Here is a 71,329-nt window from a genome sequence, read left to right on the forward strand (position 1 = left end):
ACAAAACACGGAGAGTTATTCGAATTCCTCTGCTCTCCAGCCTGTGGGCGCCTGGCAAAAAGGCCCACAAAGGGACCCACATGCGGTTTCACGGAGAAATGCTTTGGGGAAGCGTGTCTCAGGCCCCTGACATATTGTTAGAGCCAGGCCAAACCCTGCAGCTGTAACAGCTGGCACCGCCCAGGCCCCATTGCCAAGGATACAGTGCCCACCTCGTGCCAACGGTGAATCAGGCGGAGGCAATTCCTGTAAGCTGAAGAGGGAAGGGAGTGGCCCTGTCTTTTTTCCTCGAGGGAAGGGCCGGCTGTCTTCGCCGTGGAGGCAGCACAGCAGGTGTGGAGAAGAGGGGTGGACCCCAGTTGCAGCAATGTTGCGCCACCCTTGCCAGCTTGAATCCTGCGCCGGCCCCTGCGCTCGCATCCCATTTCCTGGCGCTGCGGGGCTAAGGCGGCTGTCCCAGAATGGCTCCATCCTGCTGCACATTGTGGTCCTTTGCAGGAACGTGGCGTGGGCTTGCCCTCATCTCCCTGCAGGATTGCTGCCCGTGGCGTTGCAGGCAGTGGGGCAGAGGGTGTGCCTTTTCGTGCATTCGCATAAAAATTGCGCGATTGCAACAGGCCTCTTAAAATATGCAGGTATCTGCACACGGTTGCATCAAGTCAGTCTTTCCTGCTTTCCGCCAACTGCTAGGAAGCTTCCTTCTAAGAAGCATGCAATAGAAAGCTGTGCATGTTTGGCACCTGGGTACGACCCCACTTTTTGCAAATGCAGCAGTTAAACTCTGGGATGCAGATAAATTCTCGATAAAGTCGGTAGACAAATGTTTTTTCTCTCTCTCTCTCCTAATGCTAAAATCTCCAAAGAAGGCTGAATGGTGGGAGAGTCAGGAAAGACACCAGGAAGAACTCCACCATCATTGTTAAACTATGTTAAACATTGTTAAACTATGGAACTCCCTGCCACTGGAGGCAGTGATGACCACCAACGGAGATAGCTTTAAATGTCAGCTTTACAAATTCATGGAGGAGAGTGCTATTCCATGGCTACTAGCCATAACAGCTGGGTTCATGCTCTCTACACTCAGAAGAAATTAAGAGAAGTATTTGCTGGCAAATTAGAGGCAGGGGGAGAGTTGACACATTCAGGTCCTGTTTTCGAGGGGGATCTGGTCCTGTTTTCGAGGGGGATCTGGTGGCCGCTGTGGGAACAGGATGCTGGACTAGAGAGACCAGGGGCCTGATCCTGCTGAAGGGCTCTGCTTGTGTTCTCAGAGGTTGAGCAGCCGGAGAGGCAGTAGCTCAAGTCTAATAATAATAATAATAATAATAATAATAATAATAATAATAATAATTATTATTATTATTATTATTATTATTATTATTATTATTATTTATTATTTATACCCCAGCCATCTGGCTGGGCTTCCCCAGCCACTCTGGGTGGCTTCCAACAGAATATTAAAATACAATAGTCTATTAAACATTAAAAGCTTCCCTAAACAAGGCTGCCTTCAAATTTCTTCTAAAAGTCCGGTAGTTGTTTTTCTCTTTGACATCTGGTGGGAGGGCATTCCACAGGGCGGGTGCCACTACTGAGAAGGCCCTCTGCCTGTTTCCCTGTAACTTGGCTTATCACAGCGAGGGAACCGCCAGAAGGCCCTCGGAGCTGGACCTCAGTGTCTGGGTAAAACGATGGGGGTAGAGACGCTCCTTCAGGTATGCTGGACTGAGACCATTTAGGGCTTTAAAGGTCAGCAGCAAAACTTTGAATTGTGCCCAGAAATGTACTGGGAGCCAATGTAGGTCTTTCAAGACCAGTGTTATGTGGTCTCGGCTGCTGCATTCTTGATTAGTTGTATTTTCTGGGTCACCTTCAAAGGTAGCTCCACATAGAGCGCATGGCAGTAGCCCAAGCAGGAGATAACCAGAGCATGCACCACTCTGGCGGGACAGTCTGCAGGCAGGGAGGGTCTCATCCTGCGTACCAGATGGAGCTGATAAACAGCTGCCCTGGACACAAAATTGACCTGCACCTCCATGGACAGCTGTGAGTCCAGAATGACTCCCAGGCTGCGCACCTGGTCCTTCAGGGGCACAGTTGCCCCATTCAGGACCAGGGAGTCCTCCACACCCGCCCGCTTCCTGTCCCCCCAAAACAGTACTTCTGTCTTGTCAGGATTCAGCCTCAATCTGTCAGCCGCCATCCATCCTCCAACCCCATCGGTCCTCCAAAAGCCAGCAACAGACACTTGCATTTCTCCTAGTCTGTCTCAGAACTTTGAGCTGCCAACCTTGCAGGGTTGGCATCAGTATCAGTGGGCACTGCCAAGGTTCCTGCCCCCCAGTGAGTGGCATCTGCCCCAGGCTCTTCCAAAGTCCTTACTTAGCTGCGATTCCTGCACTGAATGGGGTTGGACTAGATGAGTCTTGGGGTCTCTTCCAATTCTATGATTCTATGGCCTTTTGTAGCTGCCATCTTTATTTTTGAAAAAGCCCTGTATGGATATGAGGGATGGCTGACTTAATCACATTAGGTTTATTTCAGTTTCTCATTTTTCCACTAAATTGAGTTTAGTTTTCAGCACTACCTCATCAGTTTGCAATTATTATTATTTTAAAAAAGAAGTTATTTGTGAAAATTCATCAGCATTGTAATGCAGATTTCTGCTAATAGAATCATTTTGTATGCAATTTTGCCTAATATAAATACGCTCCATATTTTCCTTATGTATCTTCAAATTTATTTTTCACCAACATTTGCATTTTTATGCACAGTTTACCTTAATATGTGCATTTTTGTATGCATTACTTGGCTGGAGAACCACAGTCCAATATTTGGAGATTGCAAAGGATTGCTGTGTTTCAGTTCTCAAATTGTTTTCAAAAGTACAAATTAGGAAGATTTAACTTCAAATGTGAACTGAATGTAGTTTCCACCCATCTGTGAATTGATTACTTAACTCCCCACCCCCTTCATCAATAGAGTCCTTGGCCACGGGCAGTTTACCAAACACCTAATAATTCCTTTTACTGTTTCCTCGCTTTGCCCTTCCCTCAAACAAAGACATGGATGCTTCCCCCGACCCAAAATTCTAAATAATTCAACCGATTCTTAATATGGTAACACAGAATATTTATGTCTTTATTGGGACCATTTTTGCGCTGCTCCTCAGCAAATAAAGGCTCCCAGAGCAGCTTACAGACTATCAAAACAAGGCAGTCTCTTCCCACGGACATACAATAGAAAAAAGAAAAACATGGTACACAAAGGAAAAGAGACAAAGAGGGACGAGGAAAATCAAACTCAAGCAGCAATCTCTAAACAGCTGTTCTCCTAATGGCCAGCTAATAATCTAGATAACACAAACGTAACTGAAATAAAACAATAAGAAGAAAATAACTTCTGGTCCAGGGTTGGTGTACAGATTGAGGCACCAGGGTCACCTAGATTAGGCTATCATTGACCTGTCATTTGCTATGGGAAGTGTGTGTGTGCCTCATTCGTGGGGTGGGCAAAAGAGGGTACCTTGTTGGGGACCCCATCCATCCTGCACCCAGCCCCAATTCCCCAGGCGCCTTTAGCTTTTTCTGACCCAACTGCAAAGCCAATTCCATCACCTGGACAGGTGGGTGTGACCCATCTTCCAGATGACCTCTCTTATCCCCTAGTCCAGCATCCTGTTCTCACAGTGGCCGACCCGATGTGCCAGTTTGCATTTCCTAGTGCCGAAAGTATTGCCGTGATGTGTAGAGGTCTTTCCTATTCTACTTAATTCATGAGGGTTCTGGAAGCTCCTCTGCGTGAAAGAAACAAGCAGAAGGTTCATGTTGTTTGGGTTATTCCTTCAGAGAAGATGAGTACAGTTGGCTTAAATTGGTTCTCTTCTTTCTGTCAAGGTCATGCTGGCGATAATAGTGAGGCCAGAAGGAGCCAGGGTTTCTCTTTCTCTTTCTGTCTCTTTTATTTCTGGTGTGGTGTCCTATACATAGTATGCTTGTTGTTGTTGTTTAGTCATTTAGTCGTGTCCGACTCTTCATGACCCCCTGGACCAGAGCACGCCAAGCACTTCTGTCTTCCACTGCCTCCCGCAGTTTGGTCAAACTCATGCTGGTAGCTTCGAGAACACTGTCCCACCATCTCGTCCTCTGTCGTCCCCTTCTCCTTGTGTCCTCCATCTTCCCCAACATCAGGGTCTTTTCCAGGGAGTCTTCTCTTCTCATGAGGTGGCCAAGGTATTGGAGCCTCAGCTTCAGGATCTGTCCTTCCAGTGAGCACTCAGGGCAGATTTCCTTCAGAATGGGGAGGTTTGATCTTCTTGCAGTCCATGGGACTCTCAAGAGTCTCCTCCAGCACCAGAATTCAAAAGCATCCATTCTTCGGCGATCAGCCTTCTTTATGGTCCAGCTCTCACTTCCATAGTATGCTTAGTGTTAAGTTTAGTCCTATTTTAAGTTATTGTAAGATTAAATTAGGTCTGCTGCAACTGGATTTCTTATGGACAGTGCCAATCCTGAATGTAATGGATTTGTGACCATTATGCTCATTTGCCTTCAGTAGCAGTAAAGCTCTGCTGGATGAAATACAATGGCCTCTGGTCTATTTTGGGGGGAATCCTGCAATGTGTTTAAGTTGTTACTCTGCTAACTATACATTGGGATCTACTCTGAGTAGAACTTCACTGACAAGATGCCCATTATGCGAAACCCACAAACAAGGACTTGCGCACAAGAGCACAACTCTTTCCTTCCATGGTTTACAACAACTGTTGTTCAGCCACTCTCACTGAAATAATAGCACTTATATTGCACCCTAGAGCACAGTCCTATGCAATTCACATTGTGCCCCATGGAATTCAATGGCTTAGGACTGCAGCCGCAGAGTGTTCTAAGGACTCCACGTTGCCTCGTACAACAGCCTTGCTGGGTAGGCTTGCCTAATCCCTAGGTTGTAGAGGTGGAAACCTGGGACTAGGCGAGGGTGGTTTTGCGTTGGCAACAGGGCCAGATTCACCGAAATGTGCCATGGATTTTCTTTATTCTTGTCATTGCATTTTAGATACAATGAGCTTAATATGATACGATAATCTTTATTGTCATTGTCCCGTACAGAACAACGAAATTGAAACTCTACATCAGACATTCAGAAACCAACAAGGCTGCTATCCCAGCTATCCCAGCCTTGTTAGCCCCCTAAAAGCTCTGATACCCCATAATTCAATACGATATACTCCCATAGAGACTACCTTACACTGCGTTTAAAACCAAAATCGCATTTGGATAGAAACTGTTTCTCAGGCAGCTGATCCTAGTCTTTATAACCCTGTACCTTCTTCCAGAAGGCAGAAGCTGAAAGAGATCATTTCCGGTGTGCGCACTATCCTGCGCTATCTCTGCAGCTTTCTTGTGACACCTGGAAGCGTAGATTTGATCCAAGGTGGGAAGAGTGCACCCAATTATTCTCTCTGCAGTCTTTACAACCCTGGATAGCATTGTTTTTCCCCTGATGGTGCAGCTCCCAAACCACGCACACAGACCATAAGTTAATACACTCTCAACAGTACAATGGTAAAATGCCATCAACAGGTCCTTTGAGAGATTATTTTTCCGGTGGATTCTCTTAATGCTCATAGAATCAAAGACTGGAAATGACCCCGAGTGCCATCTATGCAGGAATCTCAGCTAAAGCAGTCCAGCTCAGGTGTTGAAACACCTGAGTTATCAGGAGAGAAGCTTGCAATGGAAAAAAAACCAAGGAGCATCGTGTTCAGATGTTCCTCAGATACCACATTCCTGCACTGAAGGTGGCTGACCTAGAAGAACCTCAAGTTCCCTTCCAATTCTGCAATTCTATGAACACTAGTGGAGCTGTTAGCCGCAATGACTATACTCTGCCTCAGTAGCTGGAATAAAAAAATTCCTTCCAGTAGCACCTTAAAGACCAACTAAGTTAGTTCTTGGTATGAGCTTTCGTGTGCATGCACACTTCTTCAGATACACTGAAACAGAAGTTGCCAGACCCTTCTATATAGTGAGAAGGTGGGGAGGGGTATTTCTCAGAAGGGTCTGACATCAAATCTGACATCAAGAATCACAAAACAGAGAAACCAGTAGGAGAACACTTCAATCTCCCAGGACATTCTATACAAAATGTCAAAGTAGCTGTTTTACTACAAAGGAATTTCAGAAATAGACTGGAAAGAGAAGCTGCTGAATTGCAACTCATTACCAAACTTAAAACCATGGAGAGACCTGGTCTGAACAAAGACATTGGATTCTTATCTCATTATACATGACTAAGCCATTTCTCACCTTCTCACCCCTTGCCTTTTCCTGTAAGACCTATTACAGTCATTAAGAGTCGTCAACAGGCTCATCTCAGCTATCTGCTAATCTCCCATTCCCACCACCCTTCTGAGTAATACCCCTCCCCACCTTCTCACTATATAGAAGGATCTGGCAACTTCTGTTTCAGTGTATCTGAAGAAGTGTGCATGCACACGAAAGCTCATACCAAGAACTAACTTAGTTGGTCTTTAAGGTGCTACTGGAAGGAATTTTTTTTATTTTGACTATGGCAGACCAACACGGCTACCTATCTGTAATCAGTAGCTGGAGGCAGTGATGCTTCTGAACGCCCGTTGCTGGAAACCACAGGAGGGGAGAGCGTTGCTCTTGTGCGCAGCTCCTGCTTGTGGGTTTTCCCCAGGCATCTGACTGGGCCCTGTGAGAACAGGATGCTGGACTAGACGGGCCATTGGCTTGCAGGCAGCTGTCAGGCTTCTAGAGAACTGCGGCTTCTTTCAACAGGGGAGATCTTTCCAGACCCTGTGGTTAAATCCTGTGTAGCCCTGAACCCTGCAAAAGGAGGTTTTGCCATTCCAGGACGGTAGCTCAGAGCAGCTCCTTTGCATGCAGAAGGTCCCCGGTCCAATCCCCGGGGTAATCCTGGGGAAAGTCTGCAACTTTGGAGAGCTGCTTCCAGCCTGAGATGATGCCCACGATGAGCTAAATGGTTGGACTCAACACACACTTTCCTACATTATAAGGCCAGGTGGGGGTGATGCATCTCACAGCCCTTTCATTAGCAACCCCCACCCTCTTTAGCAACATTTCAAGGGGAATAAACACAACACATTCACCACAAAAGGAAAACCCCCAATTCGGAGGACGTTCAGAAGCCAAAACTCCCCCGAGCAAGGGAATAACCCAGCTTGTTTCGGTTTCCGAGGAAAGACATCAGCCCCGTGTAGGTCTCTATGAGGAGGGGCTCGTGGGCCACCTCCACCCCAGCAGTTCGGCCAGCTGTGGGATCCGTTCTTTCGGCAGTCTGGACTGCTTGAACCAGCATGGCAGTGAAGGCAGAGATCTGCAAGAAGGGCAGGAGAAGAATCTGGTCAGGCTGGCCACATTTTTTTGGGAGCTGCTGAACAGGACAATAGATTTGTAGCCTGGTCTAGTAATAATTTATGTTGGGCCATCCTAACCTTGCAGATAGAAAGAGGAGGCTTTCTCTGCACAGTGCAAACTGTGGAAATCACTCCCACAGGAAGCAGGAAGCCACAAAGATATTCAAATGCAAATCTCCCGCACTCCTTCTACGCAAGGATGCAGAACTGCCCTGGAATTCTTGGAGAACTAATCCAGGACAGAAGAAGTAGGCACGGGGAAAGATAGCTGCATCAGTTTTGCCCAAGATTCCAGTTTTTCCACTCTTCAGTTCTCCAAATTTCCACATCATTTTGCAAATCTTTTTTTTTAAAAAAAAGTCCACATGAAAATTCAGCAATATTTTAGTGCAACATTTACATGCTATTTTGTCCAATATGGACATATTTATTTATTTATTTATTTTGCAAATCTCAAATATAACACATTTTTGCATGTTACCCTCTCTAATATATACCTTTCTATGCACGCTTCACCCTACCATGTGCATTCTTGTACTCAATACTTGGCTGGCAAACTGCATTGCAAAATTCAGAGAAGTGTGAATCTTGAAGGATCTCTGTGCTTTGGTTCACACACCCTGCAAAATTAGGTCTACTTGCCTACAAGTGCCAAACCAAAACAAATTTCCACCCCATCCTCATTTCTCAAGTGTGGTTGGGTGCTAAGTATGCCCACATATTAAAAATACCCCGACAGGAATGGCCAAAGCCAGCCAGCCACTGTGCGCATTCTGTGGGTCTTTGCAACCGAAGGAAAACAACAGCCTGCCTAGGAAACCAAGCAATGCTTGGCCGTCCGCAGCAAATAACATTTGAAACTGAATCCCGGCCATCTCGCTGCCGAGAGTACCGAGGAACCAGGAATCTCCACTTGTCCTTCGACCACCCCTCTGCCACCTCCCCAAAGAACATTGTGTCCCACACTGGAAATATGCTGCAGGTTCATGGGGTGCATGAAAAATCCCCCCCCATCAATTCCTGCTCTGAAAGTCTCAGGAGCTTTCAGAATCTTGTGCGCACAAAAGAAGCTGGCTCTTTCTGCCCCCATTCAGAGATCGAGGATTAAAAGCGGTCCATGGCAGTGACTTCTAACACGCCGAGGCATCCTCAGAACTCGGGGAGCACAAAGGAGGTTGGGTTACACGCCAGGCAGGCAGACAGACCCCGTGGAGAGGTGCCAAAATCTCGAGAGTAAACAGAGAGAGCAGGGCCGTCTTAAGCATATCTGTCGTTGTGGTACAAAGCTCCCTCAAGCACCCCCCTGTTTCCCAGAGTTTTTTAGGGAGGATGGCACTGCCGGCGGGGCTGGAGGACGGGGGCAGCGGCCGGAGGGTGGCTCCTCTGGTGGGGAAGAGGTGGAGGCTGGATGTGGCGCTTCCCGGCTCAGCTGGCTGCTCCATGCTATGTTGGCCACGGTAGATGGAGGCTCCGGGCGTGGCGCTGCTTCAGCGTGGTATGGCGGAGGTGGGCAAGGGTGGCGAGCTGATGCCAGGAGGTGCCGCGTCCAGCCTCCGCCTCTTCCCTGGTGCCCTCCAGAACTTTGCGCCCTGGCACCCCATGCCACTAGCCTCTATGGGTAAGATGGCCCTGAGCGAGAGACACAACTCAGGAAGAAATAGCTGGTGGGTGTTTGGGGAAAACAAAGCCATGTTGCTCATGATTAACCCCCTGTTGCCTCTTCACACAGGTTCACACACATCGCTTCAGAGTTCGACGCAGAGACTGCAAGCTCCTCAGTGCAAAGAACTGTATTTCTGGAACTAAGCAATTAATGGGTAGTGAGAATTGCCAGCTCAGTTCCAGGCCAGATGTGATGCTCAGCTGGGGTGGGGTGAGAAATTCGATTCAGGTTCCCACTTAAAGGAGGAGCTACTCAATTTGCACTTTCTGAAACCGTGCAGGAACCCCAACATAGCCCTCCGTGGAATCTGCACTTCTCTGAAACCCTCAATGCCGTTCTCCAATAAAGTAATTTGTGCAAAATGTACATGCCAGAGTGAAGCGTGCACCAAAATTGCTTTGCAAAAAATGCATATATTAGGCAAAATTGTATTCACAAATCTGTATATTAGGAGAAATCTGGACAAAAATGCTAATAAATGTTCATGAGGACAAGGAAGGAAGGAAGGAAGGAAGGAAGGAAGGAAGGAAGGAAGGAAGGAAGGAAGGAAGGAAGGAAGGAAGGAAGGAAGGAAATAAGCTGCTGTGGAAATAAGGAGAACTGAAATTAAGGCTGAAAATAACAAGAAACCAATTTTGGCAGATTCACCCATCCCATTGCTTCTAGGGCCCTGAATGTCAAGAAGCAGGTGGGAATCTTCCCCCTTCATCTCAACCTTTATCACTCCCTCCAGGCCTTAATGAGGCCCAAAATATGTTTTCATTTCAGCTACGTTTCCTTCCACCACAGAAGCTGGAGTGTGAATGTTTGGAGAGGTCTCTTCCTTGAGCAGCAGGAATGCCATGGACATTCAATGCCACCCCCCACCCCCACCCCCCGGCTGAGCCAGTTGCAGCCACAGGATTCCCTGCCATGCCAATCTAGCACTGCAATAAAGTTGCTTATCCCAAGATTAGCTGGAAGAACCGATTGCAGGCATTAGGAGTGTGTGATGTAGTTGGCTAATATCCCTTGAGTGCAAAAGCAGCTCACCCTTCCCAAATACGCTGACATCACAGAAAAGTCACTGATTTGTCATCTGCAAATGCAAATCTTTGGAGACAGGTGTCTCCAGGCACCATCCTGAATGGAAATTGGCTTGGGGTTTTCCTTAGCCGTGCCGCCCACCAGGAAGTGATGCAGATGCCTTCTTGGGAAAGGAGAGGGCACTTTGGAATTCAGGTCATGCTACCTCGCCACACCCTAAAGCCCCAAACCAAATCCTATCCTTGGTGGATGGCTGCCTCAGCGCCTGCTCATCTTGAGACAGGGCCTTTCCGGGGCTGCTCCTAGATTGAGGGGTTCCCTCCCAAGAGAGTGGACTGGCTCCCTCCTTGGTTATCCTTCCACCGGCAGGCTGAGACCTTCCTGCCCAGACAGGCCAGAAAGTGCAGAAGATGTTGATTGCTGGGCTGACAAATTGGAATTTAATTGCTGGTTCCAAATGTGTTCTATTGTATTTTAACTTGTTTCTTCTTATTACTCCTTGTACAGTGGTGCCTTGGGTTACATACACTTCAGGTTACAGACGCTTCAGGTTACAGACTCCGCTAACCCAGAAATAATGCTTCAGGTTAAGAACTTTGCTTCAGGATGAGAACAGAAATCGTGCTTCGACGGCACGGTAGCAGCAAAAGGCCCCATTAGCTAAAGTGGTGCTTCAGGTTAAGAACAATTTCAGGTTAAGTACAGACCTCCGGAACGAATTAAGTACTTAACCCGAGGTACCATTGTATAATGCTTCAAAAATTTTCTGTGTTGCCTCGAATCACAACTTGGGAGAAAGCCATGTCCCGTTCCCGGGGAGATGTCGTTGTGGGCTGGGAGCAAGCCCCCCCCCATTGAATCGCCCCTGTGCCATTGAATGGTTCTCGGCCGCGTCACCCTTGGCCGTCCAATTCGGACGGTCTGGGGGAATGGCGCAGGCTATTTAAACTGCCCATGGCCGAGGACTCACCCCTGTTTTTCTCTCTGCTCGGTCAGTTCTCCCGCCCTCCCTCCCTTAAGTTAGGCTCTTTATCTCCTGACCTCACTATGGACCTTGGTTGGTCGCCTTGGTTGTCCAAGGGGCCTGGTAGGAATTTTTCCACTTGACAAACTGGCACCGGCCATTCGCCTACCTCATAGCAAATCATCACAACTTTGTAAGGTCTGGTGGTTAGCCATCAGAGTATTAGGTTGAAGGGGAAGGGAGGTAGTGGCCATCACCTACCCCTCGTAATTCAAGGGTATTCCATTAAAGGAATCCGAGGGGCGTGGTCTCTATCCACAGCCCCAGTCGGGGGGCTAGGGCCATGGCACAACCCCAAGCGGTGACCCTGGCGGAGTCCCCAGTTGATGTGCATCAGCAGGGCTCCCCCTACTGGTGGTTAACCCTTCCAAGACTCCTTCAGACGGGCAGGAGTCAGATATAGTCATGTGGTTTCCAATGCCTGAGCCAATACCACTCACATTCTGTAACCAATAAAGTTGCGGCCTTTTTCACCCATTAACCAAATATACTGTTTCATGTGTCTTTATTTCACTCCCTGGGAAGGTTTGGGACCTTGCCACGCAAACATGAGATAAAAATGCATTAAACAGAAATACTAATAATTTATTCTCCCCACCTTCACCACCCGCTTTCCTGCAGTGATGCTCTAAGTGGCTGCAGCAAATCCCAGCTGGAAACCTGGACTAAACCCGGTTTTTTAAAAGGGGCAATAAAATCTAGCCAGAATGGACTATTACAGGACAGGCCTGGCTCACAGCAGCTTATGAAGCCAAAATGTCTAGGCTGGGCTTAAACTTCAAGTTCCTGCATCTGTTTGCTTTTGCTCAGACTCCAAGGTCTCCGCTGTCCTGGTAGACTTTGTTATTTGCTTGCATGCTTTCTGGCGGGCTGCCCTATTGTGACAACATTTTGCTGCTGTAAAACCTAAAAGGCGGTGTTTTGTGTGTTCGTGCCTCACGTGCTGGTCCCTTTCCACCGGAGGTACATCTCAGCCTGCGTTTTCTGCTGCAAGTATTAGGGATTGCTGAAACGCGATTGCACCTGGAGTCCTCCAAATAAAAGGTTCAGGGCTGGAGGGGTGACCTGAGAAGTCCGACCCACGTGCGGTTTCACCCCTTGCTCTCCCAAGATGATCTCAGAGCCCGCAAGCTCCCTCCCTCCTTGCCCTCGGAGTTTGTAGGATTCCTAGCAGCTCCTTCATCTCTTGAAGCGTGAACGGTTCCATTCTTGCCAAATCGGATGTTTTCCTGAAACCACTTGGGCGAGAAATCCAGCCCGTCTCGTTGAAGAAAAATAAAACCTCTTTTCTCTCCTTTTCCTTGCGCCCACGAGGGAGGGGGGTTTGAAAAAGGGAAAACTTCCCAACGCTCCCCAAAGCTGGATTAAAGCACTCGGAGGCGACGGAGCATCCCTTTGAACAAGCAACTCCGCACTCCTTCTCTCGTTCCGTTTTCCACAGGGGTATCCGATTACTGACATCCTTACGAGCGTGCAGATGGGGAGATAATTCAGGGAGGAGAAAATATTGTTTTTGACCTGAGCATGTGTGGTATCAAATCGATGGCTGAGGAGCTTGTATTTCACACTGCGGGGGGGGGGGCATATGCCACTCATTTCCTGTTTACGTTAAGGCACCAGGAGTCCATTATTGAATGATCTCCGTTTCATGCCATGACATTTATCTGATGCCCACTGTGGCTACTGCAACCGCCCACACATCCCTCCTGCATTTCTCCATGTGGAAATTTATGTGGAGGGCTCAGTCGCCCATGCAAGTCTTCTTTAACCTGGGGTTAGCCGCAGGTGAAAAGAAGGGCTATTGGTGGCTACCGGCCACAATTGCCACTAGCCACAATGACCACGGCTGGACGCAGCAATGCTTCTGGAAACCAGGAGGAAAAGGATTCCTTTGCTCAAATGCTCCTTTGCTTGCTGGTTTCCCACAGGATGGATCATTGGTCTGATCCTGTACCAGGCTCTTCTTAAATTCTTATGGGGGAGAAATTTGGATTGGTGAACATTTCTATGCAAATTTCTCAAACTGGCTATGTGACTGGAACATCCTTCAAAGTCCACACTTTTCTGCAATTTGTTGTGTAGTTCTCCAATAATTAACAAAGGAGTGCAAGAACGTGTCTATTAGGAAAAGCGTGTGGGTATACCTCAGCGAAAACATAACAATATACTATACCTGGGAAACTTGCTTGCAAAAATGTGTCCATCAGTCAGAATTGCAAACAAAATGAGTATTTTATATTTGTTTTCGTTTGGGAGTTGCCTTGTTACTTTTAAAATGAAAGGTGGTCTATAAATTACCTTTAATAATGTAAATACTTTAGCAGGCAGATCCACTAATATGGGAGCGCCTCTTTTAAAAAATCAAATGAATCACAAACTGATGTGAAAATGTGTGAACCAAGCTTAAGATTGGGAAAATGAGAAACCTAAATTGACAGATCCATCGGTCTCTAATTATAGGTTGGTACCAATCCTCAGAGCTTAATTTTTAAGAAAAGCAGTCCATGGAAGCTGCAAATGGGAGTGGGGAATGGGTGCGTGGGGAGAGGGGCTTAACCCTCTCCCTGCCGGCCATTTCCCCACTCAGAATTGTCTTACTCCAAGCTGCTCTCAAGAGAGAGATTGGTCTCAAGATGAGCTGCAAGGGAACTCTCTGTTATTTTTTTAATTGTTACTGTTAACATTGGGCTGTCCATTTTGGAAGCTACTGGATTATACCCTCGGTATGTCGGGGAATACAGTGGTACCTCGGGTTAAGTACTTAATTCGTTCCGGAGGTCCATTCTTAACCTGAAACTGTTCTTAACCTGAAGCACCACTTTAGCTAATGGGGCCTCCCACTGCCACTGCCACACCATTTCTGTTCTCATCCTGAAGCAAAGTTCTTAACCCGAGGTAATATTTCTGGGTTAGCGGAGTCTGTAACCTGAAGCGTACGTAACCTGAAGCGTATGTAACCCAAGGTACCACTGTACTCTGAAGACGAAGGTTGGAGAATGCAGCAGCAGGCAGATCAGATCAGATCAGAAGAGGAAGAAGAAGGTTGTCTGTTTGTGTTGGCAACATGATGCTGTAATAAAAAGGACTATAAAACTATCAACGGCTCGTTGATTCTGATCAGTGAGATACCGAAGGGAGAGGGGGAACTCCCCTGCCTGACACAGTATTACTATTAACCCAATCCATTTTATGTGTCCTCTTGACACATTGTGGCCCACCTGGCAGATGGTGATAAACCTCTGGTTGATGTTCTTCACGGGGTGCTCTGTGAAGGTCGTGTAAGGCATGTCGGTGGAGAAGGGGTTCCAGCGCGCCAGGAGAGATGGCTCTCGCTGTTTGTCCCAGAAGATCCTCAGGCCTTCTCCCTCCCTCCTAGAAAGCGAAACATTTGGACAGGTGAGGAGGCGCTGTCTTTTTCGGCAGACAGACCAAGGACGGCAATTGGTTTGTTTCTTTCATTTATATACCACCTTTACTTCCCAAGCATCTCAAACTGGTGTACACGGTTGTTCTCTACCCACAATTCACCCTCAAAACAACCCTGTGGATTAGGCCAAGAGGTGGTAATTTGCCCAAGGTCACCCAGTGAACTTTGTGGCTTGTTTGGGGATTCGAACGCTGGTCCCCCAGGTCCTAGTCCAATGCTCTAACCATTGTGCCACAATGGCTTTCTTGTTTCATAGAATGAGAACGCTAGAGGAGGCACAAGAATCACAGAGTTGTATGCTACAACAGCAGCAAGAATACTTATTGCAAAGTATTGGAAGACACAAGATTTACCCACTCTGGAAGAATGGCAGATGAAGGTGATGGACTATATGGAACTGGCGGAAATGACTGGCAGAATGCGAGACCAGGGAGAAGAGTCAGTGGAAGAAGATTGGAAGAAATTTAAAGACAGAAATACTGCAAAATTAATGAATGTTAGAATGATGTTGGATTGAAGTTAAGTGGTTTTTAGCAGCAATGTTAAAAGGAATATGTAAAAATGGATTGTTAACAGGTGATAATTTAAAGTTGTCATATTTTAAGATAAGAGATTAAGATAAAATCAAAGAGGGAAAGGATTTGCTGAACTAACTAATTTGAACTGGAATACAAAAAGGGAGGTGTGAGGAGGTCGGGGAAACAAGCAAATGAAAGATAAGACATGGAAAGACCAATCTGTATTTTTAATTGTTTTTATCTTGTATTTTTATTTTTTACCTTTTTTTCTTCTTTCTTTTTTTGCTTATTTTTGTAATATCTTGAAACTTTAATAAATATCTTTTTAAAAAAAGAATCATAGAGTTGTATATTTGGGACCCCAAGGGACATCTAGTCCAGCCCCCTGCATTGCAGGAATCACAGCTGAAGCATCCGCCAGAGCCAGGGCCTTCTCAACACTGGCCCTGGCCTGGTGGAACGCTCTGCCACATGAGACCAGGGCCCTTCAGGATCTGATTTCTTTCCACAGGGCCTGTAAGACAGAGTTGTTCCGCCTGGCCTTCGGCTTCGAATCAACTTGATCTCCTCCCCCTCTTTCCCTTTCCCTTTCTCCTTTTGTGATGGAACTCCTACTTGGGGACTTCCCTGGCTTTTTTCTGGCCCACGTAGGACCAGTCTGGATAGTTGGCCTTGGTGAAGACTTGACGTTTTCATCCCCCCAAAAGTTTTTGATTTGAGTTTCCACTGAAATGAGGCTGCATTTTGATGTTTTAATGTTGTATTTTAATCTTGTTTTTAAAGTTGTATTTCAATTGTTTTTATATCTGGTGTTAGCCGCCCTGAGCCTGGTCTTGGCTGGGGATGGAGGGGTATAAATTATTATTATTATTATTATTATTATTATTATTATTATTATTATCCATGACAGATGGCAATCCAACCTCTGCTGAAAAATGTTTGGTGAATGAGAGTCCACCACTTCTCGTGGGAGACTGTTCCACAGCTCTTACTATCACAAAGTTCTTCCTGGTGTTTAGTCGTAATCTCCTTTCTTGCAACTCAAAGCCATTGGTTTGGGACCTACCCTCTGGAGCAGCAGAAGACAGAGGTCGAATGGCCACCTGTCCATGATTTGTTGGCTGAGATTCCTGCATTGCAGCGGGTTGGACTAGATGACCCTTGTGGTCCCTTCCAGCTCTACCATTCTATGAGGTTGAGAAGGGTGGAAAACAGAAGCATTGTGAGTTGTGAGAGTTTGGGGTGGATAAAGGAACACACCGATTTAAAGGAACTTGACTCAACTGTTTATGATTCTCTCTGTGTGTGCAATGTGGGGGGTTGCTTTTTTTAAAAAAAGAAGTATTTGTAGGTACACTGAAACTAATGCTACTTTTTATTTTTCTTAAGTAAAAGAGACAGATTAGATGTTTAGAAAAAAAATATGGGGGGGGGGAAACGACAGGTTTCCCATTTCAGATGTAATTACTGTAAAACCTCCCAAACACCTCTGCTGTGGGTGCCAAAACTCAGGCTTGGGTTTGTATTGTCTGAGAAATGAGCTAAATAAACCTTTATTTTGCTCCCTCCCCGAGACGATCCCATAAGCGGGGGCTCTTTGATGGCTTCCAAGTTCTGGAACATGAAAAGCAAAAAGCGTCTCAGGGACAAAACGTTTCCCAAGTCCTGGTTGTTGTTTTTTTTCCCATTCAGAAAGCACCTGGCTCAGAACATAAGTGAAAAAACGAAAACAAAGCACAGATCTCGTCTCCTGCCTCTTTGCCAATTTCCGATATTTAGTATTTTGATATTCAAGCTCCGCCTCTGATTTTCTATCTAGCTAAAGAACATAAAAAGAGCCTTCTGGTCAATGGCCCATCTAGTCGAACATCCTGTTTCTCACAGTTGCCCTTTCTGGGAAACCCACAAACACAATCCGGACTCAAGAGCAATTTTTCCCTCCTGCGGTTTCCGGAAACTGCTAGCCAGAGGAATCATTGCCCCTGACCAATTCTAGGTGGCCTCAAGAGAAGTCTACCATCAACAGTGTGACGCGGCAGCTAAAAAAGCCAATGCAATTCTGGGCTGCATCAATAGGAGTATAGCATCTAGATCAAGGGAAGTAATAGTGCCACTGTATTCTGCTCTGGTCAGACCTCACCTGGAGTACTGTGTCCAGTTCTGGGCACCACAGTTCAAGAAGGACACTGACAAACTGGAACGTGTCCAGAGGAGGGCAACCAAAATGGTCAAAGGCCTGGAAACGATGCCTTATGAGGAACGGCTAAGGGAGCTGGGCATGTTTAGCCTTGAGAAGAGGAGGTTAAGGGGTGATATGATAGCCATGTTCAAATATATAAAAGGATGTCACATAGAGGAGGGAGAAAGGTTGTTTTCTGCTGCTCCAGAGAAGCGGACACGGAGCAATGGATCCAAACTACAAGAAAGAAGATTCCACCTAAAGATTAGGAAGAACTTCCTGACAGTAAGAGCTGTTCGACAGTGGAATTTGCTGCCAAGGAGTGTGGTGGAGTCTCCTACTTTGGAGGTCTTTAAGCAGAGGCTTGACAACCATATGTCAGGAGTGCTCTGATGGTGTTTCCTGCTTGGCAGGGGGTTGGACTCGATGGCCCTTGTGGTCTCTTCCAACTCTATGATTCTATGATTCTAAGATCAAGGGAAATAATAGTACTGCTCCATTATGGACTTCTGTGTCCAGTTCTGGGTACCACAATTTAAGTAGGATGGTGACAAGTTGGAGGGTGTGCAGAGGAGGGCAACCAAGATGATCAAGGGTCTGGAAACGAAGCCATATGAGGAACAGTTGAGGGAATGCTTAGCCTGGAAAAGAGGAGACTGAGAGCAGATATGATAGCCATCTTTCAATATCTCAAGGGCTGTCCCATGGAAGATCTTCTCAGCTGCTGCTCCAGAGGGTAGGAGCCAAACCGATGGATTCAAATGAGAAGAAAAGAGATTCAGATGAACCCTTAGGAAGAATGACTGATGGCAAGAGATGTTCAACAGCAGAACAACCTCCAAGGTTCTCCTTCCTTGGAGGTTTCCAAGCAGAGGTCAGATGGTCGCTAGGGAACAGGACACTGAGAGGAGATATGATAACCATCTTCAAAGATCAAAAGTGTTGTCACATGGAAGATGGAGCAGGCTTGCTTTCTGCTGCTCCAGAGGATAGGGCCCAATCCAATGGATTCCAGTTACAAGAAAGGAGATCCGGACTAAATTTCAAGAGTTGTTCCACAGTGGAACAGTCTCCCTCTGGAGCTTGTAGACTCTTCTTCCTTGGAGGTTTTTAAGCAGAGGTTGGTTGTCCATCTGTCATGGGTGCTTTAGCTGAGATTACTGCTTAGCCAACTCTACAATTCTAGGTGAAATACACTCGGAGTCGAGAGTGGATTTCATGCTCTTTATTCAGCTCATAGTGGTGAGGAGGAATGGAAGTTCCCCCAGAATGTCTGCTTTATATACATTATTTACACAATGGGCCCCACGTGATTGGTTAATTCTGGGATTTTCTGTAGGCCAATCAGGTTGCGGATTCACTTCCACCTGGAGCTGGAATGAGTGGCTCCTGTGGACCAATCAGACTGCTGCATTCTGAACCCTATTGTTCTAGGACCAAACAGACTGCTGCATTTTGGATCCTATTCAACTCAGTACATAACACTAGGATTCTAGGATTCAGTTATTCTATTTTTCTATGAAATGGTCAGGGAGGGAAGTGGGGGGGGGGAATCAATTCTATGGTGGTTAAATCGAAAATCAAAACGTCATCACCAGAGCAATACGTTCACCAAGAGTCCATTCCTTTCTTTCTTCAGATATTGCGCTTTCCAGTCTTTCCCCCAAGTTCCCCCTATTGTCCTTTTTTGCAAGCACCTTTCTTCCCTCACCCAGAGCTACAGAGGAGCACCCATTCCGATGACTAAAGCAGCACAACGGTGGCTCCCATCCTCTTTGTCTGCCTGAGCCTCTCCTCCCTGCAAACCTCAGAGAGGGAATTAAAAGGGTAGCCCCAGGCGGAACGCCAAGATTTATGAGGAAATGCAGACACGAATTCTTGCTCCGCAGGCTGGGCGTGGAAGCACAGCAAGGGGGAAAGTGTGTGGGGGGGGGGGGGACACAAACATGCAGGAAGAACCGGTGTCCCAAACCCTTTCCTCCGTCAAAACCCACAAAGGCTTCTCTCCCCAGCAACGCAGGACGCTGCAGCCTCCATGTTTGTTTATGTTAGCGACCCAAAGGAAGTGAAAGGTTGGCACCTCGGAGGGCAAGTGGGCGCTGGTGGGTTTTGCTGACTGCGTGACATCAGGGGAAGTTTCTTTCTTCCCTCCATAATGACAAGTCGGTCCCCCGAGAGGTTGGCACGGAGTCAGACAAAACCAAATTTTTGTGTGTGTGTTTTTTCAGAGAGCGCTTACAATTCTATCCACAGGCCTGAGTTCCTCCAAAACCCAAAAAGCAGCTGCTGTGGGGGGAAAACAGAGGCTCCAGGGGACACACGACTGAACTCTTTGAACCGATGATTTGGAAGGAACACCAGAGGCAATAGCAGTGGTTTTCAAAGGAGAGGAGGGCAAGGGACATTTATACATTTCAGCATAGCATAGCATAAAAAACCCCGTATTTTTTGCTCTATAAGACTCACTTTTTCCCTCCTAAAAAGTAAGGGGAAATGTGTGTGTGTCTTATGGAGTGAATGCAGGCTGTGCAGCTATCCCAGAAGCCAGAACAGCAAGAGGGATTGTTGCTTTCACTGCGCAGCGATCCCTCTTGCTGTTCTGGCTTCTGAGATTCAGAATATTTTTTTCCTTGTTTTCCTCCTCCAAAAACTAGGTGCGTCTTGTGGTCTGGTGCGTCTTATAGAGCGAAAAATATGGTATATACAACCAAAAACAGTATCCATGCCATGCCCCTCTTCAAGAGCACTGACTATTCCTCTACAGTTCTCCACGACATATTGTTCTGAGCAGAGATTCCCAACTTGGACAAATAGGGAAGATCAGAAAAGAGAAAGGCTTCTTTGTGCTAATGAGGAGAGGAGAATTTGTTTGACTCGAATTAGACCTAATATAAATGAGATTGCCTGGCAAAAGCAAGCTCACACCTCTCATCGAGTTTGTATAACAACTTAAGGAATGTATATAAGGGGCTCGTTTATCATTATATCGGGGAAATTATTCATCTTCTTGTGTAGCTGCATTGTTTTATACTTTATGGACGCCCCATGATCATATTATAAAGTAGTTGTGTTCTAGGTTATAAATCAAGCACTGCTAGGAATTCTCCACTCCGGAGAATTCACCCCCCCCCCTCCGGCAAAATGTATTTTTTATTAATTAAAAAAAAATGGTGCAGCATGAATATTTTTTTCTTCTGAAAGTGTGGCCAGGGGAAAAAAGTTTGAGAAAGTCACTTTCGGACCTGGCAAGGAGGTGGGGTTGCGGGCTTCACGCCCACCCCACATGCGCGGGGGCTGGCTGCAGCCCCCGCGAGACCGAGGGAATCCCGGGCGCGTCGTCTGCCCGGCCAGCCAATTGGGTGGCTGGGGGGCGTGGCCTGCCCTATTTAGGGCCAGCACAGCCGGGGCTCGTCCTCTTTTCTCTGCGCCAGCCATCCCGTTTTTCCACCCTCCCTCCCTTTAAGTAGGCTTCTGACTTTGCTATGGACTTTGGTCGGTCGCCGCAAGGGGCCTGGTCGGAATTTTTCCCAATTGGCAATTTCAGCCAATCGGTTTTTTGCCTACCTCGTAGCAACTCGTCACAACTCTTCGACATTGGCGGTTAGGCATTGGTAAGGAGGGGTTAAGAGGATGTGGGGGGGAGGAAACGCCATCACCTCCCCCCAAAAGCGAAGGGCAGTCCGATAAAGGATTCGGGGGGGCGTGGCCCTGTCTGAAGCCTATGGAGGTGTGGGCCTAAGGCACGCCCCCGAGCGGTGACCCGGGGGAACTCCTAGTCCACGTGCCTCAGCAGGACTCCCCCGTATGGTGTTAACCCTTGCCGGTCTTCAGCAATCGGGCTGGAGCCGGCTAGTTGATAGGACCAATGCCTAAGCCAATATCTCTCATTCCTGCAATCAATAAAGTTGTGGCCTAATTCGCCCATTAACCTTAATACTTGGTGTCCACTGTCTTTATTTCTCCCTGGTGGGGGGCGGGAACTCGCCCCGCAACCACTGGCCTACACTAATGAAACTATGGAACTCTCTGCCACAGGAAGCGGTGCTCACCACCAATTTGGATGGCTTTAAAAAGAGGGTTGGGAAAATCCATGGAGGAGAGGGCTACTGAAGGCTACTGGTCAGAGAGGGCTCTTGTGGTCAGATCCTGCTTCCTACAAGTATCTGGTTGGCCACTGTGAGAGCAATACACTGGTCTAGATGGGCCTTCTTATGTAACACTCTGTTGTCTTTGTCCATGGAGTTTTCTTGGCAGGGATACTGGAGCGGCTTGCTGGTTCCTGCTCCAGGCGGATCACATTTGGTAAAAACTCTCCACTATGACCTGTTCATCTTGGGTGGCCCTGCATGGCATAGCTCATAGCTTCTCTGAGTTATTCAAGCCCCTTCGCCACAGCAAGGCAGTGATCTATGAAGGGGCCTCTGAAGGACAGATTCTGAAGCTGAGGCTCCAAGACTTTGGTCACCTCATGAGAAGAAAAGACTCCCTGGAAAAGACCCTGATGTTGGGAAAGATGGAGGGCACAAGGAGAAGTGGACGACAGAGGACGAGATGGTTGGACAGTGTTCTCGAAGCTACCAGCATGAGTTTGACCAAACTGCGGGAGGCAGTGGAAGACAGGAGGGCCTGGCGTGCTCTGGTCCAGGGGGTCACGAAGAGTCGGACACGACTAAACAACAACAACATGTAACCCTCTGCAGTGCATAATCACAGAAGCACAGATTTACAGAGTTGGAAAGGGCTACGGGAGTCATCTAGTACACCCCCTGCAATGCAGGAATCTTTAACCTGATGCTAAACTCAAACCCATGACCCCAAGTTCCCGAGTCTCATGCTCTACTGACTGAGCTACCCCTCACAGCTGAAGAACCCCTGGCGCCGGGCGGCCATTCTCTCCAGCCTCCCTCTCCTGATTCTCGCTTCCCTTTTCTCATGCGCTGGTTCTGCCTTGCAGGGCGGTGCAACTCTGAGCAGAGACTACGCCCTTGAAGCGACGCAGCCAAAGACCGGGATAATTACAGTGCTCAGCAGCCCAGTTTACAAGGCAGCCTAAGTGCCGTCCCAAAATCAAAGTGGGAAATGGAGAGAGGGCTTTACTAGCGACTTAGTGAGATATTATTCATGCTTTTGAAGAGCGTTTTCTTTCCTGAGAGAGGGAGGCAAAGCTAGAATTAATGGACCCTTAGGCCCAAAGTATCCTGGCTATGTCTCATTTCCCCTCCCCAATCTTCCTCCCATCTCTCCTGGAAGTTTATTTCTTCACGCAGCACACCATTGAACTGTGGAACTCTCTCCCACAAGATGCACTGATGGCCATCAAACTAGATCACTTGAAAAGAGGACTGAATAAATTCATGGAGGAGAGCTATCAGCCACGACAACCACACCATATTTGGCCAGATAACCATCCACGATTTCCCCTGTCTTCCTGAAAGAGGCCTGTGTCCAATTCCTGCCCTGGGCTTTATTGTTGTTGTTGCTGCTGCTGCTCTCGTCAACCCTAAGGGCCAGCGTTGCAGACAATGCCTTTTGGCGATAATCCCACCGGGATTTTCGAATCTCCTCTTTGTGTTCCTCTAATTACCCGCATGGTTTCAGGAGATAAATCACTTAGGGGAAGCATTTCAGGCTGCGGGTTTGGGTGCTTCCTGCAATGAATCCCCTTTGCCGCAAAATGCATTTCGGAGGACATTCTAATGCGACACTTTAAGCAAAGAAACGGGTTTGGGAGTTAAGCAAGTGGGCAGCGACTACTGCTTAACGTGAATCGGCGAGATTGGGGAGGGAAGTCAAAAGTTGTGGGTCCAATAAGTGTGTGTGTGTGTCAGCCTCCCCACATTCCATGCACAAAATCTGACAGTGTTAGCATCTGAATCTTACTTCAAATCTGTAAAGGCAGCCTCCCCCCATCCTCCTCCTCACCAGAGGAAGGCAGGGCTCTTTAGAACAGACCACATGACAGAGTCCCTGGTTCTGGAGGCGGTTGGAGGATGGATGGCGACTAACAGATTGAGGTTGAATCCTGACAAGACAGAAGCACTGTTTTTTTGGGGGGAGGGGGTGGGCTGGTATGGAGGACTCCCTGGTCCTGAAAGGGGTAACTGTGCCCCTGAAGGACCAGGTGCGCATCCTGGGAGTCATTATGGACTTACAGATGTCCATGGAGGCTCAAGTCAATTCTGTGTCCAGGGCAGCTGTGTACCAGCTCCATCTGGTACGCAGGCTGAGACCCTACGTGCCTGCGGACTGCCTCGCCAGAGTGGTGCAGGCTCTGGTTATCTCTCGCTTGGACTACTGCAATGCGCTCTATGTGGAGCTACCTTTGAAGGTGATCTGGAAACTACAACTAATCCAGAATGCGACAGCTAGACTGGTGACTGGGAGCGGCCGCCAAGACCACATAACGCCGGTCCTGAAAGACCTACATTGACTCCCAGTATGTTTCCGAGCACAATTCCAAGTGTTGGTGCTGACCTTTAAAGCCCTAAACGGCCTCAGCCCAGTATACCTGAAGGAGCATCTCCACCCCCATCGTTCTGCCCGGACACTGAGGTCCAGCGCCGAGGGCCTTCTGGCGGTTCCTTCACTGCGAGAAGCAAAGTTACAGGGAACCAGGCAGAGGGCCTTCTCGGTAGTGGCACCTGCCCTGTGGAATGCCCCCCACCAGATCTCAAAGAGAAAAACAACTACCAGACTTTTAGAAGACATCTGAAGGCAGCCCTGTTTAGGGAAGCTTTCAATGTTTGACGGACTATTGTATTTTAATATTTTGTTGGAAGCCACCCAGAGTGGCTGGGGAAGCTCAGCCAGATGGGTGGGGTATAAATATTATATTATATTATATTATATTATATTATATTATATTATATTATATTATATTATATTATATTATATTATATTTTAAACAAAGCTAGGATAGTTCAGGACACTCATAGATAGGGGTGCAAGAAGGCATCAATGTCTCTTCTGATCTGGGTTTGCCACACACAGCTCTCTTTCAACTCTGCTGCAGTTTGACTTCTGACATAAAAAAGCTACCTTATCTGCCTTGCTCCTGTGGTGGAATTGTACACACTTAACTAATGAGCAGCCTGCTGTTCCATTCATTCCTATGCAAAGGAAACACAATGCAAAACTGGAGGGCATAATAAATGACATAGAATCACAGAATTGTAGAACAGGAAGGGACCGTGAGGGTCATCTAGTCCAATGAGCAAACGCTGGCCATTTTTGCTCCTCTTTCAGTTGGGATTCTCAGGCTTGCCAGCTCATAATCCACCTTAGATTTTGTGACTGGAGTGAGCAGATTCCCCCCTTTCTGTTGTGCTGCTGTTCCCTGACTTAGCTCTGCTCTGCAACTTTCAAAGGATGTGCGTGGCGCTGTGGTCTAAACCGCTGAGCCTCTTGGGCTTGCCAATCAGAAGGTCAGCAGTTTGAATGCCTACAACAGGGTGAGCTCCCGCTGCTCTGTCCCAGCTCCTGCCAATCTAGCAGTTCGAAAGCACACCAGTGCAAGTAGATAAATAGGTACCACTGTGGCGGGAAGGTAAACAGTGTTTCCATGCACTCTGGCTTCTGTCACAGCATCCCGTTGCGCCAGAAGCGGTTTAGTCATGCCGACCACATGACTTGGAAAGCTGTCTGTGGACAAACACTGGCTCCCTCAGCCTGAAAGCAAGATGAGCACCACAACCCCACCTTTACCTTTTACCTGCATCTTTGAACCAGCTCTTTAATTTAACCCAGGGACATTCTTTAAGCGGCTAACATTCTCCTTTCCCTTCTTCCCCCCACAACAAACACTCTGTGAGGTGAGCGGGGACTTCAGAGAAGTGTGACTAGCCCAAGGTCACCCAGCAGCTGAATGTGGAGGAGCGGAGACGTGAACCCGGTTCCCCAGATTACGTGACTACCGCTCTTAACCACTACACCACACTGGCTCTCAAGGACAGAGGTGGCCAGAGGATCAAAAAGCCCTGCTCCAAAGGAGGGAAAACGGCCTTTTATAATTGCCTCCTGAGAGGTACAGAGAAAGTGAGATGGAGTCAGACGTCACCAAGGGACTGATTTGGCATTATCTGGCTGGGCTGGGCTGGCAGGAACACACCAAACCCCTGAAGGGGCAGAAAGCACACCCTAAATAATCAGCATGACTCAGGTGCGAGGAGGGCATTTAACTAGATCCTCCTTTCAGCTCTTGGTTGGATGTTTATTTCTTATTTTAATTCTCAATCTGGAGGGGGGGGGCAATGGGGAGGCTGTAGCACCAAACCCACAAACTTGGCTCCCAGTGGCGTTTTCTCTTCCAACGTGATGGCAGCCATCTGCTTTCCTCCGCTGGGAGACTCGTGCCAGATTGACGAGCAAGACCAGGCACGCTCCGAATGGCATCGCCAATCCAGAACGTCCCGGCTTCTCTCTTCCCTGCACCCCGTCCAACAGAACGGATCCTTGAATCATCACAAAGTGGGGAGGAACCAAAAAAAGCCAACCAGCTCAGCCCCTTCCTCAACACACCAACCCAGGATGTAATCGAAATTGAAACACGCAGAATATCAGGAGAGCCTGCTAGATCAGGCTGCGGGGCCCATCTTCCCCAACATCCTGTCCTCACAGTGGCCAACAAGATGCCTCAATGGGAAATCTCCAGGATTCGAACACAGCTCCCCACTCCTGTGGTTTTCGCCAACTGGTGTTTGGAAGCCTTTCTGTGTCTGACCATGGCGACACAGCATTAGCCATCACAGCCAACAGCCATCAGTGGTATAAATCCACTACAAATGGTCTGTGGTCATTTCACTGACATGTTGCATAAGACCCCCACAAAAGCAATAAACCAGTCTGGAGGGCTCTAAGACTTCCTTTTCCTAGCTCGAAAACTTCTAACCAAGTTGGGGGCTGCACTCATGTCCAACTTGTGGCCTTCACAATGGGGCATCTGCTGAGTCACTGTGAGAACAGGATGGTGGATAGAATAGAATAGAATCAGAATTAGAATTCCATTATTACGGTCACAGACCAGTTCCGGCTCACTTACAATATCAGGAAAATCATAAAACACAACAGGAATACATTGAATTGCAATTTGGTATAACAGAGACCACCATGTAAGGATACCATCAGAATAAATGACAGCCAGTTGCCACAACAAAATGGCAAACTCCAAAAGTTCTTCAGAAGACAACTGACAAAGACTAGACTTCAGCAAAGCCAAAGCCAACTTTAGCCTTCTAACATGGAATGTCGCAAGCTGGCCTAAAAAGGCATCTGACCTGTCCTTTGTTAAATTCATCCAAGGTTATGACATCGTATTTTTACAGGAGACATGGAGTACAAGTGAAATGCCGTATTTTTCGCTCTATAAGACGCACCAGACCATAAGACGCACCTAGTTTTTGGAAGAGGAAAACAAGGAAAAAAAATATTCTGAATCCCAGAAGCCAGGAAAGCAGGACTCCAGCAATTTAGCTCCAGGGACCACACATTTGCTCCATAAGACACACAGACATTTCCCCTTAGTTTTTAAGAGGAAAAACGTGCGTCTTATGGAGCGAAAAATATGATAGATGTCAACGGTTTTTCCTCATTCTACCTCTCAGGATCACCAAGAATAGAATAGAATCTTAGAACCAGAGAGTTGGAAGGGACCCTGAGGGTCATCTAGTCCAACCCCCTGAAATGCAGGAATATGCAGCTGTCCCATACTGGGATCGAACCTGCAACCTTGGTGTTATCAGCGCCATGCTCTTAACAAATGAACTAAGGATGTCTGGGCCTTTGGCCTGATAGGAAATTAAGAGGACCCTACTGAATCAGACCATAGGGTGCCCATCTCACCACGCATCCTGTGGCCGGTCAGATACCCTTCTGGGAAACCCCCAAGCAGAACTGGAGCCCAAGAGCTCTCTCCCCTCCTATGGCGCAGGAAACAGTGATGGCCATTGACTTGGATGGCTTGCAAAGAAGATCCATTAAATTCATGGAGGAGGGGGAAGAGAGGGCTATCGATGGCTCTAGCAAGGCTGGTTCTGCTCTGCCCCCACGGATGGAGGCAGCTTCTGAATCCTGGTTTCTGGAGACCACGGGAGGTGAGAGCTGCTCTTGCTCTGGGATCCTGCTTGCTGGTTTCCCATTGGGGTATCTGGTCCTGCTCTGTAAGAACAGGAGGGCGGACTAGATGGGCCTGATCCAGCAGACTCTCCCTGTGTTCTTATGCTTGCATTGACCCCTGGCTGCAGCCCTCCTGCAGATGCTCCCACAGGTTGACCCTGGAGCTTTCTGCATCCAAATAGGTCCTCTGGTGACAGCAGTCACGAAATTAAAAGACGCCTGCACCTTGGGAGAAAGGTGATGGCAAACCTAGACAGCACCTTAAAAAGCAGAGACATCACCTTGCCAACAAAGGTCCATATAGTTAAAGCTATGGATTTCCCAGTAGTGATGTATGGAAGTGAGAGCTGGACCATAAAGAAGGCTGATCGCTGAAGAATGGATGCTTTTGAATTATGGTGCTGGAGGAGACTCTTGAGAGTCCCATGGACTGCAAGAAGATCCAACCTCTCCATTCTGAAGGAAATCAGCCCTGAGTGCTCACTGGAAGGACAGATCCTGAAGCTGAGGCTCCAAGACTTTGGCCACCTCCTGAGAAGAGAAGACTCCCTGGAAAAGACCCTGATGTTGGGAAAGATGGAGGGCCCAAGGAGAAGGGGATGACGGAGGACGAGATGGTGGGACAGTGTTCTCGAAGCTACCAGCATGAGTTTGACCAAACTGCAGGAGGCAGTGGAAGACAGGAGTGCCTGGCATGCTCTGGTCCAGGGGGTCACGAAGAGGCGGACATGACTAAATGACTCAACAACAAAAGGTCCTCTGTTCCCTAAGCTACAACCTCTTCTCAGTGCTTGGGGCCATCTGAGCATCTCAGGCATGCCCATTAAGTCTTATACAATCTGAGAGCTGTCTCCACGCCAGCCCCAAATCTCTTGCAATGCTATACAGTGGGGTGGAAGACTCTTAGATTGCGCACATGCCATCCTTGGGCCAGCGAGGGTGGGCTAGAGGAAGGACAGGAATCCTGTATCCCTTCCAGCAAACACAAGGACCCTGGCCAGCAAATTCTCCCCGGCCTTAGAATTTGTACTCTCTCCGGGGTGAATATTTAGAGCCCTCAAGGGCAGAGCAAGGAGAAAATGGTTTGACATGTTGCCTGGAAATAACCCTTGGGAGCGCCTTCGTTCTCGTTGCACGCCCCCCTCCCTTGGGGACATCCATCCCTCCTGTAGCCAGAGGGAAGACTGCCACCTGCTGAAGAACAGAGTGAAACTCAGCTGCAGTCTTGCCTAATCCCCTGTCCAAAACCCAGCAGGCACCCAGCCTTCTCAAGAGCATGAGATCACTAGCCAAGGGCATTTTGGCTCTCTGTGAACAGCATTGCCTCATCCGTGGAATAATGGGTGGTACAGACTTCCCCATACTCTTTGGCTTACAAAATCTCAATTCCCCCCCCCCAAACACACACACGCAAAAAGGATAGATTATTCTCTCTGACATAAGCTCATGTGTGAGTTGCCTGCAGCAAACACTCCTTTGCAGAGGTGGGAGGCCATCTCTTCTCAAACATGGCAAGTCTGTAGCACAGGTACTGTGCTTGTCCACTGCCCCACTGCGCCAAACTAGGCCTTAATCTACCATGGGGCATGTTGTACATTGTGACTGCAAGCTGGGTCTTGGGAGGTAGAGAAAGAACCCCAGAAATGATTCTAACCAGCTCCAAAGGACTTGTGTGATGACCAAATCTAAGTCTTGGTTTTCTCTCATTTCCGTATTTTCCCAGTCTTAAGTTCACTACTCTACACCAGTTGGCAATTTATTTATTTTTATTTTTTAAAAAAGCAAATTCAGAAGCACATTAGTGCATATTTACAGTAATAGTGTGTACACAAGTTTTGTATAATTGCTATATGCACTTTTTGCAATGCAATTTCCCCTTATCTAATGCACTTTGCATGCTGCTTTCACTAATAGGTGCATTTATGTACACATTACTTGGTTGGAGAAGTGAACTGCAAAATTCAGAGAAGTGTGGATTTTGAAGGGTGGTTGTGCTTTGTTTCAGAAAGCGTGTAGTCTTGAACCCATCAGTGTTTTATACACTAACACCCATGCCAAGAGAGGCAGACTCTTGACCCAAGGAATATTCAGAGTGTGCGTGGCCTATCTCAGTCTTAAACCCCTGGGGCAGGATAGGACCATCAGGTTACACCACTGCTGAAAGAGTTGCATTGCCTGCCAGCGAGTTCTGGGGCTAAAGACAAGGTGCTGGTAAAGGTAAAGGTAAAGGGACCCCTGACCATTAGGGCCAGTCATGGCCGACTCTGGGGTTGCGGCGCTCATCTCTCTTTATTGGCCGAGGGAGCCGGCGTACAGCTTCCGGGTCATGTGGCCAGCATGACTAAGAGGCTTCTGGCGAACCAGAGCAGCGCATGGAAACACCATTTGCCTTCCCGCTGGAGCGGTACCTATTTATCTACTTGCACTTTGACGTGCTTTCAGACTGCTAGGTTGCCACTATCCAAGGCCCTATATATACCTTGGGAACCAAGGAGACCCTGCTGGATTAGGCGAAAGAGGGACCATTCTAGTCATCCTGTTCTCACAGTGGCCAACCTGATGGGAAATCCACAAGCAGGATTCAAACACAGCTCTCCCGTTCTCTGGTTTCCAGCAACGGATATTCAGAAGCATTGCTGCCTTCCATTGTTCAGGCAGAGCAGAGAAACCCTGTCTAGTACCCTGATAGCTTTATCCTTCTTGAATTTATCTAATACATGTAGAGCAGGGGTGGTCAACTTCCAAGAGACTGCGATCTGCTCACAGAGTTAAAAACTGGCAGTGATCTACCCCCTTTTGGGGGGTTCAGGAGCTTTTTTTTTTAGGAAGGAAAGCCCTGCTTTTGGTGGTTCAGGTCATTTTAGGGGTGCAGGGCAAAGATGTTGAGCCTTTTTTAGGGGAGTCAAAGTTTTTTACAGTAGCTTCTTTGGGGGGAGCCACTGATCGACAGACGTCCAGTGATCTACCGGTAGTTCCCAATCTACCTGTTGGACAAGCATGGATTTGAGACCCACCATGGGCAAAAAGATTTCTGCATTGCAGGGGATTGGGCTAGGAGACCCTCATGGCCCCTTCCAACAGTTCTACAATTCTATGATTTTCCTTCTTTTCCAGAAGCCCTGCCTCTAAACAATCTCCAGGTGCTGGGCAGATCTGCAAACCACTCTCCCTTTGGAACCCATTTCCAGGTATGGGAGAGTCACTGCAAGGTCACTTGTGAGAGGAGGCCAAATGTTTGAATAAGTTAATCTCTGCAGCATTCAGGTGTGCCAAGCTGACTGCTTCCGTTTCCATTATGTGACCAGGATGCCTTCTTCCCCTCTTACCTTAGCACAACACGGCCACAACAACCCCACCAGCTTGGCCTCGCCACTCGGAAACCAAGTTTGGGCACGTCCCGAGGAGAGTCAGTAAGAGGAGCCCGACTTTGGCATGCGGTGGGCAGAGCAATTTGGGAACAGTGACCTCAATCCAATTCTCTCTCTCCCTCCCCACCTTTCCACCAGCCCAAGGAAGCGAGAGATGGCTGGCATGGGGAGGGCGATTTTGCACAGCACTTGGGAAACGTAGCTTAACTGGAACCCGCAGCTCAACTGGTCAGGAGTCTCAGGCCCCCTTTTGCTATGTTAAACTGGAAGATCCTTGGGGCAGGGAATCAGTCTTCTGGGAGCATGTTAGTCTGTAAAGTGCAGCACCTGGTAATTGCTTTCCGGAAAGAGCATTATTTATATGCTTGCATTTTTGTTTGGTAAGCTGTTTCAAGCAACTTGTTTCTAGAGGGGGAAAGTTTATTCGTAAACTGATATGAATATATTAATGTCCACCAACAATTCTGGAATATTAAAACCAGAACTTTCTCCTAGCACATGAACCTGATTCTGCCTATTTCTTGGGGAGAGGCTACATTCCACATTGCACTATTATCAAACTATTATTATTATTATTTCCGTTGTACCTTGGAAGTCGAACAGAATCAATTCTGGAAGTCCGTCCGACTTCCAAACATTTGAAAACCAAATCACAGCTTCTGACTGGCCGCAGAAAGCTCCTGCAACCAATCAGAAGCTGCGGAAACCTCATCGGACGTTCAGCTTCCAAAACTAGTTTGCAAACTGGAGCAGTCACTTCCGACGTTCGGGAGCCAAAACGTTCAGGAACTAAGCTGTTCGAAAACTAAGGTATGAGACTGTATTATTATTACAACTTGTCATGTGCTTTGGATAGCTCAGTTGGTTAGTGTGGTGCTGATAACACCAAGGTTGCAGGTTTGATTCCGGTATGGGAAAGCTGCATATTACCTAATTACGACTAAGTGACTTACATTTAAAATGTAAGACCCTAATAAGAGGCTGCTGGGTCAGGCCAGGGGCCCCTTCAGTCCAGCACCCTGTTCTCTCAGCACCCAACCAGATGCCTGCAGGAAACCCCCTAGCAGGATTTGAACACAAGAGCCCTCTCCCATCCCGGGGCTTCCAGGAAATGATAGTCCTCTCCTCCATCAATTTGTCCAATCCTCTCTTAAAGCCCTCCAAGTAGCACTCCCCAGGCAGGAGGGTAAAAGCAGAGTCTTCTTTGTGCACTTGAAGATGTGCTGTGTCCCCCTGAAGAGTGCAGAGTGCAGAGACTTGCTCAAAACTGGGCATCTTCTGCGAGAGAGGATTGCCCCCAGATGCACACAGCAAAACGAAACCTGGCATTTTTAAAACAAACAGGAAAGGAAGGGCCTTTTCAAACTGGGAAATGAAAAGAGCAGCCTGCAAAAATCACAAGGCGTTGGGTGTTGGAAGCGAAGGTAAGAAGCCTCTTCCACGACTGGAATGTGTGCTGTGTTCAAACTTGTCCGTGCCATTCACATGCAGCCATTCATAAGAACCTCGGCAATTATTTTCTTAAGGACCGTGTATTATGATGAAGATTATCTTTTTAATATATATTTTAAAAGCAAACCTCGTGATGCCTGGAACGGCGTATAATTACCGCATAACCCTAAACCCAGAAAATGTTGGGAGTGGAGCCTAGGAGAGTCTGCCCCACCAAAGTCTCCCTCCTCTTTTGCCAGGTCCATTTGCTTCGCCCACCGCTGAGTCTCCTTCGCTGGAACAGGGGAGTTTTGCCAGCTGCGTAGTCTCTCCAGAGGGAGCCTTTAACAAAGGAGCTGGAGGAGGCTCAGGGAAGGGCAACCAAATTGATTGACGGGATGGAGAAACTCCCCACCAAGAGGAACGGCTACAACATTTGGGGCTTTTCAGTTAAGAGAAAAGGCCGGGCGGAGGAGACATGCAATGGGCATCCAGTGAAGAAGGATGCTGGAAGATTTAGGACAGATAAAAGGAAGTCCTTCTTCATAGGCCTCTCCTGGTATGCCCCGCGGAGGACCTTAAGGTCCACAAATGCAACATTTCTGAGGTCCCAGGTCTCAAGGTGGTTAGATTGGTCTCAACTAGAGCCAGGGCCTTTTCAGTACTGGCCCCAACTTGGTGGAACGCTCTGTCACAAGAGACCAGGGCCCTGCGGGACTTGACATCTTTCTGCAGGGCCTGCAAGACAGAGCTGTTCCGCCTGGCCTTTGGTTTGGACTCAGTCTAACCCTTATGTTTCCCTCCCCTTATGGTCTTGATCTATGGGCTACTTTTAAAATGAATTTTTTCAATTTCATTGTTCCGCAAGGGACAATGACAGTAAAGATATCGTAATCGAGGCTGCATTTTAAATTGCATTTTAAATTGGTTTTTTCCCCTAATATGTTTTTACTGTTTTTACTGTAATTTTACTGGTCTTAGCCACCCTGAGCCCAGCTCTGGCCAGGGAGGACGGGGTATATATATATATTTAATTATTAATTATTATTATAGAATCATAGAATTTTAGAGTTGGGAGGTACATCCAAGGGTCATCTAGTCCAACCCCCTGCAATGCAGGGATCTCAGCTGACAGATGGCCATGACAGATGGCCACCCAACCTCTGCTTAAAAGCCTCCAAGGAAGGAGAGTCCACAAAGTGATGCTTTAGTTGAGATCCATGCACTGCAGCAGGTTGGACTGGATGACCTCTGGGGTCCCTTCCAGCTTTACGATTCTGTGATTCATAGAATCATAGAATCCTAGAATCCTAGAGTTGGAAGCGACCACAAGGGCCATCGAGTCCAACCCCCTGCCAAGCAGGAAACACCATCAGAGCACTCCTGACATATGGATGTCAAGCCTCTGCTTAAAGACCTCCAAAGTAGGAGACTCCACCACACTCCTTGGCAGCAAATTCCACTGTCGAACAGCTCTTACTGTCAGGAAGTTCTTCCTAATGTTTAGGTGGAATCTTCTTTCGTGTAGTTTGGATCCATTGCTCCGTGTCCGCTTCTCTGGAGCAGCAGAAAACAACCTTTGTCCCTCCTCTATGTGACATCCTTTTATATATTTGAACATGGCTATCATATCCCCCCTTAACCTCCTCTTCTCCAGGCTAAACATGCCCAGCTCCCTTAGCCGTTCCTCATAAGGCATCGTTTCCAGGCCTTTGACCATTTTGGTTGCCCTCCTCTGGACACGTTCCAGTTTGTCAGTGTCCTTCTTGAACTGTGGTGCCCAGAACTGGACACAGTACTCCATGAACATTCAGGCTCCATTTCAGCAGTGAATATCAAAAGCAGGTTGGAGCCATCACAACCTCCTCCCTCCCCCCCCCCCGAATAATCACGCTGACCACCTGCAGGTGTGTGCCTCACCTGTCCAAGGACTTCTCAGGAAAGGTGAAAGGGCCCAGGCAGATGCGGTTGATGTAGCTCAGGGGGACTCTCTGCAGCTCCAAGCACTTCAGCATGATGAAGTCGTATTTGCAGACCAGGAGGGCGGAGTCTGTGATGACCACGACACGCTCCTTCTCGTTGTTCCAGTGGTCTATCCTGGAGCAGGGCAAAGAAAGGAGACCCAGCGTAGTTCATTTATTGAATAAAGTTTATATACCACTATAACAGAGGAGAAAACCTCAAAGCGGTTTGCAAAACAAGATAATGCAATAATTTTTAGAAAATGCCACCATGTTTGAAAACGTACAGAAAACTAGAACCGCAATAGAAGAGGTGAAAACAAATTAAAACTCCCTCAAACTTTCTCAGTGTGGGTAGGCTTGCCCAAATAAGAATGTCTTCAGCGAGTCCAAAAAGCGTGCAGTGAAGGTGCAATGAAGGTGTCAATAAGCAGGGAGTTTCAAAGTGTTGCCAAAGTGCCAATTCCATCACTCCAGGTGCTCAGGTAGGAGCATATGGGGTAAGACGATCTCACAGGTAGACTGGTCCCAAGTAGTGAAGGGTTTTGTATACTAATAGTAACGCCTTGTTTTTTTGTTTTAGATGCTTTATTGGTTTTTTAAAAAGCAAACAAAAGTTTGTCCTGAGAAATAAAATCGGTAATAAGTGTTACATCCAATCACAATAAATTCTTCTTTCTTCTATAATGACTTCCTGTCACAACACCATGCACCTACTACTTATCTTGTCCATTTTGTTGTTGTTGTTGTTGTTTAGTCGTGTCTGCCTCTACGTGACCCCCTGGACCAGAGCACGCCAGGCACTCCTGTCTTCCGCTGCCTTCTGCAGTTTGGTCAAACTCATGCTGGCCGCTTTGAGGACACTGTCCCACCATCTCGTCCTCTGACGTTTCCTTCTTCTTGTGCCCTCCATCTTTCCCAGCATCAGGGTCTTTTCCAGGGAGTCTTCTCTTCTCATGAGGTGGCCAAAGTATTGGAGCTTCAGCTTCAGGATGTGGCCTTCCAGTGAGCACTCAGGGCTGATTTCCTTCAGAATGGAGAGGTTGGATCTTCTTGCAGTCCATGGGACTCTCAAGAGTCTCCTCCAGCACCAGAATTCAAAAGCATAAATCCTTCAAGAGCCAGTGTAGTGTAGTGGTTCAGAGTGGTGGATTTGTGATCTGGTGAACCGGGTTCGCTTCCTCGCTCCTCCACATGCAGCTGCTGGGTGACCTTGGGCTAGTAACACTTCTCTGAAGTCTCTCAGCCTCACTCACCTCACAGAGTGTTTGTTGTGGGGGAGGAAGGGAAAGGAGAATGTTAGCCGCTTTGAGACTCCTTTGGGCAGTAATAAAGCGGGATATCAAATCCAAACTCTTCTTCGGCGATCAGCCTTCTTTGTGGTCCAGCTCTCATTTCCATACATCACTACTGGGAAAACCATAGCTTTAACTATACGGATCTTTGTTGGCAAGGTGATGTCTCTGCTTTTTAAGATGCTGTCTAGGTTTGTCATTGCTTTCCTCCCAAGAAGCAGGCATCTTTTAATTTCGTGACTGCTGTCACCATCTGCAGTGATCATGGAGCCCAAGAAAGTAAAATCTCTCACTGCCTCCAATTCTTCCCCTTCTATTTGCCAAGAGGTGATGGGACCAGTGGCCATGATCTTCATTTTTTTGATGTTGAGCTTCAGACCATATTTTGAGCTCTCCTCTTTCACCCTCATTCAAAGGTTCTTTAATTCCTCCTCACTTTCTTCCATCAAGGTTGTGTCATCTGCCTATCTGAGGTTGTTGATATTTCTCCTGGCAATCTTAATTCCAGATTGGGATTCATCCAGTCCAGCCTTTTGCATGATGAATTCTGCATATAAGTCAAATAAGCTGGGGCTTAATATACAGCCTTGCCGTACTCCTTCCCCAATTTTGAACCAATCAGTTGTTCCATATAGCTTTGTTAATTTTCATTACTAACATTATTCTATAAATGTCCACATAATCACAGAAGTCATTCAAGGCCTGCCGTTGACGTCATATTACTACAGTATTCCTTAAGGTACTTTTTTGTACATGTCCCATTTTTTTATAAATGTTTGAGCGCTATGACCTCTCAGTTTCCCTGTCACTTTTGACAATTCAACGTACAACAGTTTCTAATTGTAGCACCTTGATCTCGGGCCAGCAGCAGATCTCTGAGCCCAAGTGTTGCATGCTGCCAAGGCCTCCTGCCTGTCAGCAATCGTGCTGCAGCATTCTGCACTGACTGCAGCTTCTGGATCAATCCCAAGGGAAGCCCCAGATGGAGAGCATTGCGGCAATCCAGTAACCAATGCGCAAACTACGGTGGCCAGGCTCTCTCGGTCCAGGAATGGCCCTAGCTGTCAACGCAGCCCCGGTTGAACTTTGGCAGACCGAAGGAAGGAATGAGCTGTTAACATAGAATCACTGAATTGTTGAGTGGGGAGCGACCTCTCAAGGGTCATCTAGTCCAACCCGCTGCAACGCATGGGAAAGGGGGATCTCAGAACAGCAGCATTTAGGTTTGTGTGTTGTTTGGGGGAGTCTGAGTTAGGAAAGCTCACGCAAAAAGAGGAGGCAAACTGAATTTCCTTCCCCCTCCTTGGTTGCACCAGGCTGGCAAATGGTGCCTTCCGGGCTCTGCGAAAACCATCTCCTCTTGCAAAATCTTTTTAATTTGATATAGCGGAAGAGATCTTTCATTCTGCATAATTAGCATTATCAGAAACAAATTTGCCAATTTGTGTCAGGAGTTCTGAGTTCCAACGTGATTTGCCATTGGAGATTTCTAAGCAGAGGTTGGGTGATTATTCAGGGATCATTTAGCTGTGATTTCTGTGTTGCTGGGCGTTGGACTAGATAAGCCTTAGGGTCCCTTCCAATGCCAAGATTCTGCGATTCTGTGTTCATGAATTCATTCTTTTTTTGCACCATCTAGTAAACCTTCACACCCCTGCCTCATTCACAAGGTCTTCATTCCTTCTTCTTTCTTTAAATGCTTTATTGGTTGAAAACTTTATAACAGAAATATGCAATAGAAGTTATAGGCAAAATAAGAAATGAACCATTATTCATTCTTTTACTAATACTTGGTTTGCACATCCATTTGTGATTAAATTTGACAAGACCTCCAATCTTCCCCTTGTGTTCCCGAATTAAGTTCCTTAAATACATGCTTAAGCTTTACTTTCTCTATGTTATTTGACTTATATAAATTTAATTTTATAAAATTATCCTACTTACACAACGAAGCTCAATCAAGACCTGCCAAAGGATTAGAATCATAGAATCATAGAATCCTAGAGTTGGAAGAGACCACAAGGGCCATCGAGTCCAACCCCCTGCCAAGCAGGAAACACCATCAGAGCACTCCTGACATATGGTTGTCAAGCCTCTGCTTAAAGACCTCCAAAGAAGGAGACTCCACCACACTCCTTGGCAGCAAATTCCACTGTCGAACAGCTCTTACTGTCAGGAAGTTCTTCCTAATGTTTAGGTGGAATCTTCTTTCTTGTAGTTTGGATCCATTGCTCCGTGCCCGCTTCTCTGGAGCAGCAGAAAACAACCTTTCTCCCTCCTCTATGTGACATCCTTTTATATATTTGAACATGGCTATCATATCACCCCTTAACCTCCTCTTCTCCAGGCTAAACATGCCCAGCTCCCTTAGCCGTTCCTCATAAGGCATCGTTTCCAGGCCTTTGACCATTTTGGTTGCCCTCCTCTGGACACGTTCCAGTTTGTCAGTGTCCTTCTTGAATTGTGGTGCCCAGAACTGGACACAGTACTCCAGGTGTGGTCTGACCAGAGCAGAATACAGTGGCACTATTACTTCCCTTGATCTAGATGCTATACTCCTATTGATGCAGCCCAGGATTGCATTGGCTTTTTTAGCTGCCGCGTCACACTGTTGGCTCATGTCAAGTTTGTGGTCAACCAAGACTCCTAGATCCTTTTCACATGTACTGCTCTCAAGCCAGGTGTCACCCATCTTGTATTTGTGCCTCTCATTTTTTTTTGCCCAAGTGCAATACTTTACATTTCTCCCTGTTAAAATTCATTTTGTTTGTTTTTGCCCAGTTCTCTAATCTGTCAAGGTCGTTTTGAAGTGTGATCCTGTCCTCTGGGGTGTTAGCCACCCCTCCCAGTTTGGTGTCATCTGCAAATTTGATCAGGATGCCCTTGAGTCCATCATCCAAGTCGTTGATAAAGATGTTAAATAAGACCGGGCCCAAGACAGAACCCTGTGGCACCCCACTAGTCACTCTTCTCCAGGATGAAGAGGAACCATTGATGAGCACCCTTTGGGTTCGGTCAGTCATCCAGTTACAAATCCACTGAGTGGTAGCAGAGTCAAGACCGCATTTTACCAGCTTCTTTACAAGAATATCATGGGGCACCTTGTCAAATGCCTTGCTGAAATCAAGATAGGCTATATCCACTGAGTTCCCTTCATCTACCAGGCTTGTAATTCTGTCAAAAAATGAGATCAGGTTAGTCTGACATGACTTATTTTTCAGAAATCCATGCTGACTATTGGTGATCACAGCATTCCTTTCTAGGTGCTCACAGACTGTTTGCTTAATGATCTGCTCCAGAATCTTCCCTGCTATTGATGTCAGACTGACTGGGCGGTAATTATTTGGGTCCTCTCTTTTCCCCTTTTTGAAAATAGGGACAACATTTGCCCTCCTCCAGTCTGCCGGGACTTCGCCTGTTCTCCAGGAATTCTCAAAGATGACTGCCAGTGGTTCTGAGATCACATCTGCCAGTTCTTTTAATACTCTTGGATGCAGTTCATCTGGCCCTGGAGACTTGAATACATCTAAACTAGCCAAATATTCTTGTACTGTCTCCTTAGTTATTCTGGGCTGTGTTTCCTTTGTTGAATCATTTGCTCCAAATTATTCAGGTCGGGCATTGTTTTCTTTATCAGAGAAGACTGAGGCAAAGAAGGCATTGAGGAGTTCAGCCCTTTCTGTGTCCCCTGTTTGCATTTCACCATCTTCTCCTCTGAGTGACCCCACTGTTTCTTTGTTCTTCCTTTTGCTACGAACATACCCATAAAAGCCTTTTTTGTTGCTTTTAACCTCTCTAGCAAGCCTGAGTTCATTCTGTGCTTTAGCTTTTCTGACTTTGTGTCTACACGTTCTGGCTATTTGTTTGAATTCCTCTTTGGTGGTTTCCCCCCTTTTCCATTTTTTGTACACATCCTTTTTTAATCTTAATTCAGTTAAAAGTTCTTTAGATAGCCACCCTGGCTTCTTTAGGCACCTTCCATGTTTCCGTCTCATTGGTATTGCCTGACGTTGTGCTTTTACTATCTCCCTCTTAACAAACTCCCAGCCATCATGAACTCCCTTTCCTTTTAGTATTTCTGTCCATGGGATCTCACCCAGCACTTCCCTAAGTTTTATGAAGTCGGCTTTCTTAAAGTCAAGAAATTGAGTCCTAGTATGCTTGGCTGCTCCTTTCCGCTGTATAGTAAACTTCAGAAGAGCATGATCACTCGCGCCTAATGATCCTTCCACTTCTACCCCACTAACCAGGTCATCAACATTGGTTAGGACCAGATCTAAAATGGCTGTTCCTCTTGTTGCTTCTCCCACTTTCTGGACAATGAAGTTGTCTGCAAGGCCAGTGAGGAATCTGTTTGACCTTATGCTCTTGGCTGAGTTTGACGTCCAACAAATATCCGGGTAATTGAAGTCCCCCATTACTACTATCTCCCTTCCTTTTGCATGCTTGGCCATCTGTTCCAGGAAGGCATCATCTATGTCCTCCGTTTGGCTTGGGGATCTATAGTAAACTCCCACAATGAGGTCTCTGTTATTCTTCTCTCCCTTAATTTTGACCCAAATGCTCTCACATTGGCTTTGAGGTTCTAAATCTTGGATCTCTTCACAGGTATACACATCCCTGACATATAACGCCACTCCTCATCCTTTCTTGTCTGGTCTGTTTCTCTGAAATAGATTGTATCCCCCCATTATTACATTCCAATCGTGGGACTTATCCCACCAGGTTTCAGTGATGCCTATTATGTCATATTTAGTTTGCTGTACCAAGAGCTCAAGCTCATCTTGTTTATTTCCCATGCTTTGCGCATTAGTGTACAGACATTGAAGTCCATTAATCATTCCCCCGTGTCTCTTATTTAAGGATTTTTTCCTCCCACCACTAGGTCCGCGTGCTGTTTGCTCCATTTGGTCTATGACATTTGGATGATCATCTTCATTAATTGATAGACTCCTACCTTCAGGAGCACTGTCTCCCTCCCCCACATTAGTCAGTTTAAAGCCCTCCTGATGAGGTTTCTGAGATTTTTGGCAAAAACATTCCTCCCAACCGTTGTGAGGTGCAGCCCATCACTTGCCAGAAGTCCATCTTCAAGAAACTGCAGTCCGTGATCTAAGAATCCAAACCGTTCCTGTTCACTTCCACTATTTTCCCCTCTCTCCCCGGGCCACGTCGTTCAACTGGGAGGACAGACGAGATGACAATTTGTGCATTTAGTTGCTTCAATTTCCTGCCGAGAGCCTCGTAGTCTCTTTTGATCTTCTGGAGGCTATTGCTTGCAGTGTCATTGGTTCCCACATGAACCAAGAGGAAGGGGTATTTGTCAGTGGGTTTTATGATTCCTTGCAGTCGTTCAGTTACATCTTGGATCTTAGCCCCGGGGAGACAGCACACTTCCCGAGACATCTTGTCAGGCCCACAGATCACTGCTTCTGTTCCCCTCAGTAGGGAATCCCCTATCACCACTACACGCCTCCTCTTGGGTTTGGTCGGGGTTCTTCCGTGAGCTGTCCGTTCCAAGGTCGCCTGCACATTCCCTGAGGACTGACTTTGCTGCTCGTCTTCATATACCTGATCGACTGTAATGAGGGAGAGATCCTCAAATGGAGTCTGCTCTTCGTCTTCAATGCTAGGGGAGAGGACCTCAAAGCGATTGTGTATTTCTAAACAATCAGAGTGAACCCTGGGCCTCCTACTTCTTTGAGTCACGTTTCTCCATATATCTGGCTCCTGTGTTGATGAACTAGCCTCCTTCTCAGGGGAGTCCCCTGTCTCCTCCTTGGTGGGGACGGTGTGCTCTGTTGCTTCCAAGAAGAGCTCCAGCTCTCTAATTCTTTGGAGCGTAGCTACACGTTCCTCCAGTTGCTGGACTTTGTCTTTTAAAAGGGCAATCAACATGCAATTGCTGCAGGTGAAGCTGCCTGCAACCTTTGGCAAGATGGCAAACATTGCGCAGGAATCGCAGGCGACTGCAGCTGTTCCCTCCCCTTCCATCTTGAGATCGTGTTGTTGGGGGTGGCTACAGAGGTCCTCCATCATAAAAAGCTTGAAGACAGGACAAATAACTTCGCCCACAAAAAAAACCCTAGGTCTCCCCCAACAAACGTTTGAGACTAGCTCCCCTAAATCTAAAATATGGATATAACTGTGCGCGCCGCTAGGCGCGCGCCGCTGCCCTACAAACTCTGATAAGCTCCTCCCACAGCTAATCCCCTGCCTCAACAGAAACCCTGCCCCCTCTGACCTTTACACAGGGAAAAGAGCTAATCAGCCACAAGAAACACACACACACACAAGAAAACCCTTTTTGCTCCTTCTTCAACTGCTGCCCTACAAACTCTACAGGATTGATCTTTTGACAGTGTTCTTTCACATATACTCTGCATATATCCCACTCTCTGATAAATTTTTCATTCCAGACTGAAAAACAATCTCTGTGCTGGATAACCAATTATCCCGAACCCCCCTGGATGTTTTTTTAAACCACAACATTCCTGTTTAGACAAACTACAAAGATGCTTAGAAAATTGGTGTGAATTTTAATCTAGTTTAGCATTTTCCATTTTTTGTATATTTTAAAGTATCGTTGCCAATTTTTCTTGATTTCCTTGTTTGATCTTTGAAGTTGGTGTTTTTCCTCTTTACAATCAAGAAGTGTGTCAATTTTGTGAAATAAATAAAATAAACGATATATGCGAGAATTCAGGCTTCACCCACCAGGGGGCAGTATTGAAACTGCAAAAAAGCAGATCCTGGTCAAATGATCCACCAGGTATCTATACCATATACGATTCTTTTTATAGCTCCTTATAGGCAACTCTTTGAGATTTGCATGGCTTATAATTACATGGTCTCCGGAGAAAACAACATCTGCCAAGGTGTTCCTTCCAATCGCCATGCGTTGCCTTGAGGGATGGGTTGCTGTTCAGCGGCAACCGAGAAATTGTAATTAAAGTCACAACTTTGAGGACTTTTGCAGGAAGCATAAGGAGATTTTTAAAGTCAGGAGGGATTGCTATTATTTATATATACAGCCCTGTCAGTTTGCATAGCTCTCTCCATAGCAACAGAAAAAATATCCACTATAATCTAAAAGAAAAATAGGTAATGGTGTGCAGGGGAAGATGTCCGGGGGGGGGAGGGGGGTGTTTGAAATGGTTGCAAAGCATGAGGAAATCAATGCAAAAATGAGAGAGAGAAAATGAGAGGCACAAATATAAGATGGGTGACACCTGGCTTGAGAGCAGTACATGTGAAAAGGATCTAGGAGTCTTGGTTGACCACAAACTTGACATGAGCCAACAGTGTGACGCGGCAGCTAAAAAAGCCAATGCAATTCTGGGCTGCATCAATAGGAGTATAGCATCTAGATCAAGGGAAGTAATAGTGCCACTGTATTCTGCTCTGGTCAGACCTCACCTGGAGTACTGTGTCCAGTTCTGGGCACCACAATTCAAGAAGGACACTGACAAACTGGAACGTGTCCAGAGGAGGGCAACCAAAATGGTCAAAGGCCTGGAAACGATGCCTTATGAGGAACGGCTAAGGGAGCTGGGCATGTTTAGCCTGGAGAAGAGGAGGTTAAGGGGTGATATGATAGCCATGTTCAAATATAGAAAAGGATGTCACATAGAGGAGGGAGAAAGGTTGTTTTCTGCTGCTCCAGAGAAGCGGACACGGAGCAATGGATCCAAACTACAAGAAAGAAGATTCCACCTAAACATTAGGAAGAACTTCCTGACAGTAAGAGCTGTTCGACAGTGGAATTTGCTGCCAAGGAGTGTGGTGGAGTCTCCAGCTTTGGAGGTCTTTAAGCAGAGGCTTGACAACCATATGTCAGGAGTGCTCTGATGGTGTTTCCTGCTTGGCAGGGGGTTGGACTCAATGGCCCTTGTGGTCTCTTCCAACTCTATGATTCTATGATTCTATGACCCCACAGGTCTTATAACTAACAGACAGGTCTCTGCCCCAACCAGCTGACAAACGGTGTTTGTAGATTGGCAAGGGCTCAGTGGGAGTGCAATTTGGGGGCGAGTGGAAACAGGACCCCAAAATTCTCTACCCGCCTGATTTTCAGGAGGCAAAATTGAGGGTGCCATTTTGCGGACTAGTTCTGCAGCGGCAGCAGCAGGAAGAGGAGATTCTGGAAGGGTTAGAAAATGGAAGAGGGAAATTCTACACAGAATTCTCTTCTGAAAACCTTTGGCCGAAAGAAATAAGATTGTTAGTTTCCTAGAACCATAAGACAACACCTAGTTTGGTAGGGGATTTAACCTAGGGGAATTATTATTATTATTATTATTATTATTATTATTATTATTATTATTATTATTATTATTATTATTACATCCATGCCAACACGACCTTGCTAGGGGCCACTCGGGACTTCGTGGAAAGCATGGCCTCCATGGGGCTGTCCCTGAATAGGTTTGACCCAACTCATAGTTAGACCTGGTGTTTACCTCTATGGCTGTTGGTGATCTGACACTAAGTAAAAGCGAAACAAAAGAAGTGCCATGGTCAGATCACTTCCTGGTGCAACTGGACTTCTCCGCAACCCTTCCCCTTTGCAGGGAGGTGGGACCGATTCGGATGGTCCGCCCCCGCCACTTAATGGATCCAAATGGTTTCCAGAGAGTGGTAGGGGATGCTTTATCCCATGTTGATGGCCTTTCAGTTGGTTCCCTGGTGGCCCGCTGGAATGTGGAGTTAACCAGGGCTATCGACTGGCTCTGAAGCGCCCTCTCCGATTGCATGGAGCCCGGACAGCCCCGTGGTTTTCCACAGACCTGAGGGCAATGAAACAATCGCTGAGGCTGCTAGAGTGCCGGTGGTGGAAAACTCATTTTAAATCGGACCGGATACGGGTTAGAGCTCAACATTGAGCCTACCAAGTGGCGATAGCGATGGCGAAGAGGACCTTTTTCGCTGCCTCTTTTGTATCTGCAGAAAATAGCAGCAGGAGACTCTTTCAGGTGGTTCGCAATTTAACAGAACCACCTTTGCCACTGGGGTCTGGTAAAGACCCCAAGATCTCCTGCAACTATTTTGCAAAGTTCTTTGCAGATAAAATTGCTCAAATTCAGAAGGAGGCAGACTTTGCCTTGTTAACAGGATCGGAGTGGGGAAATGTCAGAGAGCTGTCTAATCAGGCTGTCTAATCAATTTCTACCTGTTACCTTCCTCTTCCCTCCCCATCCCTTTCCCCTTGTGTGTTGTGTCCCTTTAGATCAGGGGCCGGCAAACCTTTGGAGCAGGGGGGCCTGTCCACTGTCCTTCAGACCTTGTAGGGGGGCAGAGTACCGGGATCTGCCCGTATTCACATTCCTTCATGAGGTGGGCTCCGGCGCAGCTTTTCATTCGTTGAGCCGCTGCGCATCCGCCAGCCACTCATTGGCCAGGGCCTCACACAGCTTTGCAGGCGATTGGCCGTGACTGGTGCCCGCCTTTGCTCGCACTTCAAGTAGGACATTTTAATGTATTTTTAATCTTTGTTGGAAGCTGCCCAGAGTAGCTGGGGAAACCCAGCCAGATGAGTGGGGTACAAATAAAAAACTACTACTATTATTAAGGGAGGAGGCACCGCTGCAGTGCGTGAGAGGGAGGGGGGGGGGAATGGCAGTGCTGGAAAAAAATGGCGGCTGGGGAAAAAAGAGGGGGGGGAAGAACAGAACCCCATTCCCCACACTGATCCACGGGCCAGATCCTGAAGGCAATTGGGCCAGATCCGGCCCACGGACCTTGGTTTGCCAACCCCTGCTTTAGATTGCAAGCTTGCGGGCAGAGACTGTCATGTTTTGATTGCACATAAGCCACTCTGGAAGCTTTTTCAGCTGAAAAACGGGACAAAGATGCTTTGAATAAATATAAATAAATAAGGAAGAGAGACTTACTCAGCCAGAAGCCAGAAGCTGTGGGCTGTTTCCCCCATGTTCGCTGTCACATGGGCCCTGAGGTCATCCATGGCTTGGTCAAAGGCTCCAGGCTGAAGAACAAAAGGAGAGAGGAGATCACAGGAGAGAAGGAACAGAGGGAAATCATGCGCAGGGAAATAACAGGCATAGCCTGCTCTTTGTGCACCGTCGTAACCATTGAAGAAGAAGCATTGAGCATTAACCAGAAACTCCAACTGAGGGCATGTCCCAGGGTGGGTGACAACCATTGCAAATTAAAAAAACAAAACAGCTCAGTATAGTCCACACTGACTCACTATAAGGCAGCTTCCTATCTTCCTGGCTGAAAAAATATTCCTCACCCCTGTCTTAAAAGGTAAAGGGACCCCTGACCGTTAGGTCCAGTTGTGGCCTACTCCGGGGTTGCGGCGCTCATCTCGCTTTATTGGCCAAGGGAGCCGGCGTACAGCTTCCGGGTCATGTGGCCAGCATGACTAAGCCGCTTCTGGCGCACCAGAGCAGCGCAGGGAAATGCCGTTTACCTTCCCACCGGAGTGGTACCTATTTATCTACTTGCACTTTGATGTGCTTTAGAACTGCTAGGTGGGCAGGTGCAGGGACCGAGCAACGGGAGCTCACCCCATTGTGGGGATTCGAACTGCCGACCTTCTGATCAGCAAGCCCTAGGCTCTGTGGTTTAACTCACAGCGCCACCCGCGTCCCTCCAACCCTGCATTAACTGCATAGCAAAGATCTCAGGCCTCTGCCCTGGCTTCAAAATTCTACACACAGTGGATCATGGGTAGATTGTTAAAGCCACTTCCAAGCTGGAGAGGAGGTGGGGTTGCGGGCTTCACGCCCCTCCCCACGCATGCGGGGGCTGGCTCACAGCCCCTGCGATACTTGGGGAATCCTCAGACGTGTCATCGGCTGGTCCAGGAGGCGTGGCCCATCCTATTTAGGGCTGGCACGGCCAAGGATCTCCCTCTTTCCACGCTCCAGCTGATTGGGTTTTCCCACCCCTCCCACCCGTTAGGTTAGGCTCTCTGACCTTGCTATGGACTTTGGTTGGTCGCCATTAAGGGGCCTGGTAGGAATTTTTCCACTTGGCAAATTGGCACCAGCCACTTGGTTTTTCGCCTACCTCGTAGCAAATCGTCACAACTTCCTTGGCATTGGCGGTTAGGCATTGGTATTGGTCTGCAGATGGAAGAGGGGAGGTAGCGCCATCACCTTCCCCCCAAATCGAAGGGTAGTCCGGTAAAGGATTCCGGGGGGCGTGGCCTTGTCCTAAGCCTATGGAGGTGTGGGCCTACGGCACGCCCCCGAGCGGTGACCCCGAGGGAGTTCCTAGTTGATGTGCATCAGCAGGACTCCCCCTACTGGTGGTTAACCCTTGCCAGTCTTCAAGCAAGCAGGCTGAAGCCGGTTAGTTGATAGGACCAATGCCTAAGCCAATACCGCTCAATTTCTGTAATCAATAAAGTTGTGGACTAATTTGACCCATTAACCTAAAATTCTGGTGTCTCGTGTCTTTATTTCCGAGGGGGGAGGCGGGAACTCGCCACGCAACCCACCTGCCCCACCCACCCCCCTGCAAAAAAAAAAAGGAGACCATGCGCAAGGGAAAGAGGCCCACCTCTGAAACGGAGGGCTCTTTCCTACATTTCATGGGTTGGAATAGATGACCCTCGGGGTCCCTTCCCATTCGACAATTCCATTCCGTGCCTTTTCTTGCAGGACCCGCAACCCCTCCCGGAAATGAAAAGGGTCGACTCACCCTTGTGGCAAAGTATTTCCTTGAATCGTAGGGGTCAGCGTGAGGGTGCGGGTAGAGCATGGTCTTGGGAGCAGACGGCGGGAAGAATCCTGAATTCGGTTCCTGCGCAGTTCCAGCACCGGGATTTCCCTTGCTCTTCTCTTCCAGATCCTGTTGCATCTCCACTGTTTTGAATTCTTGGTAGTTTCCACTGCCTGACATTCCAGCCGCCTTTGAAGCAAGCAGAGGCACCCAAAGGGTTAACACAGCAGCTTGCCCTTTGCTCACCTGCGCCTCTAACAGATGCAGCTTAGGTCCAGATAGGACGACCAAGTTCCTTCATACATACCTGCCCAGGGCTGTGAAATCCTTGGGGGGAGGGGTGCCCTTCTCTCCACCCCACCCCTCTCACAGGCGTGCTGGGTGGGGACACGGGTGGAACTTTGGAACTCCCTTCCTAGAGATATGAGATTGGCTGCCTGCTTCTTGCGCTTATGCCAAGAGGCTTTGGGAAACTGACCGCTTTTAATGAACGGGCTTGCTATGTACTGAGTTGAATAGGATCCATAATGCAGCAGTCTGATTGGCCCTAGAACAATAGGATCCAGAATGCAGCAGTCTGATTGGCCCTAGAACAATAGGATCCAGAATGCAGCAGTCTGATTGGTCCTAGAATTCAGAATGCAGCAGTCTGATTGGCCCTAGAACAATAGGATCCAGAATGCAGCAGTCTGATTGGTCCTAGAATTCAGAATGCAGCAGTCTGATTGGCCCTAGAACAATAGGATTCAGAATGTAGCAGTCTGATTGGCCCTAGAACAATAGGATCCAAAATGCAGCAGTCTGATCGGTCCTAGAACAATAGGATTCAGAATGTAGCAGTCTGATTGGTCCTAGAACAATAGGATTCAGAATGTAGCAGTCTGATTGGTCCTAGAACAATAGGATTCAGAATGTAGCAGTCTGATTGGTCCTAGAACAATAGGATTCAGAATGTAGCAGTCTGATTGGCCCTAGAACAATAGGATCCAAAATGCAGCAGTCTGATTGGTCCTAGAACAATAGGATCCAGAATGCAGCAGTCTGATTGGCCCTAGAACAATAGGATCCAGAATGCAGCAGTCTGATTGGTCCTAGAACCATAGGATCCAGAATGCAGCAGTCTGATTGGTCCTAGAACAATAGGATCCAGAATGCAGCAGTCTGATTGGCCCTAGAACAATAGGATCCAGAATGCAGCAGTCTGATTGGTCCGCAGAGCCACCCAATCCAGCTCCAGGTGGAAGTGAATCCGCAACCTGATTGGCTTACAGGTGAATCCCGGAATTAGTCAATCACGTGGGGCCCATTGTGTAAATAATGTATATAAAGCAGACATTCTGGGGGAACTTCCATTCCTCCTCACCACTATCAGCTGAATAAAGAGCATGAAATCCACTCTCGACTCCGAGTATATTTCAGGGCTGGTGCCCTCTCAATGTTTATTGGGCTTTTTAAAAATGATTTTAAATGTTTTTGGAGGATTGAAGCTCTTGGAAATCTTTACACCATGAGTAGGCAAACTAAGGCCCTGGATCCGACCCAATCGCCTTCTCAATCCGGCCCACAGACAGTCCAGGAACCAGCGTGTTTTTACATGAGTAGAATGTGTGCTTTAATTTAAAATGCATCTCTGGGTTATTTGTGGGGCATAGGAATTCATTCATTCCCCCCCCCCTTCAAAATATAGTCTGGCCCCCCACAAGGTCTGAGGGATAGTGGACCGGCCCCCTGCCGAAAAAGTTTGCTGACCCTTGTACACTTTACACCTGCTTGTCTCAAGGTGAGATATAAAAAACAGCGCAGAAAACAGCAGCAAATTGATTAAATACAACAGACACCCAATGCATAGGCTAAAGTCATGGCTTCCCTCTGCCACCAGGTGAGCTGTTTACCTGCTGCGTCTTTTGTGCAGGTGCTCACGGCCAAGGCCCCTCCCCTGCTCTGCCTTCCGACAGCTCCTTATCGTTAATCTGAATTTGGAAAAGACAAGCCTTCTAACAGAGGACTCTTTCAAACAGAGTCGTTGCAGCTGGCAGAAAGCCACAGCTAGTTCATCTCAGCCACTTTCTTTATGTGATCAAGCACTTAATTGGCTACCGTGGCTGTTGGACTCTGTCTGTCTCGAGAGACAATGGAGTGCACCTCCAAGGGTGAAGTCACACCACTGTGTTAGCAGCACCCAAGTGACCTCCCCAGGGTGCAATCCTGGGCAATGTGTGTGGAGTCCTGGGCTACCCAGATGACAAGACCCCCCCCCTCTGCCTGGCTGATGTGATCCAAAGGAAAGCAGAGCAAGGGATTTGTGTAGGGTCTACTCCTTCGTCCTTTCTTCTCCTGAAGATGTTCCGCAAGGAAGCAGGCATGTGTTATGTATCCAATGGTCTGCATTTGGCTGAGCTTGAGTCTGGACTAAGCAATCTGAGCTCCTGTGCCAGTATGGTGCAGTGGTTAAGAGCGGTAGTCTCGTAATCTGGGGAACCGGGTTCGTGTCTCCGCTCCTCCACATGCAGCTGCTGGGTGACCTTGGGCCAGTCACACTTCTCTGAAGTCTCTCAGCCCCAATCACCTCACAGAGTGTTTGTTGTGGGGGAGGAAGGGAAAGGAGAATGTGAGCCGCTTTGAGACTCCTGAAGGAGAGTGAAAGGCGGGATATCAAATCCAAACTACTACTACTACTACTACTACTACTCTTCTTCTTCTTCTTCTTCTTCTTCTTCTTCTTCTTCTTCTTCTTCTTCTTCTTCTTCTTCTTCTTCTTCTTCTTCTGTGTTCTGATTCGATACATGATGTCCAATCACAGAACATTTCGGGATTTGGGCCTCTGCCATTGGCCCTTCAACTCTGAGTCGGGATTCGCGACTTGGAAGTTTAGACAGCTAATCACGTTGGGAGTGGGAGTGGCCAGGCTTCCAGGAGGGTAAATAATAATAATAATAATAATAATAATAATAATAATAATAATAACAATAATAATAATAATAAATTTATATCCAACCCTCCCCAGCCGAAGCTGGGCTCAGAGCGGCTAACAACATTAAAATGATACAAAATTCTAAAATCATTTCATTATAAAATCAATTCAAATCAGATTAATGGCAACCATTGGGCTATAGTTCTATGAGGATTACCAAAGGAGGGGGTCAGGTTGTGTCTTGGCCAAAGGCCAGGTGGAACAGCTCTGTCTTGCAGGCCCTGCGGAAAGATGTCAAGTCCCGTAGGGCCCTAGTCTCTTGGGACAGAGCGTTCCACCAGATTGGGGCCACGACCGAAAAAGCCCTGGCTCTGGCTGAGGCCAGCCTCACCTCCCTGTGGCCGAGGACCTCCAAGATGTTTTTGTTTGAAGACCGTAAGGTCCTCCATGGGACATACCAGGAGAGGCGGTCCCGTAGGTACGAGTTGCTTTGCCCCATTTCCCAGTTATGTAGTTCAATGAAGGTTCTTGCTGTTATCGCTGCGTCTTGCCTCGTGGGAACCCACCTATACTTCAGCATGGATTGTTCTGTGGGGTTTACTCCTAAATACACTCACTAATGAGTGTAGCCGCAAGGCAACAGAGGTTTTCTTCTCCTAGATGGGCTCCCTTTCCAAGTGGACGGGCCCCATCTACCCCTCATTTTCCACCACAGAACATGCAGAAACCAACTGCTTGACCATTGGACCTGCTCTTGGTCTCCTCTGCCTTGGTCTCCTCTGCTCTATCCCCCACAGTCTGTCTTTGAATGCAGGGGAAGTCCCTAATTCTCTGATGGTTTGAGACTCATTGACTCCCCTCACCTGGTTTAGCCAGTCGGTCCAGGCCGTTTCCCAGAGATCCATCTACTTTTCATCCAGAAGGTTCAAAACCCCAGCATCTCCACTTAAAAGTCTTGCAGGCACCAGAGGATGCAAATGATCTTCCTCTGCTGGGGACCCCTGAGCTTCTGCCAGCCAGAGCAGGCAGTATTGGACTAGATGGGTCAATGGACTGGCTTAGAGCAAGGTGACTTCATGCAATCACAAGATCGCCCATCCTGCCACTGACCATACCTGGGAACAGAGCTAGGCACCCATAGATGGGTGGGGTTGGCCATTCTCTGCTAACAAACAGTGACCTGAAATAGCTATCAGGGGTGTGGACCTCAGAATTGACTCAGCGATCGCCTTCCTGGGTAAACAAGGCCCTGCTGTTTGGGGAGAGCCAAGGCAAACTGAGCGTTTCAGGCGTCCACGATCATGACAAGCTCTTCATGGGCGAGGTATTGGTACTAGAATATAAGGCCCTGTATGGCTGAGGACACGGGACACAGGTGGCGCTGTGGGTTAAACCACAGAGCCTAGGACTTGCCGATCAGAAGGTCGGCGGTTCGAATCCCCGCGATGGATGGAGTGAGCTCCCGTTGCTCGCTCCCTGCTCCTGCCAACCTAGCAGTTCGAAAGCACGTCAAAGTGCAAGCAGATAAATATGCACCGCTCCAGCGGGAAGGTAAACGGCGTTTCCGTGCGCTGCTCTGGTTTGCCAGAAGCGGCTTAGTCATGCTGGCCACATGACCTGTACGCTGGCTCCCTTGGCCAGTAAAGCGAGATGAGCGCCGCAACCCCAGAGTCGGTCACAACTGGACCTAATGGTCAGGGGTCCCTTTACCTTTACTTTATGGCTGAGGACCAGGTAACATGAGAAACCACCTAAATACCCAGTAGGTCATTGCATTCTGCTGGAAAGTTTCCCAAATCAGAAACTTGCTCTACAGGAAGTCGGAGCAAGGCTCTCAGTGTGGCCTCCCCTGTTTAGGGGAACAGGGTCCACGTTGAGATACAACAGGCACCATAAAGACATAAGGAGAGTTTTCTGGATCAGACCGTTAGCCCATCTAGTCTAGCATCCTGTTCTCACAGGGGCTGACCAGATGCCTCTGTCAGGAAACCCACAAGCAGGATCTGAGCACAAAAGCAACACTCTCTTTTTCTGTGTCTTCCAGCCGCTGGCATCCAGGAGCACCGCCGCCTCCAACCATCCTGGCTAGTAGCCTTCAAAGGTCTCGATACGATACGATAATCTTTATTGTCATTGTCCCATACAGAACAACGAAATTGAAAAAATCTACACCAGACCTTCAAAAGCCCACCAGCCTGCTATCCCAGCCTGGTTAGCCCCCTAAAAACTCTGATACCCCACAAACAAGGACTTGAACAAGGGTGGTTTTGCGTTGGCAACAGGGCCAGATTCACCGAAATGTGCCATGGATTTTCTTTATTCTTGTCATTGCATTTTAGATACAATGAGCTTAATATGATACGATAATCTTTATTGTCATTGTCCCGTACAGAACAACGAAATTGAAAATCTACATCAGACATTCAGAAACCAACAAGGCTGCTATCCCAGCTATCCCAGCCTTGTTAGCCCCCTAAAAACTCTGATACCCCATTTTTAAATACAACATACTACCATAGAGACTCCTTACACTGCGTTTAAAACCAAAATCGCATTTGAGTAGAAACTGTTTCTCAGGCAGGTCTTTATAACCCTGGATCTTCTTCCAGAAGGCAGAAGCTGAAAGAGATCATTTCCGGGGTGCGCACGATCCTGCGCTATCTCTGCAGCTTTCTTATGACACCTGGAAGCATAGATTTGATCCAAGGTGGGAAGAGTGCACCCAATTCTTCTCTCCGCAGTCTTGACAACCCTGGACAGCATTGTTTTTTCCCTGGCCGTGCAGCTCCCAAACCACACACACAGACCATAAGTTAATACACTCTCCACAGTCCTCCTCCTCCATGAATTTGTCTAATGCTCTTTTTAAAAAAATCTAGGTTCATGGCCACCCTGCCTCCTGCACTGCATGAAAAAGGACTTTCTTTTCTGTGCTTTCTAGAAAGAATTTGAAGACATTTCCCCCCAAAAAAGCTTTTCCAACTGGTCACCTCCTCTAGTGGTTGTTGTTTGCACTGTTTTCAAAACTGTTTTAGCCCTTTTTATGGTATGTTTGCAAATCACGTGGAGACACATGTCCAAGGCAATTTGTGCATCTATTTATTTAACAGCCCCAGCAAATATTTTCCATTGTGTAAATGACCCACCCCTGAGCAGGATCACAGAATGAGCTTCCATCCTGGACCTCTTCTGTTCAACTGAGCCCTCTCTGCTCACCTGGCAAGGTACACCACGCATGCTCAGAGGCACTGTCACCTTTCCTATTGTTTTCCTCCCCCTAGCAGAGTCCTGGTATCAAAAGCGTGTTCTGGTGCCCAGCCTCAACTCCGGCCCCTTCCGGCTGCATTATACCCATTTCGCAGATTCACATCCTGGGCCTGAGGCCACTCCTTAGAGCAAGCTAAACCAGGCCTTGAGCAACACCTCTGTGAGGCATGCCATTTATTTGGGCCACTTCATCGCTCCGCATCAGACCCCCCCCAGCCACCCCTGCCTGCCATTCTCCGCATCCTCACGGAGTTCACCTTCAGCCAACAACCCCCCTTCCCTTGCAAAGCGTCTCAGCATCTCCCTGGCATCCTTTTGTGGGCTCTTGCTGCAAAGTCAGAGCGACCTCTGCCTGCAGGCTCTCCTGGCACTGGCTGGGACCCCGGAGGGGAAACACTTAGCAATATTGCCTCGGGAGGGAAAGTCGCCTCACTGCCATTAGCTAATATTCAATGTCCCAGAGTTTGGCAAGGCTGAGCTCTGCAGGAGGCCAGCGGCCGGCCAGCCGCTGGAAGGGAGCAGAGCTCAGAAGAGAAGAGGAGGCAATTTGGATAGCATGGCTTGCGTCCCCGTCTCACCAGTTCCAGAATTGTAGCTTGAGATATACACTGGGATTTTTTCCCCCTCTGCCATTTTGCATCCGAAAAATGTAAGGACAAGAATGAGAATTTGCTGGGTCAGGCCAATGGCCCATCTAGTCCAGCATGCTGTTCTTACAATGGCCAGCCAGATGCCTCAGGGGGAAACCTGCAAGCAGGATTCGAACATTCGAAACCTTCCCGCGGTTTCCGGCAATTGGTATTCAAATGCATCACTGCAACCATGGCCATTGGCAGCCCTCCCCTCCTCCCTGAATTAGTCAAACCCTCCCTTAAAGCTATCCAGGGTGGTGGTCATCGCTGCCTCCTGTGGGAGGGAGTTCCACAGGTTAACTATGCACTTATTCCTGCATTGAAAGGGGATTGAGCTAGATGACCTTTGGCATCCCTTCCAGCTACGCTTCTACGACTTCATGAAGAAGTATTTCATTGAATTATCAGATATCTTAGAGTTCTTGCCTTGTGCAACAACTCCCCCACGCCCCATATCTGCTCTTGGTCTCCCTCAAAGCCCTCCACATGCTGGAGAAGCAAGAAATTTCCACTGCCCAGGTGGAAATCCTTGTGTTGACAGCACAATTGGCTTTTTCTCCCAGGCCCAACCTGGAATTTTTTTTTTGCACGATCCAAGTCTCTCTGGACCCCGTTTAGGTTGGCTGCAAGCATTGGAGCTTTCCACCATCCTCAAGTTTTTCTGCCCTCCCTCCCACACGCCATCTTAAAAAGCCATATTGTTTCCTTTAATATCCAACCTCAAGGAACCCCAATGCTCGCCTGATATTTTTTGCTGATCCCAAGCAAGCTGTGACTCTGCTGTGACTTTTGAATTCTTCCTAACGGAGCAACACAGCTCACTAGACAATTTTTTTGTAATGTCATTGCTTAATCTGCTTCCTCTCAGATTAAACTACCTGACAGTTTGGTTGTGAAGCTCAAATGAGATAATTCAGTTATAAATAATTGGGGAGGGGGGAGAGAGAAGGCATTGCACGATATTTGGGTATGGATTCTCCCCCAACCAAAAAAGTATCGCTATTATATTCTCACAACCACCCTGTGAAGCAGGTCAAGCCAAGAGTGTCAAGTGTGCTGGCCTGTTCAGCAAGCAGCTGTTTCGGACTCGGAGCAAAATCTGCAGTGCCCTGAAGACACACACACAGACACACACACACACCGTCTCTCAGTGCAGAGACAGTGTGGTGCAATGGTTACACACCACTTGGGAATACAGGTGAACTAATGCCAGTGTACTGGAAGAAGCAAAGATTGCCAGTGTTGAAGCAATGATTCTTCAGCATCAACTTCGTTGGACTGGTCATGTTGTGCGGATGCCTGATGATCGTCTTCCAAAGCAACCACTCTATTCCAAACTTAAAAATGGAAAGCGTAATGCTGGTGGTCAACAAAAGAGGTTGAAAGACTCTCTCAAGGCAAATCTTTAAAAATGTAGTATAAACACCGACAACTGGGAAACACTGGCCTGTGAGCGCTCCAGTTGGAGAACAGCCTTGACCAAAGGTGTCCTGGGCTTTGAAGACACTCGAACTCAGGGCGCAAGGGAGAAACGTGCTAAGAGGAAGGCATGCTTGGCAAACCCTCACCATGATCAACTCTCACCCAGAAACCTATGTCACCACTGTGGAAGGACGTGTGGATCCAGAATTGGCCTCCACAGTCAGTTATGGACTCATAGTTAAAACCGTGTTTATGGAAGACAATCTTACTCGGCTACGAGTGATTGCCAAAGAAGAAGAAGGAGAGTGTCAGACGAAGATGTGAGTGACCAGGGTTCGAATTCCTGCTCAGCCACGAAGCTCATTGGGTATAACCATGGGACCGCTCCTCATTCTCAGCCTACCCTACCTCACAGGGTTGTCGTGGGAGTAAGAGAACAATGTACGCCGACTGCGGCTCCTTGGAGAAAAAAAAGTGGGATAGAATTGCAATCTTTCTTTCTCTCTCAATCTCTCTCCCACACAAATTCACACACCTCTTCTCCTGACAGCACCACAACAGCTTCACCTTTCCAAAGGAGAAGCTTTTATACAGTAACTCCAAGGAGAAGAGACCCCCCAGCTGCCCTTACCTGCGTCAGGTGCGCAGCAACTTCTCTGCACGGATCCGCAGCAGGACAAAGGCTCAGATTACCTGCCCAAACTGCCCTGCAGAGAAGCCTGATAAGGAAGTGCAAAGAGTGGCTTGCTGGGAGCAGGGAGGCTGTCCAAGGTGTTCCCACGTAGGCAGGTGTCAGGGGAGGAGGGCTGGATCTGCTCCCTTTGTTATCGAGGCCACACAGGTGCGGAAGAAGCCCTCATTGGCACCTGGGCTGGGAGAGGGTGGAACCCCGGGTCAGTTTGCACCTGTTTGGTTTGCAAGGTGCAGCTCTGGGTGGAAGAAAGGCGACGCCCTGAGCCGAAGAAGTTAAAAACGGGGGTGTTTGCATGGGGTTTCTGTAAATCTTCCAAGCAAGCATATGCTTTTGCAATTATTAATTAATTACAGTAATGAGATTTGCGGGTGCGGGGCGGAATATAAATTGAATTAATTAATTTCAGGGTGGTTCACGACATACGAAGCAATATAAAAACACAAAATGCACAATGAAAAGAAAAACAGCCCAAATATCCCTCCTGCCTATTTCTCTGGTTGCCAGAAATTTGACTTGGAAAGTGTGAAGTAGCGCCTCTGAGCATGCACAAAGCGCCTTTCTGTTGCCACATCGGCCCATGGCTTGCAAAAAGAGTGTGGCCCTTCCCCCCGTGCGCTCAGCCCACAACTTTGTAAATGTGTGTGAAGGTGTCATGCCTGGAATAAACTTCTCCCTGCCACCCGACGGGGAAGCTGGGACTTTTGCTGTTCTTAACCAAGGTTTAAGGGAGAATTGCATGCAAATGATGGGAGTGTTTGCAACAGTCAGTCGTAGCAGAGTTCAGAGGCCACAAGCACATTCCGAGTGGGAAGGAACAGGATTTCCAACTTTAGTTTTTATGACCAGTAGCTGAGCCCTTTGACAGTATGCTTGTTTGTTTGTTTGTTTGTTTTTATTACGGCTAAACAGCCAGCATGCATCCTTTGAAGGTAAAGGTCGCAGCAAACTTCAGCTGCCCATTCCTGAGCAATAGGCTTTGGTTCAAGGCACAAGAGCACTCCAGGTCTTCCCTGTGGCGAAGTTGGCAACCTGCCCAGGGAAGCAGCAGTAGAATGGCAGAGGGTCATTTAGTCCAACATTATGATGGAAGATTGGGAAAAATTACGGAAAACTGACTTAAAATTTACAGATTGTTCCCTACTGAAGGAGAATTACATGAAGATGATGTACAGATGGTATATGACACCAGTGCAGTTAGGGAAAATGTACAAAACTAGTTCAAATATATGTTGGAAGTGTAAGGAGAAGGAGGGGACATTTTATCATATGTGGTGGGATTGTAAGGTAATTTTAAAAATTTGGGAAATGATATACAATGAATTGAAGAAAATGTTCCATTTACCATTTGTTAAAAAATCCGAGGCATTTTTGTTGGGGATTGTAGGGAAAGACCTGCCAAAAAAGTTGGAAAACATCTTTATGTATGCGACAACGGCCGCGAGAGTTTTAATAGCACAAGGATGGAAGACTGAAGAAACCCCAACTAAAGAATCATGGCAAGAAAAACTGATGAACTATGCATAACTGACAAAACTGACCTATAAACTACGGGACAAGGATAACTGTGACTTTAAGGATGAATGGGAACCCTTTACAAAGTATCTGAAGATGCAACAAAGCGAACTGGACTCCTTGGCAGGCTTTGAATAAACATTCACAAAACTTTTTATTGATAACAATCAGCTAAATAGCTTGAGGATCTATACAACTGTGTAACATGCAGAAAACAGCATTTTTAGAGAAATCAAAGACTAGAACTGAGGGAAGTCGGTGGGTGGGTGGGTTTTGTGTTGGGGGGAGGAAAAATGGCGCGGGGGGGAACAAGGATGATATGTTTTTGGATAATATGTCTTGTTATAATTTTGAATAAAGAAAAAAATAATTTAAAAAAAATTAGTCCAACCCCCTGCGATACAGGAATCTTCGGGCCAATGTGGGGCTTGATCCCACGTCCCTGAAATTAAGAGCCTCATGCTCTACTGACAGAGCTATTGCTGTAAACATGCATTTTACGCCATCGCCATTTTGAACACATCCAAAATCAGTTGGTGGTGGTGGTTGGTTTTTTTTTTTTAACTTTTCTTATATTTTGTTTATTTCATAAAATTTATATACCACTTGCAATTTTTAAAAAAGGCTTCAATTAATAGAGGAATAAAAATGTTAACATTTTAAAAAAATTAACCGGAAAAGAACTAAAAACACATCAGTGTTCCAAGATATCTGGGAATTCTGCTCTAAGCCAAAATGTTTTTAGCAGACAGGGGAAAGAGTGCATTGAAGTCACCTGCCTTATATCAAAAGGCAGGGAGTTCCACAGTTTAGGTGTCGCCACACTAAATCATAGATGCTACCGTTTATGTAATGCATTTATTTGTATTTTTTTTTTACACCACTTGTGAAATAAACAGATAACTTTGGCCTGCCCCAAACACAGGGCTCACCTGCCTCTAGGGTGGCCAGGGGCTGATCTGCGCAGATTGCCCTCTAGGGAAACCCTCTAAGGGGATGGAGGTGCGGTTGCAGAATTTGGGACTTTTCGGTTTAGAGAAAAAAGGTTGTAAAAGGGGGAGCAAGATCTGCTGGGGTGTTCGTCCTGTGAGGCTGCCCCCCCCCTTAATGCTCAAGTTCTACATATGTGCAAATAAAACCAGAGATCCTAAAGACTCCACAGTTTCCACCAAGGTTCATTCCAAGGAAACTGGAATCTCAGTAATTGACTGGAGACCCCGGGGTCTCTCACCGCTTAGAGATTGGGGACAGTTTGTAGCAATAGGAAGCATTTGCATGCATTATATGCATTTATAGACACTAATCTTACGTGCATCTGCACTCCCGGGTTCCTAAAGCAACCAGCACATAAGCAGATACATACAGCAATATATATATATAAACGTATAAAAATACTTAGCTATTAATAATTATAATTTATGCTGCAGAAATACAGAAGAGAACGAGGCTTGAGTCGTTTATTTGCATTGCATGCATAATTTTGCATATAACTCGCAGGGCTTTTAAAAAAACCCACAAATTACATTTTATATTTTCTATAAACTTCCCCCAACTTCCCTTTCTGGTTTATCACATATCCATTTCTTCTGCCTATAATTTGATATACCTTATATATTGAAATTAAGATCATACATTATTAACATTTTCTTAACATCCCCCCCCCATATTTATATTTTCTGTTTATATTAATTGATTGCGTCTTAATCAAATCCTGCAAGGGAGTTCTTTTCAGTGCATTGTTTCTCTATATACATCGTGAAGGGTTCCCAGCGTTTAACTAGCAGGGCTTTTTAAGAACTACAGCAACAACAACAACCAAGTTCACTTAGAATCAGAGAGTCCTAGGGTTGCCAAGGCTCCCGGGGGTCATCTATCCCAACCCACTGAGAATCAGGACTCACACTCGAACTATTCGGCCAGGATTTGCAGAATGCAAGCTCTGTGCTTGCTAGTTGCAGGGCTGAAAGCACTGCAGCGCTGGGCAGGTTTGCTGTGAATGAAAAGGACTCATCTGCCCTGAGCTCTCTGGCTTTTTGTGAATTGGCTGAATGTCTTTGTGTTGACCTTTCCTTTAAGTCTCAATACCTCGATGTGTCCAGAAGATGGCAGCAGACGGCTGCCCACGGGCTGGTGTGGATATGGAGGGGAACCTGGTGATATATTTCATTCCTTCTCCTCTTATTTCTTTTCTTTAAAAAATGAGGAGGGCTGTTAGAGGCATTCTGGACCCCTTCCCCATTTAGATCCACTGGGTCTCCAGGCCGACCCCTCCCCACCTCAGCGGTCCTCTTCCTTGCCCGTCCCAAACACTTGTTCCTTCCTAAGCATCTAGATTTTTCCAAACTGAAAACCTGTAGCCAAAGAACAGATGGCACCCGGACAGAAACTTTATGACTATCGATCGCTGCTGGCAAAAGGGAGAGGTCTGGGACTCTGGCAAGGAGTTTTTGAGAGATGGGCTGACTTATCAATGGAAGGATAAATGATGTGAGTTGCTCAGTTTCAGCTGCTGCTGGGCAGCCTGCAGAGAAAGAGGCCAGGTTTTGCACCTTGCGAACAGGCCTGCAGTTCTGTGTGAGTGGAGAAAAGTGTGTGTGTGTTGGAAATTGTTGTTGTTTAGTCATTTAGTCGTGTCCGACTCTTCGTGACCCCCTGGACCAGAGCACGCCAGGCACTCCTGTCTTCCACAGCCTCCCGCAGTTTGGTCAAACTCATGCTGGTAGCTTCGAGAACACTGTCCCACCATCTCGTCCTCTGTCATCCCCTTCTCCTTGTGCCCTCCATCTTTCCCAACATCAGGGTCTTTTCCAGGGAGTCTTCTCTTCTCAGGAGGTGGCCAAAGTCTTGGAACCTCAGCTTCAGGATCTGTCCTTCCAGTGAGCACTCAGGGCTGATTTCCTTCAGAATGGAGAGGTTGGATCTTCTTGCAGTCCATGGGACTCTCAAGAGTCTCCTCCAGCACCAGAATTCAAAAGCATCCATTCTTCGGTGATCAGCCTTCTTGATGGTCCAGCTCTCACTTCCATACATCACTACTGGGAAAACCATAGCTTTTACTATACGGACCTTTGTTGGCAAGGTGATGTCTCCTGAAGCTGAGGCTCCAAGGCTTTGGCCACCTCCTAAGAAGAGAAGACTCCCTGGAAAAGACCCAGATGTTGGGAAAGATGGAGGGCACAAGGAGAAGGGGACGACAGAGGACGAGATGGTGGGACAGTGTTCTGGAAGAGACCAGCATGAGTTTGACCAAACTGCGGGAGGCAGTGGAAGACAAGAGGGCCTGGCGTGCTCTGGTCCAGGGGGTCACGAAGAGGCGGACACGACTAAACAACTAAACAACAGCAGCAGCAACAACAACAACTAGTTGAGCTAGGAGAGGCACTGGGGACACGGTTGGAGGTGTTTGGGGTTGTTAATGCCTGCGCTGGCAGCGGGCTGATGTGAGTTACAGTTTGAAATGTCTGGAGGGCACCAGGTTAGTGAAAACTGGAGCGGACAATGCCTGGCTAGACCGGACTCCTGCTCTTTGACTCAGCATGACTCAGCGACACGAGTTCGTCTCTGTCAGGTTTTCGTGAATGAATTGCTTCTGGCAACGAGGAAAGCTTCCTGAGTTCTTGTGCAACCTGCTCTCTGCTGCTATTGATTCCTCTCGGATTCCTCTCTGAGAGACGATGCCTGGCACGTTGATCGGGGGCAAACCACTCTGGGATCAGCTCCCCTCAAAATCAAGATCCCTGAAGCTACATCCTAGGCAGACTTAGCTTCCAGGAGTCGGTCTCACGTAACTCAGAGGGACCTGCTTCTGTCAGCCTCCATCAACCTTGAACCCTCCAGAAGAGAGGGCAAAAGACCTGTAGGTTGCCAGGAGTAATTTCTGCATCATCATCATCATCGTCATCATCATTTATTATTTATACCCCGCTCATCTGGCTGGGTTTCCCCAGCCACTCTGGGCGGCTTCCAACAGAATATTAAAATACAATAGTCTATTAAACATTAAAAGCTTCCCTAAACAGGACTGCCTTCAGATGACTTCTAAAAGTCTGGTAGCTGTTGTTCTCTTTGACATCAGGTGGGAGGGCGTTCCACCAGGGTGGGTGCCACCACCGAGAAGGCCCTCTGCCTGGTTCCCTGTAACCTCACTTCTCGCAATGAGGGAACCACCAGAAGGACCTCAGCACTGGATCTCAGTGACCGGGCAGAACGATGGGGGTGGAGACGCTCCTTCAGGGATACAGGACCGAGGCCATTTAGGGCTTTAAAGGTCAGCGCCAACATTTTGAATTGTGCTCGGAAACGTACTGGGAGCCAATGCAGATCTCTCAGGACCCGTGTTATGTGGTCTCGGCGTCCGCTCCCAGTCACCAGTCTGGCTGCCGCATTCTGGATTAATTGTAGTTTCTGTGTCACCTTCAAAGGTAGCCCCACGTAGAGCGCATTGTAGTAGTCCAATTTCCATATTTATTTATTGTGCTTCTGTCCCACCTTTTTCTCCAAGGAGCTCAAGGTGGCATACAGGGTCCCCCCCCCCAACTTCCTCCTTCGATCTCGACAACAACCCTGCCAGGTGGACTTAGAAAGTTGGTGTGAGTTTTAACCTGTTTCCATATTTTTACTTTCTGTATGTTTGAAACTGCTGCACATCTTTCTTAGAATCACAAAATCACAGAATTAGTAGAGTTGGACGGGACCACAAGAGTCCTCTAGTCCAGCCCCTTGCAGTGCAGGAATCTTTTGCCCAACGTGGGTCTCGAACCCAGGACCCTGGGGTTAAGAAACTTGTGCTCTTATCAACTGAGCTACAGAGATGCTCTCTTATTGATCTATCGGTTTGTAAACCACTTTGCAGTTTTGTTTTTCAATCAAGAGGGGTATAAATTTTATGAAATGAATAAATAGCTTAGAGCTGAAAAGGGCAGTGACTGGTGCAAAAGTGAGAGCTTCATAGCCAAGCAGGGATTCAAACTCGGGTCTCTCCCAGGTCCTAATCTGAGAGGGAATCTAGATACGTATAAAAAACACTGTAAGAATGCTTCCCCCCCCCCAAAAAAAAATTGTGTGTGTGTATATTGAATTTGCCTTAAGCTCATCATCACCATCTAGTGCCACAATTGTATAATGCACTTAAAACACACTTAAAACATTTCATTTGCAGCTGTATAGCTGAATCCTGACACTCTAACCCAGGGGTCTGCAACCTTTAAGACAAAAAGAGCCACTTGGACCCGTTTCCAAAGAAGAAAAAACTGGGAGCCGCAAAACTTGTCATTATAAAAATAACTTTTTTGTCACTTTTTATTATTTATTTGTTTGACCCCTCAGAATTACTCCTCCTCATAGAAATAAACGTTAAATTAACAAGTTACCTTTTTGTGTGTGTGTGTTCTTCACTCCCCTTTCAATGCAGTGACCAGCGTACATGCCCCTTACAATGTAGCGGGCGGGAAGGTGACGTCGGGACAATGCATGACTAACGCACGCACCACCCCCATGCGACGTCACAGCCAGTACAGCGCCCGCCACAGTGGGGAGTGTCAGGGTGCACAATGCGCCTCCTCCCCTCGCTAGTATCCACCCCGGAGCCACGGCAAAGGTGTAAAAGAGCCACATGCGGCTCCGGAGCCGCGGGTTGCAGACCCCTGCTCTAACCACTAGGCCGCACTGACTGAGGTCAACTGCATTGGATCCTTCTTTCTGGCAGTGAGAAGGAGACAAGGAGGGCAGGATGCATGCCAGTTCATTATTATCAAGTAAGAAAAGATGTAAGCTGATCTCACCTCTCTCCCTCTCTCTCGCTCTCACACACAAACCTTCCTTCTTCTGCTCAATTTGCCAGAAGATTTTGTTCCCATTGCAAAGGCAGAGAGCCAACATTATTTGTATAAAGGCTCGAGAGATAAGTGCAGGTTAAACAGGGTGAAATATGTCCACGTCAGAGAGGAGGTTTATATCCACTTCCATTTATTAAGTGTGCAAACCTCTGACATGCCACTCAAAAGCTGAGTCGGAATATGCCCCTCGCTTTTTTCCACTAGTGGGCTCCTCCAGAATCCTGTTTTGCTTGCACAAAGCTTACATGATGCTCAAACCATGTCGGCTCTTTATTGTTTGTTAAACTATGGAACTCACTGCCACAGGAGGCCATCAACCTGGGTGGCTTTGAAAGAGGACTGGGCAGATTCATAACGGAGGAGAGGGCTATTGATACAGGCACCAATACTTCAGAAAACTGGAAACCACAGGAGGGGGGAATCCTGCTTCTGGGTCTCTCCAATGTTCTTGTGGATGTTCTGATTTGTTTCCAGGGCAGTTACACAACAAGGAACGTATCATCCTGAATTGCTTTCAGTGTGTTGGCCTGTCTTCCCATTAATCATTGGTTCATCCCACACTTTTCAGTGTCTGTCACCCTCCTAACCAGAAACAGGAGTGTACGTGTTTCATGTGGATTTCTTGCACCGGGGCGAAACAGCCCCTTAATGCACTTTAACTGTGCAGACCCAAAGATTATTTGTAAGTATTTATTGCATTTCTTTCCCAGTCTTTTCTCCAAGGAGCTGAAGGAGACGGAGAGGAGCCAGCTTCAAATATCTCCAGGGCTGTCCCATGGAAGATGGAGCAAGCCTTGGCCCAATAGACCTGGAGGTGCGTCTCCACCCCCATCGTTCAGCCCGGACACTGAGGTCCAGCTCTGAGGGTCTTCTGGCAATTCCCTCCCTGCAAGAAGCAAATCTACAGGGAACCAGGCAGAGGGCCTTCTTGGTGGTGGCACCCTCCCGCCAGATGTCAAAGAAATAAACAACTATCTGATGTTTAGGAGACATCTGAAGGCAGTCCTGTTTAGGGAAATTTTTAATGTCAGGCATTTTAATGTATTTTTAATCTTTGTTGGAAGCTGCCCAGAGTGGCTGGGGAAACCCAGCCAGATGGGCGGGGTACAAATAAATTATTACTACTACTACTACTACTACTACTACTACTACTACTACTACTCATTTTTAGCTGCTCCAGAAGGACCTGAACCAATGGATTCAAATTATAGGAAAGGAGATTCTGACTAATATAAGGAAACCTTTACACATACGGTTCTCAATTGTAAACTATATGCTGATCTCCGCCAGCAATTTCTAGATCAGCTCTGTATCCCCAAATGGAAACCAGATCATACATTTTCTATTACTGGAGAATGATCAGGAGCTCACCAAGTCAGTGGCTAAATAGCTCTATTTGAGATGTGACGATAGACTGCTCTGCCTCCTTTCTTTTAGCAAATGTTTTGTGCCGCTGGGGAAGTGGGAATTCTATATTGATATGTTTTGGATGTGATGTCAATAAAAGGTTTGATGATGATAATAAAAGCAGAGACCGCTGGATGAGGCCAATGGCCCACCTAGTCCAGCATCGTGTTCTCACAGCAGCCAATCAGATGCCTCTATTGGGAATCCCGCAAACAGGACCCTTCCTGTGGCTTCCAGGAACTGGTATTCAGAAGCATCTCTGCCTCCAGCTGTGGAAGGTAGAACATAGTCATCTTGACTAGGAGCCTAATCGTTAGGCCTAATAATAATAATAATAATAATAATAATAATAATAATACAGTGGAGCCCCGCAAGACGAATGCCTCGCAAGACGAAAAACTCGCTAGACGAAAGAGTTTTCCGTTTTTTGAGTCGTTCCGCAAGACGAATTTCCCTATGGGCTTGCTTCGCAAGACGAAAACGTCTTGCGAGTTCTTGCGAGTTTGTTTCCTTTTTCTTAAAGCCGCTAAGCCGCTAAGCCATTAATAGCCGCTAAGCCGCTACGCCGCTAATAGTCGTGCTTCGCAAGACGAAAAAAACGCAAGACGAAGAGACTAGCGGAACGGATTAATTTCGTCTTCCGAGGCACCACTGTAATAATACTTTATTTATACCCTGCCCATCCGGCTGGGTTTCCCCAGCCACTCTAGGCGGCTTCCAACTCAATATTAAAAACAATATAGCATCCGACGTTAAAAGTGTCCTGAAATATACTCAGAGTTGAGAGTGAATTTCATGCTCTTTATTCAGCTCATAGTGGTGAGGAGGAATGGAAGTTCCCCCAGAGTGTCTGCTTTATATACATTATTTACACAATGGGCTCCATGTGATTGGCTATTTCTGGGATTCTCCTGTAGGACAATCAGGTTGCTGATTCACTTCCACCTGGAGCTGGATTGGGTGGCTCCTGCGGACCAATAAGACTCCTGCATTCTGGGTCCTATTGTTCTAGGACCAATCAGACTGCTGCATTTTGGATCCTATTCAACTCATTACATAACACATCCCTAAACAGGGCTGCCTTCAGTTGTCTTTTAAAAGTAAAATAGTTGTTTATTGCCTTGACATCTGACGGGAGGGTGTTCCACAGGGCGAGTGCCACTACCGAGAAGGCCCTCTGCCTGGTTCCCTGTAACCTCACTTCTTACAGTGAGGGAACCACCAGAAGGCCCTTGGCGCTGGACCTCCATGTCTGGGCAGAACAATGGGGGTGGAGACGCTCCTTCAAGTCTACTGGACCAAATCTGTTTAGGGCTTTAAAGGTCAGCACCAACACTTTGAATGTGCTCGGAAACGTACTGGACATCAGGAAGGACTTTCTGAGGCAAAGTGCTATTGGAGAGTGGAATGGACTCCTTCAGAAGTTGGTGGACTCCCTTGGAGAACCTGAATCAGAAGCTGGATGGTCATCTGCCAGGGATTCATTAGCTGTGATTCCTGCATTGCAGGGGGTTGGACTAGATGACCCACTGCAGTCCCCTGCCCACTCCTCGATTTTATGACTCTGTAACCCAGTGGAGATTCACACAGAGCACCACTAGTTGCAGACCTCACTGGCTCTGGATTTCTGCCAGCCTGTTTGCTCCTGTGTTTGTTTTGGCAAGGATCCTAAGCATTTTAGCTGATTGCTTTGTGCAGAGCATCCGTCTTAGCTAATACTGTCGGTCCCCCAAATAGCCGAGCGACACTTTAGAAAATAAGCATGGAAGGCAAAAGCTGGTGTTTGAGTTTGCCGGTGTCTTGTTGTTCCTCAGGACTGTTCCTCCCAGGACTTGCTGGTGCCCCTTCCTCCAACGATGACGTCTCAGGAGAGGCCAGGTGGAGTGATCTGTAAGTTCTCCTCTGCCACTGAGTAGGGGATAGAGCATTCCTTTTCTGCATTGAAAATCAGGATTTTTGGAGCAGGTGTGAACCGGCCCAAGGTCAAACCTGTGCTCCGTCTGGTTCAAATGCTGTCTATGTTGAATCTCAGTGGAAACCCAGGAATCTCCAAGGCCAACCTTGAGATGTTGGGGGTTGGACCTGGGACCGGTGGGATCGGTAGGGCCAAAGACAGGGAGGCCAACAGTAGGGGGCACCAGAGCTGGCAATAGGCAGAGCCAAAAAAATAATAATCTCATTCTGTCCCCATCTTCCTCCTGCATGCCAAGTTCTTCAAGGGCAAGGCTGAGAGGGAGGAGGAGGAAGCTGAGACCCTGGTCTACCCCTGGACCAGTTTCAGGAGAGATAAAAGAAAGGACTTCTTCATGCAGTGCATCTGTTCTGTACTGAGTTGAATAGGATCCAGAATGCAGCAGTCTGATTGGTCCTAGAACAATGGGATCCAGAATGCAGCAGTCTGATTGGTCCTAGAACAATGGGATCCAGAATGCAGCAGTCTGATTGGTCCTAGAACAATAGGATCCAGAATGCAGCAGTCTGATCAGTCCTAGAACAATAGGATCCAGAATGCAGCAGTCTGATTGGTCCTAGAACAATAGGATCCAGAATGCAGCAGTCTGATCAGTCCTAGAACAATGGGATCCAGAATGCAGCAGTCTGATTGGTCCTAGAACAATAGGATCCAGAATGCAGCAGTCTGATTGGTCCTAGAACAATAGGATCCAGAATGCAGCAGTCTGATTGGTCTGCAGGAGCCACCCAATCCAACTCCGGGTAGAAGTGAATCCGCAGCCTGATTGGCCTACAGGAGAATCCCAGAATTAGCCAATCACCTGGGGCTCATTGTGTAAATAATATATATATATATAGCAGACATTTTGGGGAAACTTCCTCACTACTCTGAGCTGAATAAAGAGCATGAAATCCACTCTCAACTCTGAGTATATTTCAGCATCGTGAAACTGCGGCACTCCCACCAACAGGAGGCAGTGTGGGCCACCAACCTAGATGGCTTTGACAGAGGATGAGGCAAATTCATGGAGGTGAAGACTTCTCAGTTTGGCTCTGCTCTGCCTGAATCCCGGTTGCTGGAAACCACAGGAGGGGGAAGTGTTGCTCTTGTGGTCAGATCCTGCTTCTGTGTTTCCCAGGGATGTCTGCTTGGCCACTGTGAGAACAGGGTGCTGGACTAGAGAGGCCACTGGCCGGATCCAGCATCTCTTTGGTAAGGAGATAGCCTCAGGGCTGGCTGGTGGCAGGCAGGTTGGCAGAGCATCTTCCTTCCTGGACCAGTCTCCTCTGCCTGGGACCTTCTCCACACAGAGCAGATGTGCTAGAGTCACTGATCCTTTCCCCCTGTTTTTTTTTTCATCCCTACCTCTCCAGCAAAACAGCTGTCTGACAGATGAGTGCCACTTCTGGCAAAATAAAAGCCCTCTTCTCTTTCATTCCTACTCTGCAAAATTAGAACCATTTCAAAACATCCCCGCGGGGGAACACGCATAGGGAATCTATGAAGCAGGTGTTACACAGAAGAGGTCCAGGTAGAAATTGTCGATAATAGAGAGGGAGTGGATGGGCTGAGCACTGATCCGTGAGCTGAGAAGGCAATTTTCTACTCACCTGCGATTTGTCTGCCTTGGTCACTGTCATCTCCGGCACCAAGGAGGTGGCATTTCCTGGGTGGAAGTTGGAGTGCCATGAACAGGGATTTGTAACATTCGCAAAAAAACAAAAACTCGAAGCCTGCAGAGAATTTGGCTGTTTCATTCAGGTTGGAGGCTTGCTGCGTTTGAGTTCAGGATGCAACAGCTTTGGAACATAGGAAGCTGCCTTATCTAGAGTCAAACCATGGGCCCATTTAAGCTTAGTATTGCCTGAAAATATTAACTTATATGCAGAATTCATCATGCGAAAGGCTGGGCTGGATGAATCCCTATCCGGAATTAAGACTGCCGGAAGAAATATCAACAACCTCAGATATGCAGATGACACAACCTTGATGGCAGAAAGTGAGGAGGAATTAAAGAACCTTTTATTGAGGGTGAAAGAGGAGAGCGCAAAATATGGTCTGAAGCACAACAGCAAAAAAAGGAAGATCATAGCCACTGGGCCGATCACCTCCTGGCAAATAGAAGGGGAAGAAATGGAGGCACTGAGAGATTTTACTTTCTTGGGCTCCATGATCACTGCAGATGGTGACAGCAGTCACAAAATTAAAAGACGCCTGCTCCTTGGGAGAAAAGCAATGGCAAACCTAGACCGCATCTTAAAAAGCAGAGACATCACCTTGCCAACAAAGGTCCGTATAGTTAAAGCTCTGGTTTTCCCAGTAGTGATGTATGGAAGTGAGAGCTGGACCATAAAGAAGGCTGGTCACTGAAGAATGGATGCTTTTGAATTATGGTGCTGGAGGAGACTCTTGAGAGTCCCGTGGACTGCAAGAAGATCAAACCGATTCATTCTTAAGGAAATCAGCCCCGAGTGCTCACTGGAAGGACAGATCCTGAAGCTGAGGCTCCAAGTCTCTGGCCTCCTCATGAGAAGAGAAGAGTCCCTGGAAAAGACCCTGATGGTGGGAAAGATGGAGGGCGCAAGGAGAAGGGGACGACAGAGGACAAGATGGTTGGACAGTGTTCTCGAAGCTACCAGCATGAGTTTGACCAAACTGCGGGAGGCAGTGGAAGACAGGAGGGCCTGGCGTGCTGTGGTCCAGGGGGTCACGAAGAGTCGGACACGACTAAATGACTAAACAACAATTGCCTGCACTGGCTGGCAGAGCCTCTCCAAGGTTTCAGGAAAGATCCTCTCCCAACCCTACCTGGATATTCCATGGCAAACTGAACCATGGGCTTTCTTTGTGTAAGGCAGGTGCACCTGGTTAGTGAAGATGGGGGAGGGGGTTAACTTTTTGGCTAAGGTTACCAGATTTTTTTCAATGAAGCCGGGGACACTTTAAATACATACATACATACATACATACATACATACATACATACTACATGTTCGGGACGTTGATGCTGCAGCGATGATGGTGGCTGAGGGGCGGCCACCACCTTGACCTCAACTGCCATGTTTCCCCTTCCTCCAAGGCTTCTATCTCCTTTCTCCATGAGCCTGGGCAGCCCAAGTTGTTGGTTCTTTGGTGGTGGTGGGTCAGGCATGGAAGGCGGAGAAGGAGGGCAGAGAGTGGCCCCAATCCCATTCCTACTTGCATGCAAGCAGGAGGGGGCAGGGTTCTCTCAGGCAGCTCGATGCCTCCCTTCCCATCAGAGCAGCCCCAATCCCACTCCTACTTGCCTGCAAGCAGGAGGGGGCAGGGATCCCTCACCTGGGAAGCGAGGCTTCCTGTTGCCTAACTGAGAGATCCCTGCCCCCTCCTGTTTGCACGCAAGTAGGAGTTGTGAGGCTGCTCCGATAGGGAGAAATGTGCTAAGAGGAAGGCACGCTTGGCAAATCACCTCCCGCCTGGAAACCTCTGTCCCCACTGTGGAAGGAAGTGTGGATCCAGAATTGGCCTCCACAGTCACTTACGGACTCATTGTTAAAACTGTGTTTATGGAAGACAATCTTACCCGGCTATGAGGGATCGCCAAAGACGAAAAAGCTGGTGTATCAGAGTTCAAATTATTGCATGAAAACCTTTCTCAAATCACCTTGTCCACGGAGGTGCGCAAAGCTGATGTTCCTATCCTTCTCCGCTTTCCCAAAATTATTGGGGGGGGTGTCAAATGCCTTTGGCGGGTGCAAAAATAATAATGCAAAAGGCCAGGTGGCAGCTGTGTGTGATTTTGTCCTTTTGCATTCAATGCTGTTTTGGGGATGTGATGTTGACTGCAGCCGGCGTGTGGGCTGCTCTGCAAATATTCCAGCTAAGAGACTGTATATAAATATTGTAATAACATTTGATGAGTCAAATGCTAATAGGGAAGAACCATCACACCCATTGTGTAAATGCAGCCTGGTGGGGAATAAAGAACCACGCTGGGAAGTGATTTTGTGGGGCGGGGGACCACCAACCCACTGCCCCTGAGGATTCCCTCCTTTTCTTTAAACTTTGCAGGGTCAGACCAAAGGCCCACTGAGTCCAACCTCCTGCCATAGCTGTCAACTGTCCCTTATTTGGTGGGAAACTCCCTTATCCCAGTGCTGTGTCCCGCTGCTGTCCCTTATTGATGATGTCCCTTAAATTTCCCGGGTTTCAAAGGAAGCAGCTCCTCTCCCTCCCTCCCTGCCGGCCAGGGAGGAGGGAGGCTCCAACTGTGTTGCTTGGCTGCGTTGCTCACCCAATAAGGAGTCTAAGAACAACTGGGGGTGGAGCTTGCATGCCTTGTGCCAATCAAATCGGCCGCACTGCCTGGGGACTCGCCTTTGCTCAGCGCTTCCCAGCGGAGAGGTGACAGTGGTTTTCCTTGCTGCATCCCCTTTGCCGGGTTGCTGCGCTGTGGGAACCACCGCTTGAGGCTTCATTTTGCTGCTGGCTGGGCTTTCTGCCTTTGGCTCAGAGGGGCTCAGAAGTTGAACATACCTGTGTTCGGAAAATCCCTTATTTTGGCTGCTGATCCCTTATCTTCAAGGCTGCTGGTCCCTTATTTTCAAATCTGTAAG

The 71,329-nt window shown here is 47.5% G+C and overlaps 1 protein-coding gene and 1 long non-coding RNA gene across 3 annotated transcripts; both read right to left on the minus strand.

Annotated features, from left to right (window-relative positions):
• Positions 1-3,108: 3,108 nt before the first annotated feature.
• LOC308585239 lies at positions 3,109-52,244 on the minus strand. Its single transcript, XR_014007186.1, has 2 exons — positions 52,208-52,244; positions 3,109-5,155 (listed from the first exon to the last, which is right to left on the minus strand). It is a non-coding gene; the product is annotated as an uncharacterized lncRNA (long non-coding RNA).
• TPRG1 (tumor protein p63 regulated 1) lies at positions 3,109-56,107 on the minus strand. Of its 2 annotated transcripts, none has more exons than XM_081190658.1 (7): positions 55,965-56,107; positions 47,081-47,290; positions 45,301-45,392; positions 34,072-34,248; positions 14,337-14,490; positions 6,592-7,365; positions 3,109-5,880 (listed from the first exon to the last, which is right to left on the minus strand). In XM_081190658.1, the coding sequence occupies exons 2-6, from the start codon at positions 47,279-47,281 to the stop codon at positions 7,171-7,173; spliced, it is 819 nt and encodes a 272-aa protein (XP_081046784.1). In that variant the 5' UTR covers positions 47,282-47,290; positions 55,965-56,107; the 3' UTR covers positions 3,109-5,880; positions 6,592-7,170. The 2 variants fall into 2 exon arrangements, with proteins under 2 accessions (XP_081046784.1, XP_081046785.1); XM_081190659.1 differs by having other exon boundaries at positions 47,081-47,347; positions 55,965-56,078.
• Positions 56,108-71,329: the final 15,222 nt, after the last annotated feature.

This window comes from Podarcis bocagei (assembly GCF_964188305.1).
Source record: "Podarcis bocagei genome assembly, chromosome: 4".
NCBI lineage: Eukaryota > Metazoa > Chordata > Lepidosauria > Squamata > Lacertidae > Podarcis > Podarcis bocagei.

Bases quoted from the DNA above. Each gene is read 5' to 3' on its own strand.
- TPRG1 (XM_081190658.1), bottom strand. From the start codon at position 47,281: ATGTCAGGCAGTGGAAACTACCAAGAATTCAAAACAGTGGAGATGCAA. The intron at 45,393-47,080 runs GTGAGTCGACCC...TTTGTTCTTCAG, and splicing joins GGAAATACTTTGCCACAAGG to CCTGGAGCCTTTGACCAAGC. The intron at 14,491-34,071 runs GTGAGGCACACA...TTCGCTTTCTAG, and splicing joins CCTGAGAAGTCCTTGGACAG to GAGGGAGGGAGAAGGCCTGA.